The sequence below is a fragment of the Panthera tigris genome, chromosome X (assembly GCF_018350195.1).
Source record: "Panthera tigris isolate Pti1 chromosome X, P.tigris_Pti1_mat1.1, whole genome shotgun sequence".
NCBI classification, from domain to species: domain Eukaryota; kingdom Metazoa; phylum Chordata; class Mammalia; order Carnivora; family Felidae; genus Panthera; species Panthera tigris.
The window spans coordinates 49,742,443-49,814,531 of record NC_056677.1 but is presented as its reverse complement, the minus strand read 5'-3'; the positions used below and the strand labels follow the sequence as shown (position 1 = coordinate 49,814,531).

The window sequence follows — 72,089 nt, the reverse complement described above, 5'->3', positions numbered from 1 at the left end:
CCTACTGAATGGGAGAATCTATTTGAAAATTATTTATCCAATAAGGGGTTAATATCCAAACTGTATAAAAACTTATACAGCTGAACAGCAAACATCAACAGCAAACAGTCTGATTGAAAAGGGACAGCGGACCTGAATAGACATTTTTTTTTTCCTAAGGACATACGGATCGCCAACAGACACATGAAAAGATGCTCCATATCATGAATCATCAGAAAAATGCAAATCAAAACCACAATGGGATATCACCTAGTCACACTATTTAGGCAAGAAAACAGAAAAGAAAGGCATCCAAGTCACAAAGACAGAAGTAAAATTACCTGTTTTCAGATGACATGATCTTATATGTAGAAAAAACCCCAGGGAATCCAAAAACGCTGTTAGAAGTGATTAATGAGCTTGGTAAAGTACCAGGTAACAAAATCAAGATAGGAAAATCAGTTGGTCTCTATACACTAGCAGGAAACTGTCTGAAGATTAAATTAAGAAAACACCACCACTTCCAACAGAAAATTAAGGAATAAAATGTTTAGGAATAAACTTAACTAAGGTGGTGAAAGACATACACTGAAAACTACAAAATACTGATGAAACAAATTAAAGAAGACACAAGTAAGTGGAAAGATATGCCATGTTCATAAATTAGAAACGTAATATTGTTAAAACGTCTGTACTACACAAAATGATCTACAGATTCAATGCGGTCCCAGCAAAATACCAATGACATTGTTCACAGGAATAACCAAAACACAATCCTAACATTTGTATGGAACCACTAAATACCGAACCCCAAATAGCCAAAACAACTTGAGAAAGGATAACATGCATGGAGTCATTGCACTTCTTGAATTCAAAATACATTACAAAACAAGCTTAATTAAAACAGCATGGTATTGGCATAAAAACAGACATATAGACCAATGGAACAGAATAGAAATCCCAGAAATGGCCAACTGATTTTTGACAAGGGTTCCAATAATACACAATGGGGAAAGGATGGTCTCTCCAACAAATGGTGCTGGAGAAAAATGGATATCCACATCCAAAAGAATAAAAATAGACCCTTATATTTCACCATACCAAAAAATCTACTCAAAATGAATTAAAGATTTAAATGTAAGACCTGAATCTGTAAATCTCCTAGAAGAACACTTAGGGAAAAAGCTCCATGGCATTGGTCTAGGCAATGATTCCTTGGACATGACACCAAAGCACAATGACAAAAGTAATAATAGACACGTGGGAATACATCAAACCAAAAAATATCTGCATGGCAAAGAAAACAATCAACAATGTGAAAAGGCAACCTATGGAATGGGAGAAAATATTTGGAAACCATATAGCCAAAAGGGGGTGAATATCCAAAATATATTGGAAACTCCTACCAATCAAACAAACACCACAAATAACCCAATGAAAAAATGGGCTAAGGATCTGACTAGGCATTTCTCCAAGAATATGTACAAATGGTCAAACAGTTTATGAAAGGATGCTTGGAATCACTAATCACCGGAGAAATACAAATCAAAACCATAATAAGATATCACCTAATACCTGTTAGGATGGTTGTTATTAAAAAAAAAATGATAAGACTTGTTGGTGAGGTTATGAAGCAATTTTAACCCTTGTACACTATTGGTGGGAATACAAAATACTGCAGCTGCTATGGAAAATAATATGTAGAGTTTTCAAAAAATTAAATATATAGCTAACATATGATTCTGCAGTCCCACTTCTGAATCAGAATGTCAAAAAGATTTCTGCACTCCCATAAATCATTGCAGCATTATTCACAATACTCAAGATATGAAAACAAACTACATGTTTATCAACAGATACCTTCATAAAGAAAATTTGGTATATACACACAACGGAATACTATTCAGCCTTAAAAACAGGAGGAAATCCTGTCATATATGACAACATGGATGTGCCTGGAGGACATTATGCTGAGTGAAATAAGCCAGTCACAGAAGGACACATACTGCATGATTCCACTTGTATGAGCTACCTAAAATAGCTTTAGAGAAACAGAGATAAAAATGGTGGTTGGCAAGAGCTGGAAGGAAGACGAGAGGTGGATTGGTGTCCAATGGGTATAAGGTCAACAGTTGTACAAGATTAGTAGGCCCCATAAATCTGCTGCATGACTTCGTGCCTATGGTTAATAATACTTCATCATGCACTTAAAAATGTGTCATGAGGGTAGACAAAATGTTAAATGTTTGTACCACAATTTAAAAACTGTAGTATGTAACATACAATGGAGTGCTATTCTGCCTTACAAAGGAATAAAATTCTGATACATGCTGCAATGTGGATGAACCTTGAAGACATTATGCTAATTGACATATACCAGCTACAAAAGGACAAATACTGCATGATTCCACTTACATGAAGTACATACTATAGTCAAATATAGAGAGACAGAGTGTAGTACAGTGGTTACCAGGGATTAGGGGTAGGGGAGAATGGAGATTTGCTGTTTAATGGGTACCGAGTTTCAGTATGGGATCATAAAAAGTTCTGGAGATGGATAGTAGTGACGGTCGCACAACAATGTGAGTGTACTTAATTCCACTGAACTTTACATTTAAAAGTGGTTAATATGGTAAATTTTACGTTATATATACATATACATATATATATATATACATATACAAATATATATACACATACATATGTATATATATACATACATATGTATATATATATACATATACAAATATATATATATGTGTGTATATATATATACATATGTATATATATATTTGCCACAGTAAAAATAAAGCATAACTGCTCTTTAAACAAAATTATAACAATGTGCTGTGGAGTTTATAAAATACGTGGCAGTAATATATATGGCAACATAACATAAAGAGCACATGGGGAGGAATGGAAGCTTACTACTATGAATTTTTAGCAGTACTTGTGAAGTGGTATGATGCCCCTTGAAGGGAGACCATGATAAAGCAAGACTGTGTATTATAAACCCTGAAGCAACCACTAAAATAGTTTTAGCTAGTATGCCAAGAAGAGAGAAATTTGAAATCATTAAAAAAATGTTCAATTATTCCAAAATAAGTTTTAAAAAGAGGGAAATGGTAAAAAAGGAAAGATTGGAAGGATAGGGAATGATCAAACGATGTGCCAACTAAAATAAACATAGTGTAAATATGAAGACACCGTTTAAATTTAAACGTAAAATTATATTATATATATTACATATAATATACTAACGGTGATCAAAAAGAACCTGGGGGTGCCTGGGTGGCTCAGTCAGTTAAGCGTCTGAGTCTTGATTTCTGCTCAGGTCATGATCTCATGGTTCTTGAGATCAAGCCCCACATCGGGTTCTGTGCTGACAGTGCAGAGCCTGCTTGGGATTCTCTCTCTCCCTCTTTCTCTCTCTGCCCCTTCTCTCTCTCTCTCTCTCTCTCTCAAAATAAATTAAATAAACATCAAAATGAACCTGGAGCAGCTATATGAATCTCAGACTCAAGAAGACATAAAAATCCTGGACATTTCTGCATCTAACAGAGGTTCAGCATGCAAGAAACGAACAAACAAACAAAAAAACTAATGAGGTTACAAGGAGAACTAATAAAATCCACAGTTATCGTTGGAGATTTCAACAGTCCTCTCCCAGTAATAGAACAATGGAAAGAAAATCAGCAATGAGGTAGAACTGAGCAAGGCCATCAATCACATGAAACATATTGACATTTATAGAATATCTCATCCATAGAAAGGAGAATACAAATTATATTTAAGAGCATATGGAACATTCACCAAATTAAATCATATCTTGGTTCATGAAACAAGCCTTACTAGACTTAAAATAATGGGAATTCAAAAAAAAAGTATGTTCTCAGACTACGTTGAAATTAAAGTAGAAATTAATAAACAGAAAAATCTAGTAACACTTGGAATTAAACAGCACACCTCTAAGTAACCTGTGGGTCAAAAAGGCAGTCTCAATTGAAATTAGAAACTAGGTTGAACTGAACAATAATTAAAATACAAAATATCAAAGTTTGTGGGATGCAGCTAAGGCAGTGTTTACAGAGAAAATTGTAGATTTAAATGCTTAAGTTAGAAAAGAAGAAAGGACTCAAGTTAGTAACCTAAGATTCACTCCTAGGAAAGGATAAAAAGAGGAGCAAAGTGAAATCAAATCAAGCAGAAAGAAGAAAATAAGACAGAAGCCAAAATCAATGTGACTGAGACAGAAAAACAATAGAGAAAATCTATGAAACAACAAACAAAAACTTATACTTGACTTGGAAAATATTAGTAAATTGGTAACCTCTCACAAGAATGACCAACATAAAAGGTGTGAAGATATAAATATCAATATAAAGAATGAAAAAGGAGATGTTGCTACAGACTTGGAAACATTAAAACAGGATATTGCAAACAACTCGATGTTGAAAACTGGACAATCTAGGTAAAGATGCACTAATTCCTCAAAGAACAAAAACTACTAAAATGCCCCCAAGATCAAATAGATAACACGAATATCCCTGTAACTGTTAAATAAATTGAACTTGTAGTCAAATACATTTTGAAAAGGAAATCTCTTGGTACTCATGATTTCCTTGGGAGAAACTTCCAAACAGTTAAAGAAATAATACCTACCATATACAAATGTGCAAAAAATTGAAGGGGAAGGAATGCTTCAAAACTCCACAACTTATTTTGAGAGGCTGAAGTTACCCGGATACTAAAACCAGATAAAGACATTACCAAAAACGTGATCTATAGTCCAATACCCCAACACCTTTAGAACATAGATGCAAAAAATTGTCAAAAGAATGTTAGGAGATCATATCCAGCACAATATTATAAATAATGATACACTATGACCAAGAGAAATATAGGCTGTTTCAATGTTTGGAAATTAATCAGTGTAATCCATCATATTAACAAATTAAAGAAGCAAAAACACACGATTATCACAATAGATGTGGGAAAAGCATTTGACAAAGTGCAACATGCATTCATGATTAAAATTCTCATCAAAGTAGGAATTGAAGTATACTTCCTCGAACACATAAAACACATTTACAAAAAAAAACCATGCAGCTAACATTATACTTAATGTTAAATTACTGAATTACTGAATGCATTTTCCCTGAGATCAGAGGCAAGGTAAAGAAGTTCCTAACATTGCACTGAAAGTCTGAGTCAATGGAATAAGGCAAGAAAAGGAAATAAAAATGCATACAGTTTGGAAAGGAAGATGTAAAATGATTCTTACTCACAGTCAATATGATGGTCTACATAGAGAAGAAAAAATAATCTAAAAAAGAACTTCTAAAACCAATAAGGCAGTTTAACAAGGTGGCAGGATACAAAGTCAACACACCAAAATCAAACTTACTTCTATACCCTAGAAATGCACAATTTAATGCAAAAAATGAACCTCACATGAATCTGACACGCAGAAATGAACTCAAAGTGGATCAAAGTTATAAACATAAAACTATGAAACTTTTAGAATAAAACAGAATAAACCATAATAAATTAGGATTAGGCAAGGACTTCTTAGATGTGGTATCAAAATAATGATGTGTAAATGAAATCACTGAGAAATTGGGCAACTTTGAGGTTGAAAACTTTTGTTCTACTTAAGACACTATTAAAGCAGGAAAGAATAAGCTTCAGCCTAGAAGAAAACATTTGCAAACCAAATATCTGAAACAGGATTTGTATACAGAATATGTAAGGAAATCTCAAACCTCCTCAATAAGTAAACAAACAACCTAGTCTGCTGTAAAGCGAGCAACAGACACGGTAACTTCAACCAAGATGATATAAGGATGGCACATAAGCACATGAACAGTGTTCAACATCATTAACTATTAAGAACATGCAAACAAAATTAGCCAACCCACACCTAGTTGGATGACTAAAACCACACACACACACACACACACACACACACACACACGTGTAAATCATTCTCAAAGTGACAAAATTATACTAATGGAGAATACATCAGTGGTTGCTGGGGGTTGGGCCCAAGGTGGTGGTGATGGAATAGTTGTGTATCCTCGTTGTGGTGATGGTTACACTAATCTATACATTTGTTAAAATTCACATGCCAAAGGGAAAATAAAACAAATTTTACAGTGTGATAATTTGTGAAACTAAAAATTAAAAACCTATGCACACACATACACACACACGATATACCAGTACACACCAATTAGAATGGCTATAGTTAAATGTGCTGATTTTATCAAGTGCTGGTAGGGATGTAGAACTTGAATACACCACTGGCATAAAATGTAAAATGTTACAACTACATTGGAAAACGTGTTTGGCAGTGTTTTAATCAATTTAAGCTGCCGCAACAACATACCACAGACTGAGTGGCTTATAGGCAACAGGAATGCAGTTGTTACAGTTCTGAAGGCTAGGCTGTCCAACATCATGGTCACCTTTTGGCAAGAGCCTTCTTCCTGGTTTGTGCCGGGTGCCTTCTCACTGTATTCTCACTTGGTGAAAGGGGTGAGCTAGTTCTCTGGAGCCTCTTTTACAAGGACATTAGTGCCATTTTTGAGGGCTCTACCATCATGACCGAGTTACCACCTAAAAGTGCCCCCCCGCAAATACCACCACCTTGGGCATTAGGATTTCAATATGTGAATATCGGGGGGACACAAACATTCAGACAGGCAGTTTCTTAAAATATTACACATACACTTGTCATATGATCTGGTCATTCTACACCTAAGAAATTGCCCATGTGAAAGGAAAGCATATGTATATGAGTGTCCAGAGCAGCTTTATTTGGAAAAAAAAAAAAAAAACAATGAAACATTCCTAATGTCCATCAACACATGAATTGATGGAAATTAAAAAGAAAAAAAAGAAAAGAAAAGTAGTATTTCCATATAATGGAATGCTCCTAGCAATAAAAGGAAATTAACTATTGATACACACTACAACACCAATGGATTTCAACATGGTGAGTGTAAGAAGCCAGAAAAAAAAATGAGTATACACATTATTATTAAATTTATTTGAAATTCCAGAAAATGCAAACTAATGTATATTCACACAAAGCAGATCAGTAGCTGCCTGGGGACTGGAAAGAGTGAGGAGAGGCAGGAGCCAGGGAGTATAAAGGAGAAGGAGCAGGAAATTCATCACATGGAAATGTCACATCGAAATGTACCCCTTGGTGTGTGTGTGTGTGTGTGTGTGTGTGTGTGTGTGTGTGTAAGGAAAAGGCAATAAATAGGATTACATGGAGTGCCTCCAAGTTGCTGGCAAGATCCTAGTCCTTAAGGAGGGTAGCGATCACACATTCTGCCATATTAATGTACAAATGAGAAAATAAATTAGTTTTATATATGCTTCTATATTTGTGAGACATTTAAGAAAATGTATGTAAACACCAGAATAATAGATAGATAAATAGATAGATAGATAGATAGATAGATAGATATATCTACCTAGCTATTTCCTGCTACCACAGTAATAAAGGCCACTGTCCAAGTTCCTCTCTGTTTCTCCCTGTGAGTGACCTCATGTGGCCCTGTGTGGTGTGCCATGCCTTCCATCCTCTGAGGGACTAGGAGTAATAAACTCTTCTTTCAAAGGCAGTTCTCTCCCTTTCTGTCATTTTACCATACCTGATTAAAGCTAATCCTGGGTACATGTTAAAACAGAAGGCTGGCAAGTCCAAAACCTGTAGGGTGGGCTGTCAGGCTGGAGACCAAGGGAGAGCTGATGCTGCAGAATCCCTCCTGATCAGGAGGAGGTCTGTTCAGGCCTTCAGCTAATTACATGATACCCATATGTATTAAGGGGGACGATATGATTCACTCAAGGTCCACCTATTTAAATGTTAAATCTCATTCAGAATACCTTCATAGAAACATCCAGAACAAAGTTTGACCACATATGTGGACACAGTGGCCCAACCAAGTTGACACATAAAATTAACCATCACAAGTCCACCTCTGGTCATCTTGGTACCCATATGCATCCCCTTAAGATGTACTTAATCTTCAAATAAAGACAGTAACAAGGTCATACTTCTACCTATCATGATACAATTATCCTGCGTACAAACAAAAACACACTATCCCTTTCACCACAAGAGGATGCAAAGTCATTAAGAGATGTTTACTCTCTCTCTGATATCCTCTAACTTAACTACTATGATGCAAATGTGACAATGCTTAAATTATATATCAGTTCAATGTATCTTATGTCATAAGATAAGAGGATAACAGAAGGAAGAAAAAGTTATTAGACAGACAGGTATAAATGCAGGAACATATTTCTAACAAAACAAGGAAGAAATACTCATAACAATTAATGTTTCCCTTTCTGTAACTAGTCACGTGGCCATAGCTGGTATTCATAACTACCTTCTTTTACTAACTCATTCCACATTTCCTTTGTCCTCAGCAAGCACCTCAGCTGGCCATGGTTCTTTATCTGGTAGGGTATCCCAGGCCTTCATTCCTGAAGGACCTGGGCCATTAGTAGTCCTTCCTGAATTTGGTTGTTGTAGTTTTCCATTGAGCTTAATTACAGGGCATGTTATTACTAAGGGAGGCCTTAAGGGGCCTCCTGTATTCTAGACATACTCTTCCATGCCTCTCTTGTGGAGTGACAGTCCAATTTCCACTTGGTGGTCAGGATCAATAACTTCAGTCAGCACACTAATTCCCTTCTTTGCCTGCTGATTGAGGGGCGTGAAGAGCCTAAAGTGGCTGGGTGGCAGTCTTATTTTCCAATTCAATGCAATCATTATTGTGTCTCTTGGTGGAGGTGTTCCTCCCTTTGGAACAAAGACCTCTATCCAGGCCAGTGGAGCATAAGGTCATGGGGACAGGAAGCCAACTTTGTGCTAGTGGATCACTAGGGTGTGACAATGGGTGGTCCAACTCCCATTTACACCCTTTGATTCTTGGACCTGTGAACCCTGGCTATGGCAGAAATAGCACCATACGTTGGATGGTGAATCAGAGCATATACAGCCTCCTGGAGAGCCTTGCCCCAGCCTTGCAAGGTATCGCCACCTAGCTGGTGCTGTAACTGGGTCTTCAAAAGTCCTTTCTTAAGAGGACCTGACCTCCCCTATATTCAAGAGGTTCTGTGTCTATAAACTGGCTCAAGTCTGGGAATTAGTTGAGGGGATGTGACTATTTTTATTTCCAAGTTAGACTTTTTGTTCATTTGACCTAGAATTTTTGTGGCTATACAGATCAAGTAAGTATTTAGTAGGCTTCCTAAATGTTTCTCTTCTAGGAACATCATGATCAACTAGCCAATGCTATAGGCCTCTGGAAGCCAGACTATTCTAATTCCTGCTTTGACTATGCTGTCCATTATGGTAATCATGTCCACCTTACCTTTGGAGGTTGAGTGATGCCACTTGGCCCCTGCCACCCAGGAATACAATTACTCCCATTGCCTTTAGGTTCCTTTACTCAGTAGCAGCGATTCTCACTGTAAGTTCTGGTCTACAGATAAGAGTGATGTCCCAGCAGGCCCCTAAAGGTGAGGTAAAAAGTGTAACCCATGAGAAGGTGTGCTCTTCAAGGGTGGAGTTCTTCAAAGATGCTGGGGCTCCCTCAAAAATGCATTTTTCACAGTCGTGGTGAAGGGTGTGCCCTGCAGACCCTCCCAGGGTAGGTGAGTAGGTCTTAAATGACAAATCTACTCCAACATTCAAACATCCCTAAGACTTTAAATCCTTTCTTCTACAGTAAACCAAGGGCAGGGCTTGCATTTCTAGCTCACTTACTGCAGACTACACTTTGGATCACGTGTTAACCAACCAAAAAAAGTTTCAGAGCCCTTTCTAACTTTCTGTGCTGCAACATTAAATGAAGCATCTCTGCTTAGTGGGCCCATGTCAATAAATTCACCCTAATCCAAGGATATGTTCCTTACACCATTACCCCACATCCTTAATATCCATTCCCACACATGTCTCCCTATTTCTGTCTGTATGAATTAGAAAAAAACTAGTAGCTCTTTTGGAGTGCAGTACACCTTCTCATGGGCTACACGTTTTACCTCACCTTTAGGGGCCTGTTGGGACTTGAGTCTTGTTATAGATGTAGAAGCAGAGAGAGGTGGTCGGTGGGAGGGTCCTCGGGGGCATCATCAGTGTCTTTCAAGGAAACGTCCTCAGGCATTATGTTTTCCATTATACTTTCTTCAGGCAATGCAGGGCTAATCTCTCCTCACTGGGGATGGAGAGGCGGCTTCTACTAGTAACGATGACTCATGATGTTAAGGACTCAATGTTCCCAGTTTCATTACTGGTCTTCCCCCATGTTCCCAATCCCATCTTTAGGATCCCATTGCTTCCCAATTGATGCCTACACTTTAATGGTGGATGTGCAGTGAGGGTTGGAATTCAAGTTCCATTGTAATTCAGCCATTGGATGAGACTCTCATCTCAGCCCTGTGGCTCCAGGAGATAAGGGGTCTCTTTCAGGGTAGATATAGAAACTTTCAGGCCAGACATAGAAGCTTTCAGGTCATTTATGAAGTGTTTGAGTGAGGAATTTGAATCTCTGAGCTCATTCTTTTCTTTTTCCCACTTTGTCCAGTGACATTAGGAGCAACCAACAATTCCCATTGTACTCCTTAGTTTCACAAAAAATGTTTTAACGTATCATGTACATGCCCTCTCAGATCCCTGCCTTGTATGAGTATTTGATTAGGAATATGCAATAGTGATATTTTGTGTATCTCTATTGCCACATCAGGCCATAGACTATGAGTGTGCTCTTTACTATTGGAAATAGAGTTATTAGTGTCTTTAAATATAATCAAATTAGAGAACCAACTCCAGAACCCCACAACCAATTCAGAAAACTCATCCTTAACATTCTGTTCTTTAGAAAAAGAGAAAGAGAGAGAGAGAGAGAGAGAGAGAGAGAGAGAGAGAGAGACTCTGTTCTTTAGAGCCAGTTCTGGTATCAAAATCAGCATGAGTCAGGGTTCTGCAGAGAAAAAGACCAATAGGATGCAGTGTGTGTGTGTGTGTGTGTGTGTGTGTGTGTGTGTGTGTAGAGACAGACAGGCAGACAGACAGAGATACAGAGAGAAACAGAGACAGAGAGACAGAGAGAAATTTATTTCAAGGAACTGGCTCGTGATTATGGAGACTGGTAAATCCAAAGCCTGCAGGATTGGCTGACAAACTAGAGACCCACATAAGAACCAATGTTGCAGCTCAAGTCTAAAGGCCATCTGCTGCAGAACTGCCTCTTGCTCAGGAGAGGTCAGTCTTTTGCTCTGTTCAGGCCTTCACCAGATTGGATGAGGCCCACCCACATTATAGAGGGCAATTTGCTTTGCTCAAAATTCACGGATTTAAAAGTTATTCTCATCCAAAAAACACCCTCACAGAATCATCCATAATAATGTTTGATCACATATCTGGGCACCATGACCCAGCCAAACTGGGTCACATAAAATTAACCATTATGCTTTATCATTTCTGTCCTTCTTTCACTCTCTCTTCCTTTATTTTTAACACATGGCAAAATGTTCACAGCTGTTGGTTTACACATATTTTTTTTTTCACATTTTAGGCATTTATATTTCCTTCTTACATGCCAGAAGACTGCATTTCAGAGAAGCGAGGTGATTTTCTCAAGGCTAAACAGCCAATATTTGGCCATCCCAGGAATCAAACCCAGATCTTCTGACTTAAGATTCCTGGCTCTTTCTAATGATTTTAGTTCCCAAAACCTCAGCTGAGAGTGCACTGAAAGTTGCGACACTGCCCATATTTTAAACCACGTATTGACACCCATTGTATCTCTGGAGTCACCTTGGTTTCTGTGATGTACCATTTGCAGGATGTGGGGCAAGGGTGAGCATTCTCAGTGCCATACTCTAGATTACTTTTTATTATTTCTGGATGTATTATATTACCTTTATGTTGCCTTGGACAGATAGCAGCACTCAAGAGACAGTGGAGTTGATGGTGTGGTTCTGGAAGGAGTAAGATGGATAGGGTTCTCTTTTCCATTTAGCCCATTTACCTTTTGAACAGGAAGTGCCAGTGAGTCAGTCCAGTAATGGCTGGGGCATTATTATTAAGCCTCCGCTCCTTAGGCTGCCACCTTATTTATTCTTCACAGTAGATAATGTTATCACCTTTTACAATGGGCCTGGATGGACTCTGCTGTCTCAGGTTCAGCACCATTTTGTGGCTGAAACAGCAAACAAAGATTTTTATTTTTATTTTTTTTAAAGATTGTATTTTTAGATGATAAGCCTCTTAAATGTTAATGGATCAGATGGTATACCTTAAGCCTGAATTACCCTCTATTTCATTGACAGTTTTTTAATAATAGGAATTAAATTATATGCTTCACAGGATGGGTGGAGAGAGGTGCAGAATAAATAGACAGAACCTTGGGAATCCAAGCTGGTGCAGCCATTCTGGAGAACAGTATGGAGGTTCCTCAAAAAACTAAAAATAAAACTACCCTATGACCCAGCAATTGCACTACTAGGCATTTATCCACGGGATACAGGTGTGCTGTTTCGAAGGGACACATGCACCCCCATGTTTCTAGCAGCACTATCAACAATAGCCAAAGTATGAAAAGAGCCCAAATGTCCACCAATGGATGAATGGATAAAGAAGGCGTGATATATATATATATATATATATATATATATATATATATACACACACACACACACACACACACACACACACACACATATTGGAGTATTACTCAGCAATCAAAACAATGAAATCTTGTCATTTGCAACTACGTGGATGGAACTGGAGGGTATTATGCTAAGTGAAATTAGTCAGTCAGAGAAAGACAAAAATCACATGACTTCACTCATATGAGGACTTTAAGAGACAAAACGGGTGAACATAAGGGAAGGGAAACAAGAATAATATAAAAACAGGGAGGGGACAAAACAGAAGAGACTCATAAATATGGAGAACAAACTGAGGGCTGCTGGAGGGGTTGTGGGAGGGGGGATGGGCTAAATGGGCAAGGGGCATCAAGGGATCTACTCCTGAAATCATTGTTTCACTATATGCAAACTAATTTGGATGTAAATTTAAAAAAATAAAAAAATTATATTAAAAAAATAAAACCTGATGATTTCAATGAAAATAATACAATGGTCTCAGCAAATTAAACCTTAAAGTTGAATTAATTAATTAATACCATATTAATTTGTTTTTTTACAAAACCTTTATTCTTGCATAAAATACCTACAAACCAGGAAAGTTTAATAGAGTTCCATGATGGCTCCAAGGCACTATCCTGTATATCATGATAACAACAACAGGAGATTCAAGAGGGCATACTCAATTCGAGCCAGTGAATCTCATTGGCATCTTTGTGCCTGGCGCTGTGCTAGTGACTGTAAGGAATTCAAGGATGTAACCACTTTGAGGCGGGGGGGAGGGGGAAGGTATGAATTTAATCCACAAGCACACATTTCTGGTGGCCCTTTAGGCAGCCAGTGTTGTTCCAGGCACCATGGTACTCAGAGAAGAAACTTAAAGTGTTCACTCTTTAGTGAGATTTAGTGAGCTTAGAATCTAGTTGGGAATAATAGTGAGACATAAAGCCTTATGCATCAGGGAAGAAGTAGAGTAGCCATTAATCGTTGGGCTGTAAGTGCAATTAGGTTTCCAAGAATGATATTGAGGTGGACTGGTGCATTTGGAAAGGGGGTGGGAGAGGATTGCAAAATGGAGACTCAGAGGGCAGATAGGATTTATACAGACAGAGGAGAGGAGAGAAGGTATTCCTAGGAGAATGAGGAGAAAAGTGAACATGGGCACAGAGATGGGAATGAGCATGGCAAATGTGGGAAAGAGCAAGAAGAGCTCTCAGGACATGAAAGGAAGAAATGTTGGCAATATCATAGAACTGGCCTCATGGAGCCATGGAGTGCACAGTGGACTAAGAACCAGAGGGCCTGAATTCCCAAAGGTATTATCCTGGTTCTGTACTTACTACATGGGTGGCCTTGGTTAGGTCAGGTAGATGTTTTGTGCCCTGGTGCCCTGATTTACTCATGGTCACGTGAGGATACTGACAGTAGCCTGCTGCTCTCTCATGCTTGTTGCAAAAACCACAAGAGACGATGCCTGAAGAAGTGTTTTTTTTTTAAATAGAAAAATTAAAATGAGGACCCCTTCTTCCACTTTATATTACACCAGCATGGTGAAGAAATGGCTCCTGAGTCTGCAGTAGGATTTGTTTTCTAGTCAGCTTCAGGCAGAGGGTTACTGCATGTGGGGACAGGGGGTGCTTCTTAGTTGACATGAAGGCAATTTTTGCCCCTGTAGAGGGCCAGGCCTGGAAGCCTCAACCCAGGGGAGACAGATCATCCATGCAAGAGGTGTTTCTTGGGTTCTCCGCTGGGTTGTATGACCTCTCTGAAAGAGGTCCCTGTTCTGTGACATCAGATGAAAGAAGTCACGAAACTGTACACAAAGGCCAGTGAGGTGTGGTGGAAAGAGACCTGGACCTGGAATGAAATCTATCTGACATCTGATTTTAGGGTTTGCCCCATACTAAACATGTGAACTTAAGCAAGCAGCTTGCTATCTCTGGGCCCTGGTTCCCTCATCCGTCAAATTGAAGTAAAAACAACACTGCTCCACTTCCTTATAGAGTGGATTATTGCAGGGGTCAAATGCACAACACATGAGAGGTTTCTGTAAACTCTAAAGTGGTAGGCCAACTTGGCTTATTTTTATTTTTCTTATTAATGAATGTGAACAGTTTTCTGACCAGTTGCTAGCTACTATTTTGGCCTGCTCTATCATCACATCTGAAAGGTTATACTTCAGACAGCTAGTTGTACCTTACCACAGTATTAGCACTGCAGTTAGGCTGAATTCTTAGGGTTCCTGTATAATTAAACCAGAACTCCAACTTAGGATACAGATCACAGAGTCACAAACCATTTGAGGGTGGGGGAAAGTTTGGATCTGCAGTTAAAACACAAGGGCAAATTCACTCAGCTCTATTTTACTCCACATGATCATTGGCTTTATGTGGGCAAGAACACAGAGCTCAACAGGGTTTTCAGAATATTCCAGTTAACAAAAGTGTTCCCACTCACCTTCACTACTCTACAACCCTAACACTAGTCTGGATAAACCTGCACTAGTTTAGTGTCCTCTCAGTACTAGCATTCTAGCGCTGGCAGTCTTCCCCTATCTCTCCGCAGGAAAACAAAGAAAAGAAAAGAAAAGAAAAGAAAAGAAAAGAAAAGAAAAGAAAAGAGAAAAGAAAGGAAAAGAAAAGAAAAGAAAGGAAAGGAAAGGAAAGGAAAGGAAAGGAAAGGAAAGGAAAAGAAAAGAGAAAAGAAAAGAAAAGAAAAGAAAAAAGAAAAGAAAAGAAAAGAAAAGAAGAGAAAAGAAACAACCCACAGTGGGCTTCTTTGATTGGGTCTTAATTTCATGTGGTTGCCATTTTGTCCCACCTTTACACAAAATGCCTCACCCACATATAGAACACACAAGGAGTTGGAAGAGGACCAGGGTTTTGTGGGAGTATTTGGAGAGTGCCCTTAAGAAGGTTGGGAATATCTCCAACCAAGGGAGAGAGATGGAAAGTGGGTCGTCTCTTCACATCCACTCAAGCAAGCAAGAGGGTCTTCAAGAAGACCACTGCCTAGAGCTTCAAATGAGCCCCCTCTCCATGAGGGACCAAGAGGCACCTGGAGCACAAGGCAGAGCACATCTGCCCCGCCCCCCAGCCCAACTGCCTTCTCCTAGTGGGTGACCCCCATTGAGACGTCACCACCCGCGGCAGCCACTGTTTGGTCCGCGTCCTGTTGCCCCAGGAGACGATGTAGGCCTTTCCAAGAGTCTCAGAGTGAAGCCAGAGAGTCCTTGGCCCCGACCGACCCTTCCAAAGTGAGGCTCCTGCCTCCAGACCTAGCCCCTCCCCACCCCCACCCCACCCCCAATCGCCGAGGACCAGATTTCCCTCAAGTTCTCAGAGAAAGGAGAGCAAGGACGGCCTCATGAGTGAGGTGGGAGAGGTCACCCGCACAGAGGTGACCGCCTCAGTACCCCCTCAAGCCGCGCAGAAACTCCTAGTTTCCTTGGGAGGTGGAGATCTTCCCCGGGCCCCAGTGGCTGGCAACCTCGGCGGAGACGTGATCCCCAAGACCACCGCGGCAGCAGGCGCCAAGGGAAAGGTGCCCAAAAAGGTCATCGCCAAGAGGGTGCGAGGCTCCGTCAAGTGGTTTAACGTGAAGAACGGGTACGGTTTCATCAGCAGGCATGATACCCAGGAAGATGTGTTCGTTCACCAGACGGCCATCACCCGGAACAACCCTCACAAGTACCAACGCAGCGTGGGCGACGGCGAGACGGTTGAGTTTGATGTGGTGCAGGGCGAGCGGGGCACCCAGGCCGCTAACGTGACCGGGCCAGCGGGTACCCCAGTGCAAGGCAGTCGCTACGCTGCCAACCGCCCCCGCTTCCGCAGGGGCTTCTACATCCGCCGCCGCGGGCCACCCTTGCACGGTCCCAGGGGCACTGAGGACGACGTCGACGAAGGTGAGGCCAGTGGCGAAGGCTTCACGAAGGCCCAGGGCCAGAGGCGCCGCCTGCCCGGTGGACCCCAAGACCAAAGGCTGCAGCGCTTTCCGCCCTCCCGCAGGGCCTCAGCCCTGTCTCGCGGCCCTTCGATCCTCGCTCCCACCAGCGGCCCGCGGCCTGCCCACCTGCCCGCGTCCACCCCAGCCTCAAGGCCCGAGTGCGCCCCTCGGCGGGGGCCCGGCCCCAGCTACCTGCTGAGTCGCCCTAGGGCTCGAGGCATCACTCCTGGTCCAAGACCCTCAGCAGGCATTTCTGAGGAGCTGGAGGCGGAAGACAAGGAAAGCGGGCGCGACGCCAGAGGCCCGAAGCAGAAGCACCCACCACGCTACGGATCCCGCCGCCCCAACAACCCACGCCACCGCCCGCAGCAGGTGCCCGGTGCCCAGGGCCAGGTCAACGTGGGAGGAGAAGGCAAGACCGGGAAGGGCCCTGCGGAAACACCCGCTTCGGTTGCTGTGGCCAAGAAGAACAGCGCCGCTGAGGAGGAGGACACCTTGGTCGCTGATGTCCCCTCTGCCACCCAGGCCAAGTAACAACAGCCTGGCTCCTTCCCTGGGGACTCCCTGGCCTGGGCGGCAGGGGATGCCCCCTTGAGGAGATGATGCCCTTTAAAGCAACACAGCCCAAACATCCACCTTGACTGTTAGATTTGTGCCCTGAGAAAAATACATGCCTCTTCCCCAAGGTTTGAGGATAAACTACAAGATCTATATATTTCTGAATTCCCTCTTACCATCTGTGTTGGTAATTTCTGCACACACACACACACACACACACACACACACACACACACCATGTCATACTCATGCACACACCTCTGAATTTATTCTTTTAAAAGATCTGACCAGGACCACAGCTATTATTCTGTGTCACCAGGGGAATTAGTTGATGGACTAACAAAAATTACTTTTATTTTTAATAGAAAAACAAAGATGATCTGATATTGAATATTATCTTACCTCGCTGTGTGATATTGCCTGAATGGTCATTTTTTCAATAAATCATTTCATGTTGCTTTTATCTATTATTGCTGTTGTCTGATTTAAAACAAAACACTCGTCAGCACAGAATTGTATTGAACCACTCCTTTCAGTGCTTTTTCGGAACCAGTTTTAGCAAACATCATACTTGTTGTTCGTTCTTTTTACAAGTCATGAATTTAAGGCTAATTGTGGACTTGTGGGAGGCGAGGGTTGAACATCTCATGGATGTTCTAAAAGATTAGAATACACAGACAGGGAAGAAGTGTCCCCATCACATCCTCTTCCTCTGCCATTTGAGCAATAAATCTGGAGGGTGGGCCCAGCTACCCACATTTACTGCTTAGGTGTTTATTCTATGACGCAAAACTCAAAGAGCTGGACAAAACACCCACCCACCCACCCCAAAAAAAAGGCTCTCTGGAAGCACAATTTGCCTCTATTTTTTAATGGATTCGATCTAATACCATTTTCACGAGGGGCTAGGGGTGTGTGGTGGAAATGGAAAGATACTGGTCAAAGGGTAAAATCTTTCAGTTATAAGATGACTAAGTTCTGGGGACCTAATGCACAACATGATGACTATAGTTAACAGTACTGTGTTGTATACCTGAAAGTTGCTGAGAGTAGAGCTTTAATATTCTCACCATGACAGCAACAAAAGGATAATTATGTGAAGTGAATAACGTGTTAATTAACCTTATTGTGGTAAATGTTTCACGATATATGCATGCATCAAATTATCCCATTGTACAACGTAATGTATACAATATTATATGTCAACTACATGTCAATAAAGCTAGGAAAAAAAACTGAAGAAAATTAAAAAAGAAAACAGGGATGGAAGCAGGTTTAATTTTTGTCATGCATACTTCTGGAACTGAAGAGAAACATCTAGTCCATGTTTTCCATGTGTGCTTCCTGATTTGAGTCCATCCAGGGGGGCTGTGCAGGATTCCTGGGAGGCTGGGCAGGTAAAGCTCAGCCTGCCTCAGCCACTTTCCCATCAGATAGAGAGGCCCCAACCAGGACTGTCATCCCTATCCTGGTTTTCCTTTGAATATATAGTGGGATTGGTGGGTGGGTAGGAGGCAGGGTTGGGGGAGGGGGTGGGCAATTAATAAATTTGAAACTAATATGATAGGGAAAAGATAGGATAAAATAGGCAGAGAGGGAAAGGTTAGGACCTGAGGTCCCTGGGTGGGGAAAAACACAGATTTTGACACAACACTAGGAGCATTTGACTACAGCAAACCCCTCAGGCATAAGGCTCCTCTTAAGAATGTAACAGACACCACCTACTCCCCCTCAGGTTCCCCTTAGGAATTTGACAATCAAAATACCTAACTAAAATAAGTAAACCATAACACTTATGTCATACGAGGGACAGTATGACCATAGTCTAACTCCTCACACAGTGGAATCCAGACAATCAGGAATGGACAACCCAGCACCAAGAGTTATCAAGCCAATAAGGGTAGGACCTAAGAAGGAACAAGGGGGAGGGGATGGAGGAGGGGTGGGCAACAGAACCTTATGAAACAAAGACCCTTGCCTATAGTCAGGGCATTCACTTTCAAATCCCCCCTCTCTGCAAAGAAAGATTTCATACTCCTCTTACTTTCTAATCTTATACTCTAATAAGCGTTTGCCTGCTGCTCATTTTCTTTGGTGTTCACCTCTTCATTCTTCGAAGCGGAGAGATGACAAACGCCGGGTATTGAGGTAAAGAATCCTACAACATTTCTTGGGGGCTCACCCGGGATACCCAACGTCTTCTAACCTTAAGTAAAGAGCAGCCACGACTCCCTCTTTTTTTTTTTCTTTCTATCCTAAATAAAACTCTCAAACCAAACAATGGTCACTGGTCAGCCAGTTAAGAGCAAATAGTGTGGCTGCCATTCCCAAGTCTCGGGTGACAGGCTCCTTTGGTCTCCTCCCAGCTGATCTCCCAAAGTAGTTGGGAACATCGGTGTGGTGGAGCCCCAGTTTCCTTCCAAGATGAACCCCCAGATGCACGGGACTCAGGGGAGGCTGAATAGCAACTGATGGGTCCTGACCAAGGCTACTCTTTGGTGGACGCCTAAAGGCTATCTGCAAAATCTGATCCCTGACTTCCCGTTTGGGTATCTGGTAGAATTCTCCTCTTTCTGTCTAGGTCAGCCTCTCCCTTTGGGAAATGAGTGGAAAAACCCAGGACTGATCCCTCGTATATCCTCCTAGGAGTGATCTGGGTGACTTCCAAGGGGTCCTACTCACAGGTTTCCCAACTGAAGTAGAAGGTGGCTCTCTCCTTGCTTCTATATCTGACACTCTGGCGTGGCTCACCTCCCAGGTCCCCCCCACCCCCTTTTTCTTTTAACCTTTCAATTTCAAATGTCTTTTGTGGAGTGGAGAGCAGGACTTACTTCAACAACTTCTGGATTCACCACCCTCCTCCTGCCCCTGATGCCCAGGTGGGGGGGCGGGGGGGGAGGGGCGGATTGGAGAGAAGACACATGGCAAGCTCCCACAAGATGCAGATGATAATTAGAACCAACTGTCTCTGGTTGGTCTCCCTTGGGACAGGGACTTTAAGGAATATTCCCAAGCAGCTGCCAAAACTCCTTTTCTTTTGGGGAACTTCCCTATCTTCTCTGGCCAGATGTGGTCTTCCCACTTCCACTTGTTGGTGGGGAAAAAAATATCTGCATCTGCTTGTCTGTCAGAGATGACAGGATTTAGGACTTTAGGACCCAGAGACCTTTTTCTCTGCCCTCTGGTCTTTTATTGTCCTCCAGGTTTCTAGGTCACACCTCACCTCTTGTGCCTTCCCCTCTCTCCTCCTGTTTTTCTGCACCACCTTGGGTGTGGACTGCATACCTGGCTCCTATACCTTCTGGGTGCCTCCAGCACCATGGGCTCCTCTTCCTCTCCTTTCTGTAAAGGAGCAAAGAGTACCCCCTTAGACTTACACTGCTTACTTCAGATTTCCTCACCGGTGCCCCAGATAAAAATGGACAATGGTGAACAAATTGATCGACTTTTAAATGGACACAGATGGAACATATTCAGTATTTAAACTAATTTAAGTTTGTTGGTTTAATTACGATAGACATATCTTTGGAGTTATCAGCATTAAATATAAAACTTTTTTCTACCTAGGTTTACTGAAGGTCAAATAAGCTTGTGTTATCTCTGTGGCAATTTGTCAGCAAAAGGGTGACTTAAAATGATGGTTACTTTTGTCTGTCTCAAAGTTTTCATGAGTAATTGTTAGGATAGCTTTCAGGGTCTTTGATAGCCTGAAACTTTAAAGTTTTTCTTGGATGATAAACTGGATTAAATTCATTGGACACTCAGGCCTTTTCCAAATCAGATGGAATGCTGAAGCATTACTTACTAAACATAGGTGTGTGCTTTTGACTTATTGCAGAGAAACTAAGGATAGTTGGGTCTGTTGGAAAACAGGCTTTGTGCTTAATTTATAAGTTTGCCATCTAAGGAATTCTGATGTGACAGACAAATCACAATTGGTTACTACTTACTTTTCACTGGAGCCTAAGGTTTCTAAGAGTTAAAATTCTGCTAAATGTAGTTAAAACTGATGTAAATAAGAAAAGTGACTCTGTGTATAGAAAAGTAGATGTTGTAAGAAGGATGTAAGAAAAGAAGTGGAATTACTTTTTTGTTGAAGGTATATATATATATATATATATATATCCTAAATGAGACTGGTTTTTTTTTTGTTTGTTTTTGTTTTTGTTTTTTTTTTGGAGAGAAATGGCTGGGGACAAAATCTGAATGCAAAGAAAAGTTATAGAAAATTTGTTAAGGGAAGTCTTTGAAAAGCAATTTTATGTGTGGTCAGGATGGACTAAGGTTAAAATGAATGTATTTTATTTTTTTAATTTTTTTAAATTTTTTTTTAATTTTTTTAATTTTTTTTTCAATATATGAAATTTATTTTAAAAGTACACTGGTATAAGATTAAAATTCTGCTTTTACTCTCTCTTAAAAAGACAAAGTTATCTTGGATTGGTGGTCTGCTTTTGATTAAAGAAAAGGGGGCGGGAAACAAAGATTTTTTTTTCCCCTCTTTTGTCTGCCTCAAAATATGGAAAGAACTATAATTTTAACCAAAAAGATAGGACAGCACGCCCTTTTGCATTGTTTTGCTCAAGCCTTCGTTGAAATTGCCCCCCCCCCCTTGGGGTGCCTGGGTGGCTCAGTTGGTTAAGCTTACAACTTCAGCTTAGGTCATGATCTCACAGTTTGTGAGTTCGAGCCCCACGTCGGACTCTGTGCTGACAGCTCAGAGCCTGGAGCCTGCTTTGGATTCTGTGTCTCCCTTTTTCTCCGTTCTTCCCTGCTCATGCTCTGTCTCTCTCTCTCTCCTTCAAAAATAAATAAGCATTAAAAACATTTTTTTTAAAGAAAGAAATTGCCCCTCTTTTGATCCAAAGGCTGGGGAGATGGTGGCAACGTCCTTGATGCCAGCCTCCAAATGCTCCACATTTGTGTTGTTTCTGCAGGGAAGAGGAATGGATGCCTGTACCATATGAGGGATGGATGACTATGACATATGAAGGGCTTTTACCAGGATACACGGGAACAATTTTGCTACATTTAGCCTAATGTATGCCGATTTGTAACAACCTAGAGACTTTAAAATGGACACCCACATGGCTGGAACATATTTATATGGGCATTGCTGGAAAAGGCAGAGGAATAGACTGTGACTTTGGCCCTTTCAGCCCCCCTCAAGGGCCGATGATCAATATGTAAATTACTGTCCAGCCAAAGTAAAGCTAGTGCATCCCTCCACAACCAAGGGAGTCTGGCTTGGTCACAGTGCATACCCCCAAAGTCCCTCCGGTGGGAAACGGAGGGGTGGGAGAAATCAGGGAAGACAAGGTCAGCTCTCGGAGGTAGGGTCAAGCCTGGGTAAGAGCAGCTACTCCCAGCGATGAAAGGGAGCTTTGCAAAGTGAAAGTTGAAGTGGGGTTCCTGAGCAAACAGCTAGGAAGGAGTTCTTCAGATGTCTTTGGTGCAAAAAGGTGATTTTATTAAAGCACGCAGACAGGACCCGTGGGCAGAAAGAGCTGCACTGGGGTTGTGAGGAGCAACTGATTATATACTTTTAGGTTGGAGGGAAGTTAGAGATATAGTTAGTTTTTAAGGAATTTCTGTATGCTGAAAGCAAGGTCTCACAGGACCCTGAAGAGTTAGCTATTGTCAAGATAAGGTTGCTTTTAGTTTTTAAGGAAGTGTAAACATTAAGACATCAAGGCAGCCATAAAGGTCTTGGGGAGTGTTACACAATGCAGGTGTCTGACATCTATCAATGGGCTGCGGGCTGTAAGAGAATTTAATTTAAACTACCTTTTTCTTGCCTTTGTTTCCCTCATCATTTTCCCCCCTGAACAACTTTGACCCTTAAATCTTTAAGGTTGCTGAAGGCAGAAGGTCTCATCCTCTGTAGTTTCTTCCTGCTAAATAGGGTCATAGAGATGTCCCTACCTATGGGTCAGGGATGCTCAGTTTGAGAATTTAATAGGAGTTAGGAAAGGCTAAGGCCGCTGTATCTAAAGTTGATAACATATGGGAGATTTCTTGAGTAGAAAGGATCATCTGTTGGCTCGAGGTTATCGCAGTGAAGGAGTCTTGGCACCAGGTGGAGAGACATGGAAGAAAACAGCCAAACATGTTAAAATAAGAAAAAGAAAAAAGAAGCCCAAGCAAGTCCTTTGATAGTTGACAAAAATCTTCCTTTAGTCCAGGAATTTAACCAATTATTGAAGGAAAGGGAGGGATCATTTAAAGCACCAATCTGAGTATTTGTCAGGTAGAAACTCAGAAATATTTTTGTGGTAATCTGGAATGTATATACAGCATTTTGTTTTTACAAGAGCACAAGTTCCACTTGGTGCAGCAGTTATAACAACTAATGCCATTTTGTTTTGTAGAACTGTTTAGTGCATTTGAGTTATTTTAGTGTTTAATAATATAATGTTATTTTGAGAGTCATTTAAGGCCTTGATTGTGTATTAGGTGGTGTTAACCATCATATAGACTCTATTTTGTTTAGTAAGCAGTCAGGTAATTAAAAAGAGGCACTTTTATAGAAACAAGAAAAATACACGTTGATGATTAGAGCAAATTACAAACCCAGTGTCTGCCAGTGCTGGAAGTGAGAAGACTTTTGGATGTCAAGCTTGAAGCATCCTCAGATAGACTGGGAACAGGCAGTAAGAATCAGATGGGTTTTTCTGGTTTGTAATTCAAATATCTGTGGTGATCCTTTTGAATGGCCCATAGAGCAACAGGCACAAAGATTGTCTATACATGAGTTGTGACAATTTCTCTGAGGTTTACCTCAAGTTGTCTAGTGTAGGCAAACAACAAACATTTAAAGACAATTAGAACTACAACTTAACATCCATAAGGGTGCGTTATTGAAGCATATTTTTTCCCTAATAACCCTCACAGCCAAGTGAAAACCAATTCATTTGTAGAACAATGTAGGAGATGCAGGTGAGAAGCATCAAAGGAAAAGACTTCAAAAGGGAAGGGCTGGAGAAGGTGCAAGGCCTTAGGACATGTTTACACAGCTGAACTCGGCTGCCGCTCATAAGGAACACCTAGAGCCATTAACATTGTCCAGGGCCGGATCCTCCTTCACACCTGACCCTTCCTAGTGTTATAGATACCAATTAACTCGAAATTCAACCTTGGAAAGCCAAACCATTAGATTGATTAACACATTTGCTTGGCTGACTTTATGAACGTAGTCTTTAGCAATTATCCTAATAAAAAGAAGCTTCATTCTGGAGTCAGTCGGGGCCTCATTCGGACTCCAGTATGAGGACCTTCACTTAACTGCACTTTGTTTGTGGACTCATCTTTTGCGACTCTGGCCATACTCCCTGCAACAGAACAAGTCCAGTTTTAACAAACTCGGCCTAATTATTTACATAAGCTCAGCAAGAACAGTGATTGGTGATAATAAAGTTTTTAAATTTTGCATTGCTGGAACTTTTGATAAGGAATCTCTAGACTGAACTTTTAGTAGCCTCCCCAGGTCAGAAGACAAGCAAAGTACTTGCCATCCGACATGCCTGCAATACCTGTAGATTTGGGTGAATTCCTTTCCAGGAGGCCCCAAAGATATCCTGAGGTTCCTGCACCTGCCACGAAGTAACATTCTTTACTCACCTGTAAGGAAGGTATCAGGCCAACATTTCCAAGGGGGCTTTATTGGCCTCATGCTTTATAAAGTCAACCTTAGTTCCTTAAAACTGGTCATATCTGAGTCTATGCATGTTGCTCTCAAATATGATGTTGCAGTCAAAGCCTTGGTAAAATAACCAGTATTTCCAATGGTGTCCTATTACAAAGAGAACAGATTCTTATGGAACTTATGCAAATAATTATGATTGCCATGGAAGAATGAATACTTACTGAGAGTTTTTGAATTTCAGAGGGTTCAGGTAGAGAGAAAAGGTAATCATTTCAGTTGGTTCACAAAGGAATATTTTATCACATTTCTGTAAGTCATAGGCATCTTAAGAGAAAGTTTCCTTAATTTGGAAGAGCAAACATTAGAAAACCAGCAATGTTTCAAACAAGAGTCACAAAATTATACTCATCTTTTCCAGTTTATTTAGTCCCACGTTACTGATTCCTGTTCAGTTGGAATGCAGCCCTTTTGTTAGTTTTAGAATTTTTTTTACCCATTTCAGTTTTATGATTTTAAAGACATCAAAAACCTGTATTTGTTTAAAAAATCATTTTTATGGATCTTCTTGAAGATGAAACTTATTTTGTAAATGAGAAAAGACTATAATGCAATTGACAAGGAAATTCAGTTATTTCTGTGACACAGAACACTTCAATAATCAGAATATCAAGTGATGACCTTATATCAAAACATCACATATACATAGTATTTACCCAAGCAATACAACCTAAGGTTCACCATTATTTGTTTGACAGGGATTTCCAAGTAAGGTACCAAATAAAAAGTCCCAATTGGTCAAAAAAGATGTCATTTACAATTTAAATCCTGGGAAGTTTGTTAAAACCTTAGAAAGTTAAAAATCACATGCCTAGATAGGATTACTGATCATTATAAAACTCAAAACTTATTTATTTAACGAAGGTAGCAAAAGAGATTCTAAGGGCAAATATGTAGGGTTATATAGTTGTTAGCAAAACCTAGCTCCTTTAACATTGAGAAGTGTTAACCAAGTGATCAAAGACCTGATAAAGACAAAACACAAATCTTTGGTTTTCTGGGCAGACATAAGAAAAAACAAAGCAAACAAGAACAAACAAACAAAAGAAAACACTGTTTACATTTTCTTATCAAGAGCAAACCAACAATCCTAGAAAATTTTGTCTTTTAACAGAGAGAAAAGAAGAATGTTAATTCCATACCCAGGAAATGAATGAAGGAGAGCCCTCCTACCCCATATAGCTAGAGTAACCTGAGTCTATTAGGAAGGAGGAAAGTGAGAGAGAGTGTCAGAGTCCCCTTCATTAGGGAGGGACTTTGTTTCCTCCAGTTACCTGGGTTTATTTGGAGGAGGCTGTTTAGACAATCATCCAATATATCAGGAGGGAGTCTATTAACCTGGCTGGTGGTTAGACACATTCTGCAAGAGGCCCTCAGGTCTGGATCCTGGTTTAGAGCCATGAACTCCTGGACATAGGGTACCACAGTCCATTTTCCCTGTTTCTTGTAGAAGAGATCTGATAGAATGTATTAAAATTTAATGTCCCATTAATGGGCCATTTTTCCTCATCTCCTAAGGTGTATTGAGGCCAGGCAATATTACAAAAGAAGATCAGGTTGTTGTTGTGTTTTTTTTTTCTTAGTTCTTGCAATATGAATTGATTCTAGTGGGTAAAAAGGCATCCCAAGGGAGAGTCAATGGGGACTGAATAAGATCCCATAGTGCCAGAAAAGTAGAGAAGGTACATTACCAAAAACTCCCCTCCGCCCTCAACCCCTGGGTGGCATCCCACTCAGATATGTCAGAGGTTCCTGGTGTCAAAGCAACCAGAGGCGTCCCTCAAACAAAAATCACTATGATCACTGACCAGCTGCTAAGGGTCCCTGGAGAAGGGAAGTGTCCCTTCACTTCCCTATTGCATCCTAGGCCACAAATGGGTGCCTGGACTATGGACCAAAACACTGTGCCATGCCGTGCCTTGAAAGCCGTGCTGTAAAAGGCCATGCCTTAGTTTACCTTGTCTCGAAGAGCATGCTGTGGAGGTGATGGTAGTTCCCTTGAAGGCTGTGCCATTTTTAACCCATTAAAACATTAGAAAAGTTGTACAAGGAGGAATTACCCAACTCTGTAATTTAAGTAATTAGTAGAGGATATTGACAGAAAACAATAAAGATGGAAATCCAACATGATTTAAGTGACATTACAACACATATAGTCCTTACAGCCAAATTCCTTAGGATAAGGTCCCCGGTTAGAGTTTAATTCAGTCAGATACTGGTTTCGGCCTGCTCTCAGTGGAGGTCTCTCAGCCAGAAGTGGCTAGACCAGGAATGTGGGAGGGGATCACATTAGACCAATAAGGAGGAAAAATCACAGTGGAGTCTTTAAGATCCACAGCTGTGCTAGTCACTTAGGTGGCTGTCCCTTGCTCAAGACAGACAAATTTGTATAAGGACAGGAATAAAGAGAGGGCATCAAGTTTCTGGGTCTTATTATCATTCTAGCCAGGGTACTAGATTCCAGCCAAAAGGCAGGCTTTCTCCTCCCTGTAGAATAGCCCTGGGCTAGAGGATTACAGCCTGAGCAATCAGCATGAAAGTATTCCAATAAGACCATACTCCTTGGAAAGCCCCTGAAATGAGAATAAAGGAAGAAAAGAGAAGGTACTTACCAAGTTTGCACCAAGGCTCAGAGTCCAGAGAAGACTCAATGCCCCGCATTCAGGTGACAGATGATGAAATTTGAAATGGGGTTCATGAGCAAATGGCTAAGAAAGAATTCTTCAGACGTCTTTAGTGCAAAAAGGTGATTTTATTAAAGCACGCAGACAGGACCCGTGGGCAGAAAGAGCTGCACTGGGGTTGTGAGGAGCAACTGATTATATACTTTTAGGTTGGGGGGTAGAGATAATAGTCAGTTTTTAAGGAATTTCTGTATGCTGAAATCAGGGTCTCACAGGACCCTGAAGAGTTAGCTATTGTCAAAATAAGGTTGCTTTTAGTTTTTAAGGAAGTGTAAACATTAAGGCATCAAGGCAGCCACAAATGTCTTGGGGAGTGTCACACACTGCAGGTGTCTGACATCTATCAGTGGGCTGCAGACTATAAGGGAATTTAATTTAAACTACATTTTTCCTGCCTTTGTTTCCCTCATCACCAGCACCCCTCCAGACTGACAGGGCTCTTTGCTTCCAGGCCCATAGCCAGCCAAAGCTCAGGACCAGGAGATGAGGCTTCTCCTGTCCAGCTATAGGAAACTGAGATAAGGGATGCTTCTTCCTCCTTTCCTATAGATAGGCAATTCCCCAACCAAGGCCAATACTCCTTTGGGATGCATTTTGAAAAACTGAGATGATTTTGATCCACAAACCCTGAAGGAAAAGCAACTCATTTTCTTTTGCACTGAGGCTTGGCCCCAATACAAACTGGATGGGGAAAACCTGGTTGCCAGAGGCAAATAGCAATTATAATACAAGCCTACAATTAAACTTATTTTGCAAACATCAGGGAAAATGGGGAGAAGTCCCCTATGTTCAGCGTTTTTGGGCCTTAGGAAGAAAAGTGAGATACATGTAAGCAATGTAAAGTCGATCCTGACTTACTGGCAACCCTTTCCAAAGTCCAGCAATCAGGAGGAGAAATAATTAAGGGCTCCCTGCGCATACCCAAAGCAGACCCAGAGGGGGAGGAAGGGAACTCTTCCACCTCCACCTCCACCTCCTCCTTCTTGGGCCCTGGATCTATATATCCAGAATTAAAAACGTGCACTTCTGCTCCCTGCTGCCCACCTTACCCAGGCCCTCCCGTAATGTTAACAGTCATGTTTCCCCTACCAGAAGCTAGAGTACAGGGAGGAGGGACACAGAGAGGCATCACTATGATAAGATTACAAGTATCTTTTTCATTATAAGATTTAAGACAGATAAAAGGAGATCTAGGTAAATTTCCTGATGTTCTGGATAAGTATATAGAGGTTTTTCAGAATATTACGTATGTTTTTGAATTGACCTAAAAAGATACAATGCTTTTGTTAAATCAGACTCTTAATGAGACAGAGAAGCATGGGGTTCTGGCAGCAGCTAAAAGATATGGGAATGAGAAACTCCTTAATTATCATGGGACTGGAGGTCCTGTAGGGAAATTCTAATTCCCTACTGGAGCTCAGGCAGTTCTATCCCAAGATGCTAATTGGGATTATAATAATCCCATTGGGGAATGGTATCACCACTACTTCCAAGATTGTGCTTTGACAAAATTAAGGAGGTCCAAAGTTAAGCCTTTAAATTATGCTAAATTAGCCACTAATTTACAGATATAGGATGAGAGCCTGGTGGCCTTCCTGGAAAGGTTAAGGGAAGTTCTCATTAAATACAAGGCTATCTCCCCTGGTACCCACTGAGGCTGAGATGATTCTAAAGGACAAATTTGTTATTCAATCAGCCCCGGATATTCAGAGAAACCTGAAAAAATTGGCAGTTGGTACAGAAGGGACCCTGGAAGAGCTCTTAGGAGCTGCCAATTAGGTATATTACAACTGAGATCAAGAGGAGAATAAAGAACAGGAAAGGAAGCTTGAGAAAAAAAATCTGAGACCATAGTTGTGGCCTAATGTACTATGTCAGACCAGAGTTCCTGAGGTCCTGGCACCAAGTGCCATTTATGTGGCCATTTAGGACATTGGAAACGAGAATGTCCTCAGAGGGGACAACCAAAGTCGAAACCCTGTAAGTGCCCCTTGTGTGGAGACCATCACTGGAAATATGAATGTCCTCTGGGACTACTATCTGTGAGGGCTCAGAGAGCCAATGTCCCTGAAAGGGACTGATGGGGCCTGGGTTCTTCACGGTGGCTCCCCTGAACCAACTGTCTATGGGAAACCCAGAGCATTGGGTAACTCTGGAAATAGAGAAGGAAAACCAGTTGATTTCCTTCTTGACACTGGAGCCACCTATTCTGTCTTCCTTTCCACTCCTGGCCAACTATCCAAATGTAGCATAATGATTAGAGGTGTCTCTGCAAAACCTAAAACTAAATTTTTCTCTCAGCCACTGTGATGCATACGAGGAGACTTGATTTTTTTTCACATTATTTTTTGATAATGCCAGAAAGCCCCACTCCCTTGCTAGGAAGAGACATTATGACTGAATTAGGGGCTATAGTGCTACTAGCTCCTGGACAGATAAGCAATTTCCTAAACTTATTGTAATCTAAATATCCCTAATATCTAATATCCCTGTCCCAAGGGAGACCAACCAGAGACAGTTGGTTCTAATTATCATCTGCATCTTGTGGGAGCTTGCCATGTGTCTTCTCTCCAATCCGCCCCTCCCCCCCGCCCCCCCACCTGGGCATCAGGGGCAGGAGGAGGGTGGTGAATCCAGAAGTTGTTGAAGTAAGTCCTGCTCTCCACTCCACAAAAGACATTTGAAATTGAAAGGTTAAAAGAAAAAGGGGGTGGGGGGGACCTGGGAGGTGAGCCACGCCAGAGTGTCAGATATAGAAGCAAGGAGAGAGCCACCTTCTACTTCAGTTGGGAAACCTGTGAGTAGGACCCCTTGGAAGTCACCCAGATCACTCCTAGGAGGATACACGAGGGATCAGTCCTGGGTTTTTCCACTCATTTCCCAAAGGGAGAGGCTGACCTAGACAGAAAGAGGAGAATTCTACCAGATACCCAAACGGGAAGTCAGGGATCAGATTTTGCAGATAGCCTTTAGGCGTCCACCAAAGAGTAGCCTTGGTCAGGACCCATCAGTTGCTATTCAGCCTCCCCTGAGTCCCGTGCATCTGGGGGTTCATCTTGGAAGGAAACTGGGGCTCCACCACACCGATGTTCCCAACTACTTTGGGAGATCAGCTGGGAGGAGACCAAAGGAGCCTGTCACCCGAGACTTGGGAATGGCAGCCACACTATTTGCTCTTAACTGGCTGACCAGTGACCATTGTTTGGTTTGAGAGTTTTATTTAGGATAGAAAGAAAAAAAAAAAAGAGGGAGTCGTGGCTGCTCTTTACTTAAGGTTAGAAGACGTTGGGTATCCCGGGTGAGCCCCCAAGAAATGTTGTAGGATTCTTTACCTCAATACCCGGCGTTTGTCATCTCTCCGCTTCGAAGAATGAAGAGGTGAACACCAAAGAAAATGAGCAGCAGGCAAACGCTTATTAGAGTATAAGATTAGAAAGTAAGAGGAGTATGAAATCTTTCTTTGCAGAGAGGGGGGATTTGAAAGTGAATGCCCTGACTATAGGCAAGGGTCTTTGTTTCATAAGGTTCTGTTGCCCACCCCTCCTCCATCCCCTCCCCCTTGTTCCTTCTTAGGTCCTACCCTTATTGGCTTGATAACTCTTGGTGCTGGGTTGTCCATTCCTGATTGTCTGGATTCCACTGTGTGAGGAGTTAGACTATGGTCATACTGTCCCTCGTATGACATAAGTGTTATGGTTTACTTATTTTAGTTAGGTATTTTGATTGTCAAATTCCTAAGGGGAACCTGAGGGGGAGTAGGTGGTGTCTGTTACATTCTTAAGAGGAGCCTTATGCCTGAGGGGTTTGCTGTAGTCAAATGCTCCTAGTGTTGTGTCAAAATCTGTGTTTTTCCCCACCCAGGGACCTCAGGTCCTAACCTTTCCCTCTCTGCCTATTTTATCCTATCTTTTCCCTATCATATTAGTTTCAAATTTATTAATTGCCCACCCCCTCCCCCAACCCTGCCTCCTACCCACCCACCAATCCCACTATATATTCAAAGGAAAACCAGGATAGGGATGACAGTCCTGGTTGGGGCCTCTCTATCTGATGGGAAAGTGGCTGAGGCAGGCTGAGCTTTACCTGCCCAGCCTCCCAGGAATCCTGCACAGCCCCCCTGGATGGACTCAAATCAGGAAGCACACATGGAAAACATGGACTAGATGTTTCTCTTCAGTTCCAGAAGTATGCATGACAAAAATTAAACCTGCTTCCATCCCTGTTTTCTTTTTTAATTTTCTTCAGTTTTTTTTCCTAGCTTTATTGACATGTAGTTGACATATAATATTGTATACATTACGTTGTACAATGGGATAATTTGATGCATGCATATATCGTGAAACATTTACCACAATAAGGTTAATTAACACGTTATTCACTTCACATAATTATCCTTTTGTTGCTGTCATGGTGAGAATATTAAAGCTCTACTCTCAGCAACTTTCAGGTATACAACACAGTACTGTTAACTATAGTCATCATGTTGTGCATTAGGTCCCCAGAACTTAGTCATCTTATAACTGAAAGATTTTACCCTTTGACCAGTATCTTTCCATTTCCACCACACACCCCTAGCCCCTCGTGAAAATGGTATTAGATCGAATCCATTAAAAAATAGAGGCAAATTGTGCTTCCAGAGAGCCTTTTTTTTGGGGTGGGTGGGTGGGTGTTTTGTCCAGCTCTTTGAGTTTTGCGTCATAGAATAAACACCTAAGCAGTAAATGTGGGTAGCTGGGCCCACCCTCCAGATTTATTGCTCAAATGGCAGAGGAAGAGGATGTGATGGGGACACTTCTTCCCTGTCTGTGTATTCTAATCTTTTAGAACATCCATGAGATGTTCAACCCTCGCCTCCCACAAGTCCACAATTAGCCTTAAATTCATGACTTGTAAAAAGAACGAACAACAAGTATGATGTTTGCTAAAACTGGTTCCGAAAAAGCACTGAAAGGAGTGGTTCAATACAATTCTGTGCTGACGAGTGTTTTGTTTTAAATCAGACAACAGCAATAATAGATAAAAGCAACATGAAATGATTTATTGAAAAAATGACCATTCAGGCAATATCACACAGCGAGGTAAGATAATATTCAATATCAGATCATCTTTGTTTTTCTATTAAAAATAAAAGTAATTTTTGTTAGTCCATCAACTAATTCCCCTGGTGACACAGAATAATAGCTGTGGTCCTGGTCAGATCTTTTAAAAGAATAAATTCAGAGGTGTGTGCATGAGTATGACATGGTGTGTGTGTGTGTGTGTGTGTGTGTGTGTGTGCAGAAATTACCAACACAGATGGTAAGAGGGAATTCAGAAATATATAGATCTTGTAGTTTATCCTCAAACCTTGGGGAAGAGGCATGTATTTTTCTCAGGGCACAAATCTAACAGTCAAGGTGGATGTTTGGGCTGTGTTGCTTTAAAGGGCATCATCTCCTCAAGGGGGCATCCCCTGCCGCCCAGGCCAGGGAGTCCCCAGGGAAGGAGCCAGGCTGTTGTTACTTGGCCTGGGTGGCAGAGGGGACATCAGCGACCAAGGTGTCCTCCTCCTCAGCGGCGCTGTTCTTCTTGGCCACAGCAACCGAAGCGGGTGTTTCCGCAGGGCCCTTCCCGGTCTTGCCTTCTCCTCCCACGTTGACCTGGCCCTGGGCACCGGGCACCTGCTGCGGGCGGTGGCGTGGGTTGTTGGGGCGGCGGGATCCGTAGCGTGGTGGGTGCTTCTGCTTCGGGCCTCTGGCGTCGCGCCCGCTTTCCTTGTCTTCCGCCTCCAGCTCCTCAGAAATGCCTGCTGAGGGTCTTGGACCAGGAGTGATGCCTCGAGCCCTAGGGCGACTCAGCAGGTAGCTGGGGCCGGGCCCCCGCCGAGGGGCGCACTCGGGCCTTGAGGCTGGGGTGGACGCGGGCAGGTGGGCAGGCCGCGGGCCGCTGGTGGGAGCGAGGATCGAAGGGCCGCGAGACAGGGCTGAGGCCCTGCGGGAGGGCGGAAAGCGCTGCAGCCTTTGGTCTTGGGGTCCACCGGGCAGGCGGCGCCTCTGGCCCTGGGCCTTCGTGAAGCCTTCGCCACTGGCCTCACCTTCGTCGACGTCGTCCTCAGTGCCCCTGGGACCGTGCAAGGGTGGCCCGCGGCGGCGGATGTAGAAGCCCCTGCGGAAGCGGGGGCGGTTGGCAGCGTAGCGACTGCCTTGCACTGGGGTACCCGCTGGCCCGGTCACGTTAGCGGCCTGGGTGCCCCGCTCGCCCTGCACCACATCAAACTCAACCGTCTCGCCGTCGCCCACGCTGCGTTGGTACTTGTGAGGGTTGTTCCGGGTGATGGCCGTCTGGTGAACGAACACATCTTCCTGGGTATCATGCCTGCTGATGAAACCGTACCCGTTCTTCACGTTAAACCACTTGACGGAGCCTCGCACCCTCTTGGCGATGACCTTTTTGGGCACCTTTCCCTTGGCGCCTGCTGCCGCGGTGGTCTTGGGGATCACGTCTCCGCCGAGGTTGCCAGCCACTGGGGCCCGGGGAAGATCTCCACCTCCCAAGGAAACTAGGAGTTTCTGCGCGGCTTGAGGGGGTACTGAGGCGGTCACCTCTGTGCGGGTGACCTCTCCCACCTCACTCATGAGGCCGTCCTTGCTCTCCTTTCTCTGAGAACTTGAGGGAAATCTGGTCCTCGGCGATTGGGGGTGGGGTGGGGGTGGGGAGGGGCTAGGTCTGGAGGCAGGAGCCTCACTTTGGAAGGGTCGGTCGGGGCCAAGGACTCTCTGGCTTCACTCTGAGACTCTTGGAAAGGCCTACATCGTCTCCTGGGGCAACAGGACGCGGACCAAACAGTGGCTGCCGCGGGTGGTGACGTCTCAATGGGGGTCACCCACTAGGAGAAGGCAGTTGGGCTGGGGGGCGGGGCAGATGTGCTCTGCCTTGTGCTCCAGGTGCCTCTTGGTCCCTCATGGAGAGGGGGCTCATTTGAAGCTCTAGGCAGTGGTCTTCTTGAAGACCCTCTTGCTTGCTTGAGTGGATGTGAAGAGACGACCCACTTTCCATCTCTCTCCCTTGGTTGGAGATATTCCCAACCTTCTTAAGGGCACTCTCCAAATACTCCCACAAAACCCTGGTCCTCTTCCAACTCCTTGTGTGTTCTATATGTGGGTGAGGCATTTTGTGTAAAGGTGGGACAAAATGGCAACCACATGAAATTAAGACCCAATCAAAGAAGCCCACTGTGGGTTGTTTCTTTTCTCTTCTTTTCTTTTCTTTTCTTTTCTTTTTTCTTTTCTTTTCTTTTCTTTTCTCTTTTCTTTTCCTTTCCTTTCCTTTCCTTTCCTTTCCTTTCCTTTCTTTTCTTTTCTTTTCCTTTCTTTTCTCTTTTCTTTTCTTTTCTTTTCTTTTCTTTTCTTTTCTTTTCTTTTCTTTTCTTTTCTTTTCTTTGTTTTCCTGCGGAGAGATAGGGGAAGACTGCCAGCGCTAGAATGCTAGTACTGAGAGGACACTAAACTAGTGCAGGTTTATCCAGACTAGTGTTAGGGTTGTAGAGTAGTGAAGGTGAGTGGGAACACTTTTGTTAACTGGAATATTCTGAAAACCCTGTTGAGCTCTGTGTTCTTGCCCACATAAAGCCAATGATCATGTGGAGTAAAATAGAGCTGAGTGAATTTGCCCTTGTGTTTTAACTGCAGATCCAAACTTTCCCCCACCCTCAAATGGTTTGTGACTCTGTGATCTGTATCCTAAGTTGGAGTTCTGGTTTAATTATACAGGAACCCTAAGAATTCAGCCTAACTGCAGTGCTAATACTGTGGTAAGGTACAACTAGCTGTCTGAAGTATAACCTTTCAGATGTGATGATAGAGCAGGCCAAAATAGTAGCTAGCAACTGGTCAGAAAACTGTTCACATTCATTAATAAGAAAAATAAAAATAAGCCAAGTTGGCCTACCACTTTAGAGTTTACAGAAACCTCTCATGTGTTGTGCATTTGACCCCTGCAATAATCCACTCTATAAGGAAGTGGAGCAGTGTTGTTTTTACTTCAATTTGACGGATGAGGGAACCAGGGCCCAGAGATAGCAAGCTGCTTGCTTAAGTTCACATGTTTAGTATGGGGCAAACCCTAAAATCAGATGTCAGATAGATTTCATTCCAGGTCCAGGTCTCTTTCCACCACACCTCACTGGCCTTTGTGTACAGTTTCGTGACTTCTTTCATCTGATGTCACAGAACAGGGACCTCTTTCAGAGAGGTCATACAACCCAGCGGAGAACCCAAGAAACACCTCTTGCATGGATGATCTGTCTCCCCTGGGTTGAGGCTTCCAGGCCTGGCCCTCTACAGGGGCAAAAATTGCCTTCATGTCAACTAAGAAGCACCCCCTGTCCCCACATGCAGTAACCCTCTGCCTGAAGCTGACTAGAAAACAAATCCTACTGCAGACTCAGGAGCCATTTCTTCACCATGCTGGTGTAATATAAAGTGGAAGAAGGGGTCCTCATTTTAATTTTTCTATTTAAAAAAAAAACACTTCTTCAGGCATCGTCTCTTGTGGTTTTTGCAACAAGCATGAGAGAGCAGCAGGCTACTGTCAGTATCCTCACGTGACCATGAGTAAATCAGGGCACCAGGGCACAAAACATCTACCTGACCTAACCAAGGCCACCCATGTAGTAAGTACAGAACCAGGATAATACCTTTGGGAATTCAGGCCCTCTGGTTCTTAGTCCACTGTGCACTCCATGGCTCCATGAGGCCAGTTCTATGATATTGCCAACATTTCTTCCTTTCATGTCCTGAGAGCTCTTCTTGCTCTTTCCCACATTTGCCATGCTCATTCCCATCTCTGTGCCCATGTTCACTTTTCTCCTCATTCTCCTAGGAATACCTTCTCTCCTCTCCTCTGTCTGTATAAATCCTATCTGCCCTCTGAGTCTCCATTTTGCAATCCTCTCCCACCCCCTTTCCAAATGCACCAGTCCACCTCAATATCATTCTTGGAAACCTAATTGCACTTACAGCCCAACGATTAATGGCTACTCTACTTCTTCCCTGATGCATAAGGCTTTATGTCTCACTATTATTCCCAACTAGATTCTAAGCTCACTAAATCTCACTAAAGAGTGAACACTTTAAGTTTCTTCTCTGAGTACCATGGTGCCTGGAACAACACTGGCTGCCTAAAGGGCCACCAGAAATGTGTGCTTGTGGATTAAATTCATACCTTCCCCCTCCCCCCCGCCTCAAAGTGGTTACATCCTTGAATTCCTTACAGTCACTAGCACAGCGCCAGGCACAAAGATGCCAATGAGATTCACTGGCTCGAATTGAGTATGCCCTCTTGAATCTCCTGTTGTTGTTATCATGATATACAGGATAGTGCCTTGGAGCCATCATGGAACTCTATTAAACTTTCCTGGTTTGTAGGTATTTTATGCAAGAATAAAGGTTTTGTAAAAAAACAAATTAATATGGTATTAATTAATTAATTCAACTTTAAGGTTTAATTTGCTGAGACCATTGTATTATTTTCATTGAAATCATCAGGTTTTATTTTTTTAATATAATTTTTTTATTTTTTTAAATTTACATCCAAATTAGTTTGCATATAGTGAAACAATGATTTCAGGAGTAGATCCCTTGATGCCCCTTGCCCATTTAGCCCATCCCCCCTCCCACAACCCCTCCAGCAGCCCTCAGTTTGTTCTCCATATTTATGAGTCTCTTCTGTTTTGTCCCCTCCCTGTTTTTATATTATTCTTGTTTCCCTTCCCTTATGTTCACCCGTTTTGTCTCTTAAAGTCCTCATATGAGTGAAGTCATGTGATTTTTGTCTTTCTCTGACTGACTAATTTCACTTAGCATAATACCCTCCAGTTCCATCCACGTAGTTGCAAATGACAAGATTTCATTGTTTTGATTGCTGAGTAATACTCCAATATGTGTGTGTGTGTGTGTGTGTGTGTGTGTGTGTGTGTATATATATATATATATATATATATATATATATATATCACGCCTTCTTTATCCATTCATCCATTGGTGGACATTTGGGCTCTTTTCATACTTTGGCTATTGTTGATAGTGCTGCTAGAAACATGGGGGTGCATGTGTCCCTTCGAAACAGCACACCTGTATCCCGTGGATAAATGCCTAGTAGTGCAATTGCTGGGTCATAGGGTAGTTTTATTTTTAGTTTTTTGAGGAACCTCCATACTGTTCTCCAGAATGGCTGCACCAGCTTGGATTCCCAAGGTTCTGTCTATTTATTCTGCACCTCTCTCCACCCATCCTGTGAAGCATATAATTTAATTCCTATTATTAAAAAACTGTCAATGAAATAGAGGGTAATTCAGGCTTAAGGTATACCATCTGATCCATTAACATTTAAGAGGCTTATCATCTAAAAATACAATCTTTAAAAAAAATAAAAATAAAAATCTTTGTTTGCTGTTTCAGCCACAAAATGGTGCTGAACCTGAGACAGCAGAGTCCATCCAGGCCCATTGTAAAAGGTGATAACATTATCTACTGTGAAGAATAAATAAGGTGGCAGCCTAAGGAGCGGAGGCTTAATAATAATGCCCCAGCCATTACTGGACTGACTCACTGGCACTTCCTGTTCAAAAGGTAAATGGGCTAAATGGAAAAGAGAACCCTATCCATCTTACTCCTTCCAGAACCACACCATCAACTCCACTGTCTCTTGAGTGCTGCTATCTGTCCAAGGCAACATAAAGGTAATATAATACATCCAGAAATAATAAAAAGTAATCTAGAGTATGGCACTGAGAATGCTCACCCTTGCCCCACATCCTGCAAATGGTACATCACAGAAACCAAGGTGACTCCAGAGATACAATGGGTGTCAATACGTGGTTTAAAATATGGGCAGTGTCGCAACTTTCAGTGCACTCTCAGCTGAGGTTTTGGGAACTAAAATCATTAGAAAGAGCCAGGAATCTTAAGTCAGAAGATCTGGGTTTGATTCCTGGGATGGCCAAATATTGGCTGTTTAGCCTTGAGAAAATCACCTCGCTTCTCTGAAATGCAGTCTTCTGGCATGTAAGAAGGAAATATAAATGCCTAAAATGTGAAAAAAAAAATATGTGTAAACCAACAGCTGTGAACATTTTGCCATGTGTTAAAAATAAAGGAAGAGAGAGTGAAAGAAGGACAGAAATGATAAAGCATAATGGTTAATTTTATGTGACCCAGTTTGGCTGGGTCATGGTGCCCAGATATGTGATCAAACATTATTATGGATGATTCTGTGAGGGTGTTTTTTGGATGAGAATAACTTTTAAATCCGTGAATTTTGAGCAAAGCAAATTGCCCTCTATAATGTGGGTGGGCCTCATCCAATCTGGTGAAGGCCTGAACAGAGCAAAAGACTGACCTCTCCTGAGCAAGAGGCAGTTCTGCAGCAGATGGCCTTTAGACTTGAGCTGCAACATTGGTTCTTATGTGGGTCTCTAGTTTGTCAGCCAATCCTGCAGGCTTTGGATTTACCAGTCTCCATAATCACGAGCCAGTTCCTTGAAATAAATTTCTCTCTGTCTCTCTGTCTCTGTTTCTCTCTGTATCTCTGTCTGTCTGCCTGTCTGTCTCTACACACACACACACACACACACACACACACACACACACACTGCATCCTATTGGTCTTTTTCTCTGCAGAACCCTGACTCATGCTGATTTTGATACCAGAACTGGCTCTAAAGAACAGAGTCTCTCTCTCTCTCTCTCTCTCTCTCTCTCTCTCTCTCTCTTTCTCTTTTTCTAAAGAACAGAATGTTAAGGATGAGTTTTCTGAATTGGTTGTGGGGTTCTGGAGTTGGTTCTCTAATTTGATTATATTTAAAGACACTAATAACTCTATTTCCAATAGTAAAGAGCACACTCATAGTCTATGGCCTGATGTGGCAATAGAGATACACAAAATATCACTATTGCATATTCCTAATCAAATACTCATACAAGGCAGGGATCTGAGAGGGCATGTACATGATACGTTAAAACATTTTTTGTGAAACTAAGGAGTACAATGGGAATTGTTGGTTGCTCCTAATGTCACTGGACAAAGTGGGAAAAAGAAAAGAATGAGCTCAGAGATTCAAATTCCTCACTCAAACACTTCATAAATGACCTGAAAGCTTCTATGTCTGGCCTGAAAGTTTCTATATCTACCCTGAAAGAGACCCCTTATCTCCTGGAGCCACAGGGCTGAGATGAGAGTCTCATCCAATGGCTGAATTACAATGGAACTTGAATTCCAACCCTCACTGCACATCCACCATTAAAGTGTAGGCATCAATTGGGAAGCAATGGGATCCTAAAGATGGGATTGGGAACATGGGGGAAGACCAGTAATGAAACTGGGAACATTGAGTCCTTAACATCATGAGTCATCGTTACTAGTAGAAGCCGCCTCTCCATCCCCAGTGAGGAGAGATTAGCCCTGCATTGCCTGAAGAAAGTATAATGGAAAACATAATGCCTGAGGACGTTTCCTTGAAAGACACTGATGATGCCCCCGAGGACCCTCCCACCGACCACCTCTCTCTGCTTCTACATCTATAACAAGACTCAAGTCCCAACAGGCCCCTAAAGGTGAGGTAAAACGTGTAGCCCATGAGAAGGTGTACTGCACTCCAAAAGAGCTACTAGTTTTTTTCTAATTCATACAGACAGAAATAGGGAGACATGTGTGGGAATGGATATTAAGGATGTGGGGTAATGGTGTAAGGAACATATCCTTGGATTAGGGTGAATTTATTGACATGGGCCCACTAAGCAGAGATGCTTCATTTAATGTTGCAGCACAGAAAGTTAGAAAGGGCTCTGAAACTTTTTTTGGTTGGTTAACACGTGATCCAAAGTGTAGTCTGCAGTAAGTGAGCTAGAAATGCAAGCCCTGCCCTTGGTTTACTGTAGAAGAAAGGATTTAAAGTCTTAGGGATGTTTGAATGTTGGAGTAGATTTGTCATTTAAGACCTACTCACCTACCCTGGGAGGGTCTGCAGGGCACACCCTTCACCACGACTGTGAAAAATGCATTTTTGAGGGAGCCCCAGCATCTTTGAAGAACTCCACCCTTGAAGAGCACACCTTCTCATGGGTTACACTTTTTACCTCACCTTTAGGGGCCTGCTGGGACATCACTCTTATCTGTAGACCAGAACTTACAGTGAGAATCGCTGCTACTGAGTAAAGGAACCTAAAGGCAATGGGAGTAATTGTATTCCTGGGTGGCAGGGGCCAAGTGGCATCACTCAACCTCCAAAGGTAAGGTGGACATGATTACCATAATGGACAGCATAGTCAAAGCAGGAATTAGAATAGTCTGGCTTCCAGAGGCCTATAGCATTGGCTAGTTGATCATGATGTTCCTAGAAGAGAAACATTTAGGAAGCCTACTAAATACTTACTTGATCTGTATAGCCACAAAAATTCTAGGTCAAATGAACAAAAAGTCTAACTTGGAAATAAAAATAGTCACATCCCCTCAACTAATTCCCAGACTTGAGCCAGTTTATAGACACAGAACCTCTTGAATATAGGGGAGGTCAGGTCCTCTTAAGAAAGGACTTTTGAAGACCCAGTTACAGCACCAGCTAGGTGGCGATACCTTGCAAGGCTGGGGCAAGGCTCTCCAGGAGGCTGTATATGCTCTGATTCACCATCCAACGTATGGTGCTATTTCTGCCATAGCCAGGGTTCACAGGTCCAAGAATCAAAGGGTGTAAATGGGAGTTGGACCACCCATTGTCACACCCTAGTGATCCACTAGCACAAAGTTGGCTTCCTGTCCCCATGACCTTATGCTCCACTGGCCTGGATAGAGGTCTTTGTTCCAAAGGGAGGAACACCTCCACCAAGAGACACAATAATGATTGCATTGAATTGGAAAATAAGACTGCCACCCAGCCACTTTAGGCTCTTCACGCCCCTCAATCAGCAGGCAAAGAAGGGAATTAGTGTGCTGACTGAAGTTATTGATCCTGACCACCAAGTGGAAATTGGACTGTCACTCCACAAGAGAGGCATGGAAGAGTATGTCTAGAATACAGGAGGCCCCTTAAGGCCTCCCTTAGTAATAACATGCCCTGTAATTAAGCTCAATGGAAAACTACAACAACCAAATTCAGGAAGGACTACTAATGGCCCAGGTCCTTCAGGAATGAAGGCCTGGGATACCCTACCAGATAAAGAACCATGGCCAGCTGAGGTGCTTGCTGAGGACAAAGGAAATGTGGAATGAGTTAGTAAAAGAAGGTAGTTATGAATACCAGCTATGGCCACGTGACTAGTTACAGAAAGGGAAACATTAATTGTTATGAGTATTTCTTCCTTGTTTTGTTAGAAATATGTTCCTGCATTTATACCTGTCTGTCTAATAACTTTTTCTTCCTTCTGTTATCCTCTTATCTTATGACATAAGATACATTGAACTGATATATAATTTAAGCATTGTCACATTTGCATCATAGTAGTTAAGTTAGAGGATATCAGAGAGAGAGTAAACATCTCTTAATGACTTTGCATCCTCTTGTGGTGAAAGGGATAGTGTGTTTTTGTTTGTACGCAGGATAATTGTATCATGATAGGTAGAAGTATGACCTTGTTACTGTCTTTATTTGAAGATTAAGTACATCTTAAGGGGATGCATATGGGTACCAAGATGACCAGAGGTGGACTTGTGATGGTTAATTTTATGTGTCAACTTGGTTGGGCCACTGTGTCCACATATGTGGTCAAACTTTGTTCTGGATGTTTCTATGAAGGTATTCTGAATGAGATTTAACATTTAAATAGGTGGACCTTGAGTGAATCATATCGTCCCCCTTAATACATATGGGTATCATGTAATTAGCTGAAGGCCTGAACAGACCTCCTCCTGATCAGGAGGGATTCTGCAGCATCAGCTCTCCCTTGGTCTCCAGCCTGACAGCCCACCCTACAGGTTTTGGACTTGCCAGCCTTCTGTTTTAACATGTACCCAGGATTAGCTTTAATCAGGTATGGTAAAATGACAGAAAGGGAGAGAACTGCCTTTGAAAGAAGAGTTTATTACTCCTAGTCCCTCAGAGGATGGAAGGCATGGCACACCACACAGGGCCACATGAGGTCACTCACAGGGAGAAACAGAGAGGAACTTGGACAGTGGCCTTTATTACTGTGGTAGCAGGAAATAGCTAGGTAGATATATCTATCTATCTATCTATCTATCTATCTATTTATCTATCTATTATTCTGGTGTTTACATACATTTTCTTAAATGTCTCACAAATATAGAAGCATATATAAAACTAATTTATTTTCTCATTTGTACATTAATATGGCAGAATGTGTGATCGCTACCCTCCTTAAGGACTAGGATCTTGCCAGCAACTTGGAGGCACTCCATGTAATCCTATTTATTGCCTTTTCCTTACACACACACACACACACACACACACACACACACACACACCAAGGGGTACATTTCGATGTGACATTTCCATGTGATGAATTTCCTGCTCCTTCTCCTTTATACTCCCTGGCTCCTGCCTCTCCTCACTCTTTCCAGTCCCCAGGCAGCTACTGATCTGCTTTGTGTGAATATACATTAGTTTGCATTTTCTGGAATTTCAAATAAATTTAATAATAATGTGTATACTCATTTTTTTTTCTGGCTTCTTACACTCACCATGTTGAAATCCATTGGTGTTGTAGTGTGTATCAATAGTTAATTTCCTTTTATTGCTAGGAGCATTCCATTATATGGAAATACTACTTTTCTTTTCTTTTTTTTCTTTTTAATTTCCATCAATTCATGTGTTGATGGACATTAGGAATGTTTCATTGTTTTTTTTTTTTTTTTCCAAATAAAGCTGCTCTGGACACTCATATACATATGCTTTCCTTTCACATGGGCAATTTCTTAGGTGTAGAATGACCAGATCATATGACAAGTGTATGTGTAATATTTTAAGAAACTGCCTGTCTGAATGTTTGTGTCCCCCCGATATTCACATATTGAAATCCTAATGCCCAAGGTGGTGGTATTTGCGGGGGGGCACTTTTAGGTGGTAACTCGGTCATGATGGTAGAGCCCTCAAAAATGGCACTAATGTCCTTGTAAAAGAGGCTCCAGAGAACTAGCTCACCCCTTTCACCAAGTGAGAATACAGTGAGAAGGCACCCGGCACAAACCAGGAAGAAGGCTCTTGCCAAAAGGTGACCATGATGTTGGACAGCCTAGCCTTCAGAACTGTAACAACTGCATTCCTGTTGCCTATAAGCCACTCAGTCTGTGGTATGTTGTTGCGGCAGCTTAAATTGATTAAAACACTGCCAAACACGTTTTCCAATGTAGTTGTAACATTTTACATTTTATGCCAGTGGTGTATTCAAGTTCTACATCCCTACCAGCACTTGATAAAATCAGCACATTTAACTATAGCCATTCTAATTGGTGTGTACTGGTATATCGTGTGTGTGTATGTGTGTGCATAGGTTTTTAATTTTTAGTTTCACAAATTATCACACTGTAAAATTTGTTTTATTTTCCCTTTGGCATGTGAATTTTAACAAATGTATAGATTAGTGTAACCATCACCACAACGAGGATACACAACTATTCCATCACCACCACCTTGGGCCCAACCCCCAGCAACCACTGATGTATTCTCCATTAGTATAATTTTGTCACTTTGAGAATGATTTACACGTGTGTGTGTGTGTGTGTGTGTGTGTGTGTGTGTGGTTTTAGTCATCCAACTAGGTGTGGGTTGGCTAATTTTGTTTGCATGTTCTTAATAGTTAATGATGTTGAACACTGTTCATGTGCTTATGTGCCATCCTTATATCATCTTGGTTGAAGTTACCGTGTCTGTTGCTCGCTTTACAGCAGACTAGGTTGTTTGTTTACTTATTGAGGAGGTTTGAGATTTCCTTACATATTCTGTATACAAATCCTGTTTCAGATATTTGGTTTGCAAATGTTTTCTTCTAGGCTGAAGCTTATTCTTTCCTGCTTTAATAGTGTCTTAAGTAGAACAAAAGTTTTCAACCTCAAAGTTGCCCAATTTCTCAGTGATTTCATTTACACATCATTATTTTGATACCACATCTAAGAAGTCCTTGCCTAATCCTAATTTATTATGGTTTATTCTGTTTTATTCTAAAAGTTTCATAGTTTTATGTTTATAACTTTGATCCACTTTGAGTTCATTTCTGCGTGTCAGATTCATGTGAGGTTCATTTTTTGCATTAAATTGTGCATTTCTAGGGTATAGAAGTAAGTTTGATTTTGGTGTGTTGACTTTGTATCCTGCCACCTTGTTAAACTGCCTTATTGGTTTTAGAAGTTCTTTTTTAGATTATTTTTTCTTCTCTATGTAGACCATCATATTGACTGTGAGTAAGAATCATTTTACATCTTCCTTTCCAAACTGTATGCATTTTTATTTCCTTTTCTTGCCTTATTCCATTGACTCAGACTTTCAGTGCAATGTTAGGAACTTCTTTACCTTGCCTCTGATCTCAGGGAAAATGCATTCAGTAATTCAGTAATTTAACATTAAGTATAATGTTAGCTGCATGGTTTTTTTTTGTAAATGTGTTTTATGTGTTCGAGGAAGTATACTTCAATTCCTACTTTGATGAGAATTTTAATCATGAATGCATGTTGCACTTTGTCAAATGCTTTTCCCACATCTATTGTGATAATCGTGTGTTTTTGCTTCTTTAATTTGTTAATATGATGGATTACACTGATTAATTTCCAAACATTGAAACAGCCTATATTTCTCTTGGTCATAGTGTATCATTATTTATAATATTGTGCTGGATATGATCTCCTAACATTCTTTTGACAATTTTTTGCATCTATGTTCTAAAGGTGTTGGGGTATTGGACTATAGATCACGTTTTTGGTAATGTCTTTATCTGGTTTTAGTATCCGGGTAACTTCAGCCTCTCAAAATAAGTTGTGGAGTTTTGAAGCATTCCTTCCCCTTCAATTTTTTGCACATTTGTATATGGTAGGTATTATTTCTTTAACTGTTTGGAAGTTTCTCCCAAGGAAATCATGAGTACCAAGAGATTTCCTTTTCAAAATGTATTTGACTACAAGTTCAATTTATTTAACAGTTACAGGGATATTCGTGTTATCTATTTGATCTTGGGGGCATTTTAGTAGTTTTTGTTCTTTGAGGAATTAGTGCATCTTTACCTAGATTGTCCAGTTTTCAACATCGAGTTGTTTGCAATATCCTGTTTTAATGTTTCCAAGTCTGTAGCAACATCTCCTTTTTCATTCTTTATATTGATATTTATATCTTCACACCTTTTATGTTGGTCATTCTTGTGAGAGGTTACCAATTTACTAATATTTTCCAAGTCAAGTATAAGTTTTTGTTTGTTGTTTCATAGATTTTCTCTATTGTTTTTCTGTCTCAGTCACATTGATTTTGGCTTCTGTCTTATTTTCTTCTTTCTGCTTGATTTGATTTCACTTTGCTCCTCTTTTTATCCTTTCCTAGGAGTGAATCTTAGGTTACTAACTTGAGTCCTTTCTTCTTTTCTAACTTAAGCATTTAAATCTACAATTTTCTCTGTAAACACTGCCTTAGCTGCATCCCACAAACTTTGATATTTTGTATTTTAATTATTGTTCAGTTCAACCTAGTTTCTAATTTCAATTGAGACTGCCTTTTTGACCCACAGGTTACTTAGAGGTGTGCTGTTTAATTCCAAGTGTTACTAGATTTTTCTGTTTATTAATTTCTACTTTAATTTCAACGTAGTCTGAGAACATACTTTTTTTTTGAATTCCCATTATTTTAAGTCTAGTAAGGCTTGTTTCATGAACCAAGATATGATTTAATTTGGTGAATGTTCCATATGCTCTTAAATATAATTTGTATTCTCCTTTCTATGGATGAGATATTCTATAAATGTCAATATGTTTCATGTGATTGATGGCCTTGCTCAGTTCTACCTCATTGCTGATTTTCTTTCCATTGTTCTATTACTGGGAGAGGACTGTTGAAATCTCCAACGATAACTGTGGATTTTATTAGTTCTCCTTGTAACCTCATTAGTTTTTTTGTTTGTTTGTTCGTTTCTTGCATGCTGAACCTCTGTTAGATGCAGAAATGTCCAGGATTTTTATGTCTTCTTGAGTCTGAGATTCATATAGCTGCTCCAGGTTCATTTTGATGTTTATTTAATTTATTTTGAGAGAGAGAGAGAGAGAGAGAGAAGGGGCAGAGAGAGAAAGAGGGAGAGAGAGAATCCCAAGCAGGCTCTGCACTGTCAGCACAGAACCCGATGTGGGGCTTGATCTCAAGAACCATGAGATCATGACCTGAGCAGAAATCAAGACTCAGACGCTTAACTGACTGAGCCACCCAGGCACCCCCAGGTTCTTTTTGATCACCGTTAGTATATTATATGTAATATATATAATATAATTTTACGTTTAAATTTAAACGGTGTCTTCATATTTACACTATGTTTATTTTAGTTGGCACATCGTTTGATCATTCCCTATCCTTCCAATCTTTCCTTTTTTACCATTTCCCTCTTTTTAAAACTTATTTTGGAATAATTGAACATTTTTTTAATGATTTCAAATTTCTCTCTTCTTGGCATACTAGCTAAAACTATTTTAGTGGTTGCTTCAGGGTTTATAATACACAGTCTTGCTTTATCATGGTCTCCCTTCAAGGGGCATCATACCACTTCACAAGTACTGCTAAAAATTCATAGTAGTAAGCTTCCATTCCTCCCCATGTGCTCTTTATGTTATGTTGCCATATATATTACTGCCACGTATTTTATAAACTCCACAGCACATTGTTATAATTTTGTTTAAAGAGCAGTTATGCTTTATTTTTACTGTGGCAAATATATATATACATATGTATATATATATACACACATATATATATATTTGTATATGTATATATATATACATATGTATGTATATATATACATATGTATGTGTATATATATTTGTATATGTATATATATATATATGTATATGTATATATAACGTAAAATTTACCATATTAACCACTTTTAAATGTAAAGTTCAGTGGAATTAAGTACACTCACATTGTTGTGCGACCGTCACTACTATCCATCTCCAGAACTTTTTATGATCCCATACTGAAACTCGGTACCCATTAAACAGCAAATCTCCATTCTCCCCTACCCCTAATCCCTGGTAACCACTGTACTACACTCTGTCTCTCTATATTTGACTATAGTATGTACTTCATGTAAGTGGAATCATGCAGTATTTGTCCTTTTGTAGCTGGTATATGTCAATTAGCATAATGTCTTCAAGGTTCATCCACATTGCAGCATGTATCAGAATTTTATTCCTTTGTAAGGCAGAATAGCACTCCATTGTATGTTACATACTACAGTTTTTAAATTGTGGTACAAACATTTAACATTTTGTCTACCCTCATGACACATTTTTAAGTGCATGATGAAGTATTATTAACCATAGGCACGAAGTCATGCAGCAGATTTATGGGGCCTACTAATCTTGTACAACTGTTGACCTTATACCCATTGGACACCAATCCACCTCTCGTCTTCCTTCCAGCTCTTGCCAACCACCATTTTTATCTCTGTTTCTCTAAAGCTATTTTAGGTAGCTCATACAAGTGGAATCATGCAGTATGTGTCCTTCTGTGACTGGCTTATTTCACTCAGCATAATGTCCTCCAGGCACATCCATGTTGTCATATATGACAGGATTTCCTCCTGTTTTTAAGGCTGAATAGTATTCCGTTGTGTGTATATACCAAATTTTCTTTATGAAGGTATCTGTTGATAAACATGTAGTTTGTTTTCATATCTTGAGTATTGTGAATAATGCTGCAATGATTTATGGGAGTGCAGAAATCTTTTTGACATTCTGATTCAGAAGTGGGACTGCAGAATCATATGTTAGCTATATATTTAATTTTTTGAAAACTCTACATATTATTTTCCATAGCAGCTGCAGTATTTTGTATTCCCACCAATAGTGTACAAGGGTTAAAATTGCTTCATAACCTCACCAACAAGTCTTATCATTTTTTTTTTAATAACAACCATCCTAACAGGTATTAGGTGATATCTTATTATGGTTTTGATTTGTATTTCTCCGGTGATTAGTGATTCCAAGCATCCTTTCATAAACTGTTTGACCATTTGTACATATTCTTGGAGAAATGCCTAGTCAGATCCTTAGCCCATTTTTTCATTGGGTTATTTGTGGTGTTTGTTTGATTGGTAGGAGTTTCCAATATATTTTGGATATTCACCCCCTTTTGGCTATATGGTTTCCAAATATTTTCTCCCATTCCATAGGTTGCCTTTTCACATTGTTGATTGTTTTCTTTGCCATGCAGATATTTTTTGGTTTGATGTATTCCCACGTGTCTATTATTACTTTTGTCATTGTGCTTTGGTGTCATGTCCAAGGAATCATTGCCTAGACCAATGCCATGGAGCTTTTTCCCTAAGTGTTCTTCTAGGAGATTTACAGATTCAGGTCTTACATTTAAATCTTTAATTCATTTTGAGTAGATTTTTTGGTATGGTGAAATATAAGGGTCTATTTTTATTCTTTTGGATGTGGATATCCATTTTTCTCCAGCACCATTTGTTGGAGAGACCATCCTTTCCCCATTGTGTATTATTGGAACCCTTGTCAAAAATCAGTTGGCCATTTCTGGGATTTCTATTCTGTTCCATTGGTCTATATGTCTGTTTTTATGCCAATACCATGCTGTTTTAATTAAGCTTGTTTTGTAATGTATTTTGAATTCAAGAAGTGCAATGACTCCATGCATGTTATCCTTTCTCAAGTTGTTTTGGCTATTTGGGGTTCGGTATTTAGTGGTTCCATACAAATGTTAGGATTGTGTTTTGGTTATTCCTGTGAACAATGTCATTGGTATTTTGCTGGGACCGCATTGAATCTGTAGATCATTTTGTGTAGTACAGACGTTTTAACAATATTACGTTTCTAATTTATGAACATGGCATATCTTTCCACTTACTTGTGTCTTCTTTAATTTGTTTCATCAGTATTTTGTAGTTTTCAGTGTATGTCTTTCACCACCTTAGTTAAGTTTATTCCTAAACATTTTATTCCTTAATTTTCTGTTGGAAGTGGTGGTGTTTTCTTAATTTAATCTTCAGACAGTTTCCTGCTAGTGTATAGAGACCAACTGATTTTCCTATCTTGATTTTGTTACCTGGTACTTTACCAAGCTCATTAATCACTTCTAACAGCGTTTTTGGATTCCCTGGGGTTTTTTCTACATATAAGATCATGTCATCTGAAAACAGGTAATTTTACTTCTGTCTTTGTGACTTGGATGCCTTTCTTTTCTGTTTTCTTGCCTAAATAGTGTGACTAGGTGATATCCCATTGTGGTTTTGATTTGCATTTTTCTGATGATTCATGATATGGAGCATCTTTTCATGTGTCTGTTGGCGATCCGTATGTCCTTAGGAAAAAAAAAATGTCTATTCAGGTCCGCTGTCCCTTTTCAATCAGACTGTTTGCTGTTGATGTTTGCTGTTCAGCTGTATAAGTTTTTATACAGTTTGGATATTAACCCCTTATTGGATAAATAATTTTCAAATAGATTCTCCCATTCAGTAGGTTTCTTTTCGTTTTGTTGATGGCTCCCTTTGCTGTGCAAAAGCTTTTAATTTTGCTGTAGTCCCAATAGTTTTTTTTTTAATTATTAATTTTATTTATTTATTTGTTTGTTTATTTATTTATTTTTAAATTTACAACCAAATTAGTTGGCATATAGTGCAACAATGATTTCAGGAGTAGATTCCTTAGTGCCCTTACCCATTTAGCCCATCCCCCCTCCCACAACCCCTTCTGTAACCCTCAGTTTGTTCTCCATATTTATGAGTCTCTTCTGTTTTGTCCCCCTCCCTGTTTTTATATTATTCTTGTTTCCCTTCCCTTATGTTCATCTCTTGTGTCTCTTAAACTCCTCATATGAGTGAATTCATATGATATTTCTCTTTCTCTGACTGACTAATTTCACTTAGCATAATACCTTCCAGTTCCATCCACAAAGTTGCAAATGGCAAGATTTCGTTGTTTTTGCTTGCCGGGTAATACTCCGTTATATATATATGTATACATATATATATGTACATATACATACACACACACACACATATATATATATATGTACCACATATCTTATATATATATATGTAAGACCACATATCTTGGGATTTATATATATATATATATATATATATATATATATATAAATTATATATATATAATATATATAATATGTAATATATATTTTATATATAATTCTATTATATATAATATATAATATATATTATAATATATATATAATATATATATTATATTATATTTATATATATAAGACCACATATCTTGGCATATATATATATATATATATAAGTACCACATTTTCTTCATCCATTCATCCATCGGTGGACATTTGGGCTCTTTCCATACTTTGGCTATTGTTGATAGTGCTGGTATAAACATGGGGGTGCATGTGTCCCTTTGAAACAGCACACCTGTATCCCTTGGATAAATGCCTAGTAGGGCAATTGCTGGGTCATAGGGTAGTTCTAGTTTTAGTTTTTCGAAGAACCCCCACACTGTTTTCCAGAGTGGCTGCACCAGCTTACATTCCCACCAACAATGCAAAAGAGATCCTCTTTCTCCGCATCCTCGCCAACATCTGTTGTTGCCTGAGTTGTTAATGTTAGCCATTCTGACAGGTGTAGGTGATATCTCATGGTGGTTTTGATTTGTATTTCCCTGATGATGAGTGAAGTTGAGCATTTTTTCATGTGTCGGTTGGCCATCTGGATGTCTTCTTTGGAAAAGTGTCTGTTCATGTCTTTTGCCCATTTCTTCACTGGATTCTTTGTTTTTTTGGGTGTTGGGTTTGATAAGTTCTTTATAGATTTTGGATACTAACCCTTTATCTGATATGTCGTGTACAAATATCTTCTTCCATTCTGTCAGTTGCCTTTTAGTTTTACTGATTGTTTCCTTTGCTGTGCAGAAGCTTTTTATTTTGATGAAGTCCCAGTAGTTCATTTTTGCTTTTGTTTCCCTTGCCTCCAGAGACGTGTTGAGTAAGAAGTTGCTCTGGCTAAGATCAAAGAGGTTTTTGCCTGCTTTCTCCTCGAGGATTTTGATGGCTTCCTGCCTTCCATTGAGGTCTTTCATCCATTTCGAGTTTATTTTTGTGTATGGTGTAAGAAAGTGGTCCAGCCTCATTCTTCTGCATGTCCCTGTCTAGTTTTCCCAGCACCACTTGCTGAAGTGACTGTCTTTATTCCATTGGATATTTTTTTCCTGCTTTGTCAAAGATTAGTTGGCCATACGTTTGTGGGTCCATTGCTGGGTTCTCTATTCTGTTCCATTGATCTGAGTGTCTGTTCCTGTGCCAGTACCATACTGTCCTGATGATTACAGCTTTGTAGTATAGCTTGAAGTCCGGGATTGTGATGCCTCCTGCTTTGGTTTTCTTTTTCAAGATTGCTTTGGCTATTCGGGGTCTTTTCTGGTTCCATACAAATTTTAGGATTATTTGTTCTAGCTCTGTGAAGAATGCTGGTGTTACTTTGATAGGGATTGCATTGAATATGCAGATTGCTTTGGGTAGTATCAACATTTTAACAATATTTGCTCTTCCTATCCAGGAGCATGGAATCTTTTTCCATTTTTTGGTGTCTTCTTGAATTTCGTTCATAAGCTGTCTATAGTTTCCAGCATATAGATTTTTCACCTCTGTGGTTACATTTATTCCCAGGTATGTTATAATTTTTGTTGCAATTGTAAATGGGATCGATTCCTTGATTTCTCTTTCTGTTGCTTCATTGTTGGTGTGCAGGAATGCAACCAATTTCTGTGCATTGATATTGTATCCTGCAACTTTGCTGAAGTCATGAATCAGTTCTAGCAGTTTTTCGGTGGAATCTTTTGGGTTTTCCATATAGAGTATCATGTCATCTGCGAAGAGTGAAAGTTTGACCTCCTCCTGGCCGATTTGGATGCCTTTTATTTCTTTGTGTTGTCTGATTGCAGAGGCTAAGACTTCCAATACTATGTTGAATAACAGTGGTGAGAGTGGACATCCCTGTCTTGTTCCTGACCTTAGTGGGAAAGCTGTCAGTTTTTCCCCATTGAAGATGATATTAGCGTTGGGTTGTTCATATATGGCTTTTATGATCTCGAGGTATGCTCCTTCTATCCCTACTTTCTTGAGGGTTTTTATCAAGAACGGATGCTGTATTTTGTCAAATGCTTTATCTGCATCTATTGAGAGGATCATATAGTTCTTGTACTTTCTTTGATTGATGTGTTAATTGTTTTGCGTATATTGAACCAGCCCTGCATCCCAGGTATAAATCCCACTTGGTCGTGGTGAATATATTTTTTAATGTATTGTTGGAGCCGGTTGGCTAATATCTTGTTGAGGATTTTTGCATCCATGTTCATCAGGGAAACCGGTCTATAGTTCTCCTTTTTATTGGGGTCTCTCTGGTTTTGAAATCAAGGTAATGCTGGCTTCATAGAAAGAGTTTGGAAGTTCTCCTTCAGTTTCTATTTTTTTTGGAACAGCTTCAAGAGAATAGGTGTTAACTCTTGCTTAAATGTTTGGTAGATTTCCCCTGGAAAGCCACCTGGCCCTGGACTCTTGTTTTTTGGGAGATTTTTAATTACTAATTCGATTTCCTTACTGGTTATGGGTCTGTTCAAATTTTCTATTTCTTCCTGTTTCAGTTTTGGTAGTGTACGTGTAGTTACCATTTAAAAGACTAACAATATGACATTTATGGACCCTGGGTTATTTTCCCTTCATGAGCCCCTTCTTTATTTTTTTCTTTATTAACAGCCTTAATGAAATATTCCCATGTCCTATAATTCACCCATTTAAAGTAAAAATTTCAATAATTTTTGGTGTATACACATTGTTGTGAAACCATCCTTACAATTCAAAACTATTTTGTTTAACTCAAAAAGTAACTCCATACCTGTTAGTAGTCACGCTCATTCCCAATTCATACCCCATACCCCCAGCCCTAGTTTTCCATTATTGACTTACTTTCTCTATATATTTGCCTACTCTTGAAATTCCATACAAAAGAAATCCCAAGATATGTGGTCTTTTGTGACTGGCACATTTCACTTAGCATAATTTTTTTTAGGTTTTACCCATTTTGAAGAAATTCAATGTTTTACAACACACTTGCAATATTTTATATTTCCACCAGCATGATATGTATATTCCTCACTATCACCAATACTTGCTACTTTTTCTTAGATTATATTTATTCTAGTAGATACAAAGTTCCATTGTAATTTACATTTACAATTTTCTAATGACTCATGTTGATCACATATTCATGCATTTATTGCATTTTTGAGACGTTTCTATACAGATAATTGGCCTGTGTTGTAACTGAATTATTTGTATTTTTACTCTTCATTTATAATTTTTTCTTATTTATATATTATGGATATTAGCATCATTTCAGATATATCATTTGAAACATTTTTTCTTGTCTTCTGGTTTGCCCTTTTTCTTTATAGATGTTGTTTTTCTTTTTGTAGCACAAAAGTTTTCCATTTTGATTTATTAGATTTTAACTTATTCTTCCTTTGATGTCATCTACTTTGAGTTAATATTAGTATATGGTATGAGGTAGAGCTTCAACTTCATACTTTTGCATGTGGATATCCTACTTTTCATCTGTATTTGTTGAAAGGGCTATTTGCTCCTATTGAATTGTCTTCAACACTGTCAAATATCAATTGATAAGCATAAATGTATAGGTTTATTCTGGACTTCTCAACTTTGTTTTTCTTTTCAAGGATTGTTTTGGCTACTCTGAGTCCACATAAATTTTAAGATTATGTTGTTAATCTTGCAAAAATGGAGTGTAGGATTTTCATAGAGATTGTGCTGAACCTGCAGTTATTTTCTGCAACATTACCAGCCTGTATTAGTTTCCTACTTTAATAAAGTACTACAAACTGAATGGCTCTGAAAAATAGAACTATATTGCCTTAAGTTCCAAGACAAGAATTTGCAAGTCAAGGTATTGGCAAGACTACACTCTGTTTAAAAACTGTAGAGGAATTCTTCGTTGTCACTTCCTGGCCTTCTCTGGTCATTTGCCATATATCTTTAGCATTCCATGGTTTGTAGATGCATCACTCCAGTCCTTGATTTTCACCTGCCATTTTCCCTGTGTATGTTCATATTGTCTTCCTTCTGTGCATGTCTATGTACAGATTTCTACATTTTAAGGATATCAGTTATATTGGATTACAGTCAACTCTAATAACCTTACCATAACTTGCTTAGATCTGCAATGGCCCTATTTCTAAATAAGGGTCATATTCTGAGGTACTGGTAGTTAAGTCTTCAACCTATCTTTTTTGAGGGACACATTACAATCCGTAATACTATCCTAAGAATATTGATTTAATATATAGATTAATTTGGAGTATATTGCTATCTTAACAATATTAAGTATTCTCACTCATAAATATAGGATGTATTTCCATTTATTTAAATCTTCTCAATGTCTTTCAATATAATATAGCTTTCAAAGTATAAGGTTTACACTTATTTTGTAAAACTTGTTTCTAGGCGTTTTATAATTTTCAAATGTATTGTAAATGCAATTACAATTAATTTTATTTTTTTTTTTGTTTTTCACCAAGTGAATAGAAATACAATGGTTTTTTAAAAATTAACCTTGTATTCTGCAATATTACTGAACTTGTTTTTAGCTTAATAGTTTTTTATGGATTCCTTAGGATTTTCTATATACAGATTTATGTAATTCATGAATATATTAGGTTTCTTTCTTTCTTTCAAATTTGAGTGCATTTTACTTTATTCTCTTGCCTATTTAACTTTTCTAGAACCTCCAATGCAATACTAAATACATGTGGTGAGTGCAGATATGGTTATCCTATTACTCAAAACTTGTATTTTAAGATATCCTGGTAAAAAAAATATATAATTCAGCCTGGGAATCTTGTGTATATATTTTTAATATAATATAATATAATATAATATAATATAATATAATATAATATGTAATAATAAATAAAATATAGAATATATAACATATTTTATGTATTATATATTATGTATATAATATTTATACATACATGTGTATATATTTACTTAAAGATGTTGCTCTGTGGTCTGCTTCTATTGCTTCCAATGGACATCTCTGTCATTTTTGTTTTTGTTTGCTTATTCAAAACTTTTTCTTCTGTGTCTGCTTTTTAAGTTTTCTCTTTATCTTTTTTGTCTTTCTCTTTTGATTTTAATGTGCCTTGTAGTTTTCTTCATGTTTCTTTAATTGCGAGTTGTTGAGCTTCTTACAATTCTTTGGTTTATAGATATTATCAAATTTGAATGTTTTGAGAATTTTTTTCCCCTAAAATTTTCTTGTCTTCACCTTTCTGTCCTTTCTTTCAGGGATTCAAGTTAAATACATACTAAGAGGCTTGAAGTTGTACCATAGTTCATTAACGTTTTTTTCCCCTTATTTATTGTCTCCTCCTCTCTCTCTCCCTCCTCCTCTTTCTTCTTTTCCTTCTTCTTTTGTATTCTTATTTTTTCTGTGTGTCTTTCTGGACAGTTCCTATTGTTATGTTCTCAAGACCAATTATCCTTTCTTCTCCAAAGTGTAATCTTCCATTAATCACTTTCATTTGATTCTTCATCTCACACATTGTAGTTTTCATCTTTAAATATTTGATTAATTTTTTGGTATATTCTATGTCTTTACACATAAGGAACATATGTATGCAGTTGAACATATGAAATACACTCACAGTTGTTCTTGTAATGTGATTGTCTATTAATTCTAATATGCCAGTTCTGGATTGTTTTCCATTATTTGATTATTCTTTCCATTACGGATAACTTTTTATGCTATTTTGCAATGTTCATAATCTTTGGAAACTGGACGTTGTAAAAAATTTAAATTTTAAAGTTATGTGTATTTTTATATTGTTATTGATATATATATATATATGCCACATCTTTATCCTTTCATCTGTTGATGGACACATGGGCTACTTCTATTATTTGGCTATTGTAAATAATGCTTCAGTAAACATAGGAGTGAATGTGTACCTTTGAATTAGTCATTTTGTGTTCTTTTGGTAAATGCCCAGTCATGTGTTTACTGGATCACAGAGTAGTTCTGTGTCACTTTTTGAAGAAATTCCAAACTGTTTTCCAGAGGGGTGCACCAGTTTGCATTCCCAACCGTGCAAGAGGGTTCCTTTTACTCCACATCCTCACCAGCACTTGTTTCTTGTGTTTTGATTTTAGCCATTTTGACAGATGTGAGGTAATATCTCATTGTAGTTTGATTTGCATTTCCATAATAATGAACGATGTTGAGTTCCTTTCATATGTCTTTTGGCCATCTGTATGTCTTCTTTGGAGAAATGTCTGTTCATGTATACTGCCAATTTTTACTTTTTAATTGTTTTGTTTTATTTTTTTTCCTCTGTCACCACTTTTATTTATTTATTCATTTATTTTTATTATTTTTTTAATCTTTATTTATTTTTGAGAGAGAGACAGAGTGTGAGCAGGGGAGGAGCAGAGAGAGGGAGACACAGAATCTGAAGCAGGCTCCAGGCCCCGAGATGTCAGCACGACATGGGGCTTGAACTCATGAACTGTGAGATCATGACCTGAGCCGAAGTCAGACGCTCAACCGACTGAGCCACCCAGGTGCCCCTATTCATTTATTTTCATATAACTTATTGTCAAGTTGGCTAACATACAGTGGGTAAAGTGTGCTCTCGGTTTTTGGGGTAGAGTCCCATGGCTTATCATTTACATGCAATGCCCAGTACTCATCCCAACAAGTACCCTCCTCAATGCCCATCACGCATTTTTCCCTTCTCCCCCACCCCCCATCCACCCTCAGTTTGTTCTCTGTATTTAAGAGTCCCTTATGGTTTGCCTACCTCACTCTCTGTTTGTAACAATTTTTTCCCCTTCCCTTCCCCCATGGTCTTCTGTTAAGTTTCTCAAGATCCACATATGAATGAAAAAATGTTGGGTTTTTGGTTTTTGGGTGTTGAGTTATATAACCTATTTATATATTGTGTATATTAACTCATCATCAGATATGTAATTTATAAATATATTTCCCATTCAGTCTTTTAGCTTTATTGATTGTTTCCTTCACTGTGTAGAAGCTTTTTTATTTTGATATGGTCCCAATTGTTTATCTTTGCTTTCATTTCCCTTGCCTCAGGAGACATAGCTAGAAAAATGTTCCCCTGGTCGATGTCAAAGAAGTTACTGCCTGTGCTCTCTTCTAAGATTTTTATGCCTTAAAGCACCACATTTAGGTCTTTAGTCCATTTTGATTTATTTTTATGTATGGTGTAAGAAAGTGGTCCTGTTTCATCCTTTTGTATGTAGCTGTCCAGTTTTCTCAACGCCATTTGTTGAATAGACTGTCCTTTTCCTTTGCATATACTTTCCTGCTTTGATGAAGACTAATTTACCATAAAATTGTGGGTTTATGTCTGGATTTTCTATTCTTTTCCATTGATATATGTGTCTATTTTTGTACTAGTGTATACTGTTTTGATTACCACACCTTTGTAGTATAACTTGAAGTCTGAAATTCAATACCAAAACTGGTATAACTCCAGTTTTGTTTTTCTTTTTTCAAGATTGCTTTGGCTATTCAGGGTATGTTGTGGTTACATATAAATTTGAGGATTGTTAAGAGGTTAGAGAGGGAGGGCGCCAAAACATAAGAGACTCTTCAAAACTGAGAACAAACTGAGGGTTGATGGAGGGTGGGAGGGAGGGGAGGGTGGTTGATGGGTATTGAGAAGGGCACCTGTTGGGATGAGCACTGGGTGTTGTATGGAAACCAATTTGACAATACATTTCATATTAAAAAAATAATAATAATAAAAGGATTGGTTGTTTCAGTTGTGTGAAAAATGCTGTCGATATATTGATAAGGATTGCATTAAATCTGTCAATTGCTTTGGGTGGTATTGACATTTTAACAATATTTTTCTTCCATTATATGAGCATGGAATGTCTTCTCATTTCTTTGTGTCATCCTCAGTTTCTTTCATCAGGGTATGTGTCTTTCCTCCCTTTGATTAAGTTTATTCCTGGGTATCTTATTATTTTTGGTGGAATTTTAAATGGGATTGTTTTCTTAATTTCTCTTTCTGCTGCTTCATTATTAGTGTATAGAAATGTAACAGATTTCTGTACATGTATTCTGTACATGTACATATATCCTGAGACTTTACTTAATTAATTATCACTTCTAGTACTGTTTTGGTGGAGTCCTCCCTGTTTTTTTAATATATAGTATCATGTCATCTGCAAATAATGAAAGATGTACTTCCTTCTTACCAACTTGGATGCCTTTTATTTCTCTTGTCTGGTTGCTGTGGCTAGAACTTCCAGTACTAAGTTCAATAGAAATGGTGAGAGTGGACATCCTTGTCTTGTTCCTGACCTTGGGGGAAAAGCTCTGTTTTCCCCATTTAGTATTATTTTCACTGTGAGTTTTTCATGTAAGTATTTTATTATGTTGAGGTCTATATTCCTTATAAGCCTACTTTGTTTAATGCTTTTGTCAGAATGGTGATTGTACTTTGTCAAATGCTTTTTTTTGTATCTATTGAAATGATCATATGCTTTTTATCCTTTCTTTTATTGATGTGATGTATCACATTGATTGATTTGCAAATATCGAACAATCCTTGCATACTAGGCATAAATCCCACTTGATCATAGTGATTTTTTTAATATATTGTTGGGCTTGGTTTGCTAGTATTTTGTTGAGGACTTTTGCATCAATGTTCTTCAGAAATATTGCCTGTAGTTCTCTTGTTTGGTGGTGTTTTTATCTGGTTTTGGTATCCGAATAATGCTGGTCTCATAGAATGAGTTTGGAAGTTTTCCTTCTTCGTTTATTTTTTGGAATGGTTTGAGATGAATAAGTATTAACTGTCCTTTATGTGTTTGATAAAATTCCCCTTTGAAGCCCTCTGGTCCTAGGATTTTGTTTTTTGGGAATTTTTTGATTACTAATTCAATTTCCTTGCTAGTAATCAGTATGTTCAAATTTCCTATTTCTTCCTGATTCAGTTTTAAGATGTTATATGCTTCTAGGACTTTATCAACTTCTTCTAGGTTGTCTAATTTTTGGCATATAATTTCTCATAATATCCTCTTAATTGTTTGTGTTTCTGTGGTGTTGGTTATTAATTCTCCTCTCTCATTTGTGATGAGGTTGATTTGAGTTGTTTTTTTTTTTTCTTGATAAGTCTGACTAGAAGTTTATCAATTTTATTGATGTTTTCGAAGACTCATCTTCTGGTTTCAATGATCTCTACTATTAATTTTTTAATTTATATATCATTTATTTCTACTCTAATCTTCATTATTTTTTTTTCTTTCTGATGGCTTTCAGCTTTGTTTGTTCACCTATTTCTAGCTCTTTACATGTAGGGTTAGGTTGTTTATTTGAGAGTTTTCCTGCTTCTTAAGTTAGGCCTGTACTGCCATGAACCAACTTTCCTTTGACTTCCATTTGCATGACAAATGTTTTCTCCATTGTGTCACTTTCAATCTGCAGGTATCTTTAAGTTTGAAATGAGTCTCTTACAGACAGGATATAGATGGGTCTTGCTTTTTCTACATTCTGTAACCATATGTCTTTTGATTGGAGCATTTAGTCCATTTGCATTCAAAGTAATTATTAATAAAAATCTATTTATTCCTATTTTGTTACTTGTTTGGTTGTTACTGTAGGTTTTCTCTGATCTTTGTTCTCTTGCTCTCTTTCATGGTTTGCTTGTTTTCTTTAGCAATATACTTGGATTTCTCGATCTTTATTTTTTGCTTATCTATGACCTGTTTTTGATTTGTGGTTACCATTAATGTTGTATATAACATCTTCAGCATATAGTAGTCTACATTAAGTTGATGGTCACTTAACTTTTAACTGATTCTTTACTCCTCTCCCTGCCACATTTTACGTATATATTGTCATATTTTACATCCTTTCATTTTGTGAATCTCATGACTAATTTTTACAGCTATACTTATTTTTCATACTCTTATTTATGGTATTTCCTTTCCAATCAAGGAGTCTCTTTTAGTATTTCCTGTAGGGCTGATTTAGCGGTCATAAACTACTTTAGTTTTTGTTGTCTGAGAAACTCTATCACTCCTTCTATTCTGAATGATAGCATTGCTGGTTAGATGATTCTTGCCTACAGATTTCTCCTTTTCAGCACTTTGGATATATCATTCCACTACATTGCAGCTTATGAAGTTTCTGTTGAAAAATATGCCGATAGCCTTGTGGAATTTCCCTTGTATATAATGTTATTTTCTCTTGCTGCTTTAACTTTTTTTTTTCTTTATCACTACTTTTTGCCATTTTATTATGTATCTTGCTGTGGATTTCTTTGGGTTGATTTTTGGGGGATATCTCTGTGCCTCCTAGATCTAGATGTCTGTTTCCTTCCCCAGATTATGGAAGTTTTTGGCTAGTATTTCCTCAAATAAATTTTCTACTCCTTTTTTTCTCTATTCTTCTGGTATCCTTATAATGCAAATGTTATTACAATTGATGGAGTCACTGAGCTCCTTAAGACTATTCTCAGTTTGCATAATTCTTCCTCTCATCTGGTCAACTTGGTTACTTTCCATTACTCCATTTTCCAGGTCGTTAATTTGTTTTTCTGCTTTATCTATCTACCTTGCTCTTCTAGTCTATTTTTAATTTCCTTTAGTTTTTTCTTCATATCTGATTGGTTCTTTTTATGTTTTCTCTCCCTTTGTTAAGGGTCTCACTGATGTCCTCCATTCTTTTCTCAAGCCCAGTGAATTCTCTATCAGGCATATTACTAAGGCTCACTAAGGTCTTCTGCTGTGATTTTGTCATGTTCTTTTGTTGGGGACATCTTTCTCTGTCTTCTCATTTTATCTAACTCTGTGTTATCTGTGTTAGGAGAATCAGCTATGTTTTCTGTTCTTGAAGGTAATGGCCTTCTGAAGAAGTCCTGAAATGACCTGCAGTGCAATGTGCCCTGTTCCTAGGACCTGGATCTTCAGGAAGTTACTCCTGTGTGCATTGTGTATGTTTTGTTGAGTTCTTGCAACCTTTCCCTTCAGTCTAGTGGCACTCTTTGCCTTTTGTGGGCAGTGTTTGATTCCCGGCAGGGGGTGGGGTGCATTTTAACAGGCACATGCTGGTCTGCTTGTTAAATGAGAACAGGAGCCATGGCTGCTGAAACTGGGTGGCCTAAACATATCTGCAAAGTGCACGTGGCTGGGTCATGCACTTTTAACAAGATGCACCTCAGGTTTCTGCAGTCCCTGCCTTTACTATTGCTGCCACTACTACTGCCACAGCTACTGCCACTGCCACCAGGATCAAAGCCCTGCAAAAAGCTCAGGTCAGAAGAGGAGGTGCTGGGGAGGTTTGTGCTGTTCTTCTGGGAGAGGGTTCCCATAGCATCGGGACTGAGGCAATTGTGACTGCAAAGGGTAGATCCACAGAAGTACGAGTGTGGGAGGCACCAAGTTAGTGAGCGTTGGTGCTTTGCTGTCTCCTACAGGTGGCAGCGTGTTTATACTGGGGAGCGGAGGAGGTAAATGCTGCCTGCCCACTCCTTTGTTCCTGGAGGAGTCTCAGTGAGACTATCTCCTATCTCCAGGACATCCTGTGTGTGATGAGTAAATCACCCTCCTTCTTGTGTGCCCCAGGCATTTTTCAAACTGTTGGTTCTATGCTGTATGTTCTCAAGCTGTTTGGCATGCTGCCACTTTAAGGGCAGGGTCTCAGCTTCCTAATGCTCTTAGAGATTTTCCTGAGCCTGAGCTGGGCCCATTGATTTTTAGAGTTCCAAGCTTTAAGTCACAAAGGTTGTTAAGAATTCACAAAATTTGGCCCCTCTTACTTTCAAAGTCAAATGTTATGGGGATTTGTCATTCCCATGTGGGGTCTCCAGTGTAATCGACTCTTTCTTACCCTTCCCCATGCTCCTGGAAACCTCTCATCTATGAAGAACCACAGTCTTTTTAGGTCTCAAATTGCATATCTGCCTTTCCTATATCTTTAATGTGGCTTCATCTCTACCTTTGGTTGTGGAGTTTGTTCTGTTTGTCTTCAGGTTGTTTTCTGAACTATTTAGGCTGATGTGAGTGTTACCTAGTTGTATCCATGGGACAAAGTGTGCCTAATATCCTCCTACTTGACAATAATCCCTCTCCACAAGGTATTGCAGTTTTTCTGTTGATAAGCATCATGCCTGCTTTGTTAAATACATCAGTGGCTGATTCTGTTTTATGCTATTTAAAATGCAATCATATTCCTAACACTTTTTCTGATTCTTCATTTTTAATTTTCAGATATATAAGTATTTTTTATTAATCTTTAATCCTACAACTTTTATGAATTATTTTATTATCTCCAATGTTTTTTTAGGGCACTGTTGAATATTCTCTGTATAAAATCATGATATTTGTGAATATATAAGGTTTTACTTCTTTCTTTTAAATTTGATGGAATTTTTTGTTTTGTTTTGCATTTTTTGCTTGCCTAACTGCTTTGAATAGATATCCCTGTATAATACTGAATAGCAGTGGCAAAATTGGGCATCTATGTCTCACTTTTGATATTAAGGAGAAAGGTATCAGCCTTTCAGCATTTAGTATAAAGGTATGTGTGGATGTTTTTCTTTAAACTTTTTTTTATCATATTGAGGAAATTTCCATCTATTCCTAGTGTGTTGAAAATTTCTATTATAAAATGTATTTTCTTGGGGCGCCTGGGTGGCTCAGTCAGTTAAGTGTCTGACTTCAGCTCAGGTCATGATCTCACGGTTTTTGAGTTTGAGCCCCGCGTCAGGCTCTGCGCTGACAGCTCAGAGCCTGGAGCCTGGTTCTGATTCTGTGTCTCCCTTTCTCTCTATCCCTCCGTGACTAGTGTTCTGTCTCTCTCTTCCCTCAAAAGTAATGAATGTAAAAAAAATTAAAATGTATTTTCTCAAACGCTTTTTCTGCATAAGTTGAGATGGATGATTGTGTGTGTGTGTGTGTGTGTGTGTGCGCGTGTGTGCGCACATGAGCCTATATTTTCTTAATTTCCTTAATGTGCTGCATTGCATTTTATTAATTTTTTATTTTTTTAATTAAATATAATTCATATCAAGTTGCTTTCCATATAATACCCAGTGCTCTTCCCAACAGGTGCCCTTCTCAAGGCCCATCACCCTTTTCCCCTCTCCTCCACCCCCATCAACCTTCAGTTTGTTCAAAGTATTTAAGAGTCTCCTATGGTTTGCCTCCCTCCCTCTCTGTAACATTTTTTCCCCTTCACCTCCCCCATGGTCTTCTGCTAAGTTTCACAGGATCCACATATGAGTGAAAACATATGGTATCTGTCTTTCTCTGACTGACGTATTTCACTTAGCATAATACCTTCCAGTTCTATCCACCTTGGTGCAAATGGCCAGATTTCATGCTTTCTCATTGCCAGGTAATATTCCATTTTATACATAATACACACTTTCTTTATCCATTTGTCAGTTGATGGACATTTAGGCTCTTTCCGTAATGTGGCTATTGTTGAAAGTGCTGCTATAAACATTGGGGCACAAGTGCCCCTATGCTTCAGCACTCCTGTATCCTTTGGGTAAATTCCTAGCAGTGCTATTGCTGGGTCATAGGGTAGATATATTTTTAATTTTTTGAGGAACCTCCACACTGTTTTCCAGAATGGCTGCACCAGTTTCCATTCCCGCCAACAGTGCAAGAGGGTTCCCATTTCTCCACATCCTCGCCAGCATCTATAGTCTCCTGATTTGTTCATTTTAGCCACTCTGACCTGTGTGAGGTGGTATCTGAGTGTGGTTTTGATTTGTATTTCCTTGATGAGGAGCGACATTGAGCATCGTTTCATGTGCCTGTTGGCCATCTGGATGTGTTCTTTAGAAAACTGTCTATTCATGTCTTCTGCCCATTTATTCACTGGATTAATTGCTTTTTGGGTGTGGAGTTTGGTGAGTTCTTTATAAATTTTGGATACTAGCCCTTTGTCTGATATGTCATTTGCAAATTTCTTTCTCATTCTGTCGGTTGCCTTTTAGTTTTGTTGATTGTTTCCTTTGCAGTGCAGAAGCTTTTTATCTTCATGAGGTCCCAATAGTTCATTTTTGCTTTTGATTCCCTTGCCTTTGGAGATGGGTCAAGTAAGAAATTGCTGTGGCTGAGGTCAAAGAGGTTTTTTCCTGCTTTCTCCTCTAGGGTTTTGACGGTTTCCTGTCTCACATTCAGGTCCTTCATCCATTTTGAGTTTATCTTTGTGAATGGTGTAAGAAAGCGGTCTAGTTTCGTTTTTCTTCATGTTGCTGTCCAGTTCTCCCAGCACCATTTGTTAAAGAGACTGTCTTTTTTCCATTGGATATTCTTTCCTACTTTGTCAAAGATTAGTTGGCCATACATTTGTGGGTCCAATTCTGGGCTGTCTCTTCTATTCCATTGGTCTATGTGTCTGTTTTTGTGCCAATACCATACTCTGTTGATGATTACAGCTTCGTAGTAGAGGCTAAAGTCTGGGACTGTGATGCCTCCTGTTTTGGCCTACTTTTTTTCAATATTACTTTGGCCATTCGGGGCCTTTTCTGGTTCCATACAAATTTTAGGATTATTTGTTCTAGCTTTGAAAAGAATGCCTGTGCAATTTTGCTTGGGATTCCATCGAATGTGTAGATTGCTTCGGGTATTATCGACATTTTAACAATATTTATCCTTCCAATCCATGAGCATGGAAGGTTTTTTCCATTTCTTTGTACCTTCTTCAATTTCCTTCATGAGCTTTCTATAGTTTTCAGCATACAGATTTTTTACATCTTTGGTTAGGTTGGTTCCTAGGTATTTTATGATTCTTGGTGCAATTGTGAATAGGATAAGTTTATTTCACTTTCTCTTGTTTAATTATTGGTGTATAAAAATGAAACTGATTTCTGTACATTAATTTTGTACCCTGTGATACTGCTGAATTCATGTATCAGTTCCAGCAGAATTATGCTGGAGTCTGCCAGGTTTTCCATGTAGAGTATCATGTCTTCTGCAAAAAGTGAAAGTTTGACTTCATCTTTGCCAATTTTGATGCCTTTGATTTCATTTTGTTGCCTGATTGCTGATGCTAGGAATTACAGCACTATGTTAAACAGCAGTGGTGAGAGTGGACATCTCTGTCGTGTTCCTGATCTCAGGGGGAAAACCCTCAGTTTTTCCCCATTGAGCATGATATTAGCTGTGGGCTTTTCATAAATGGCTTTTATGATGTTTAAGTATGTTCCTTCTATCCCAACTTTCTTGAGGGTTTTTATTAATAAAGGATGCTGTATTTTCTCAAAAGATTTTTCTGCATCTATTGACAGGATCTTATCTTCTTTTCTTTTATTTATGTGGTGTATCACATTGATTGATTTCTGAATATTGAATGAGCCCTGTAGCCCAGAAATGAATCCCACTTGATCATGGTGAATAATTCTTTTTTATGTGCTGTTGAATTCGATTTGCTAGTATCTTACTGAGAATTTTTGCATACATATTCATCAGGGATATTGGCCTGTAGTTCTCTTTCTTTACTGGGTCTCTGGTTTGGAAATCAAAGTAATGCTGGCTTCATAGAATGAGTCTGGTAGTTTTCCTTCCCTTTCTATTTATTGGAACAGCTTGAGAAGGATAGGTATTATCTCTGCTTTAAATGGGTCTAGTAGAATTCCCCAGGGAAGCTATCTGGTCCTGGACTCTTATTTCTTGGGAGATTTTTGATACCTGGTTCAATTTCTTCACTGGTAATGGGTCTGTTCAAATTTTCTATTTCTTCCTGTTTGAGTTTTGACAGTGTGTGGGTGCTTAGGACTTTGTCCATTTCTTCCAGGTTGTCCAGTTTGTTGGCATATAATTTTTCATAGTATTCCCTGATAATTGCTTGTATTTCTGAGGGATTGGTTGTAACAATTCCATTTTCATTCATGATTTTATCTATTTGCGTCCTCTCCCTTTTCTTAATTTTTTTTAACGTTTATTTATTTTTGAGACAGAGAGAGACAGAGCATGAACGGGGGAGGGTCAGAGAGAGGGAGACACAGAATCTGAAATGGGCTCCAGGCTCTGAGCTGTTAGCACAGAGCCCGACGCGGGGCTCGAACTCACGGACCGCGAGATTGTGACCTGAGCCGAAGTCGGCCGCTTAACTGACTGAGCCACCCAGGCGCCCCATCCCTTTTCTTTTTGAGAAGCCTGGCTAGAGGTTTATCAATTTTGTTTATTTTTTCAAAAAAAAAAAAAAAACAACTCTTGGTTTCATTAATCTGCTCTACAGTTTTTTTTTTTGTTTTTTTGTTTTTTTTAGATTCTATATTGTTTATTTCTGCTCTGATCTTTATTATTTCTCTTCTGCTGGGTTTGGGGTGTCTTTGCTGTTCTGCTTCTATTTCCTTTAGGCGTGCTGTTAGATTTTGTATTTGGGATTTTTCTTGTTTCTTGAGATAAGCCTGGATTGCAATATATTTTCCTCTTAGGACTGCCTTTGCTGCACCCCAAAGCATTTGGATTGTTGTCTTTTCATTTTCATTTGTTTCCATATATTTGTTTAATTTCTTCTCTAATTGTCTGGTTGACCCATTCCTTCTTTAGTAGGATGTTCTTTAACTTCCATGCTTTTGGAGGTTTTCCAGACTTTTTCATGTGGTTGATTTTATGTTTCATAGCATCGTGGTCTGAAAGAGTGCATGTTATGATATCAATTCTTGTATACTTATGAAGGGTTGTTTTGTGACCCAGTATGTTATCTATCTTGGAGAATGTTCCATGTGCTCTCACGAAGAAAGTATATTCTGTTGCTTTGGGATGCAGAGCTCTAAATATATCTGTTAAGTTAATTTGGTCCAATGCATCATTCAGAGTCATTGTTTCTTTACTAATTCTGTGTCTAGATGATCTATCCATTGTTGTAAGTGGAGTATTAAAGTCCCCTGCAATTACCACATTCTCATCAATAGGGTTGCTTATGTTTGTGATTAATTGGTTTATATATTTGGGTGCTCCCGAATTCAGTGCATAGACATTTATAACTATTAGCTCTTCCTGATGGATACACCATGTAATTATTATATAATGCCCTTCTTCATCTCTTGTTACAGCCTTTAATTTAAAGTCTAGTTTGTCTGATAGAAGTATGGCTACTCCAGCTTTCTTTTGACTTCCAGTTGCATGATAGATAGTTCTCCATGCCCTCACTTTCAACCTGAAAGTGTCCTCAGGTCTGAAATGAGTCTGTTGTAGAAAGAAAGTAGATAGGTCTTGGTTTTTTGTTTTTGTTTTTTTTTTTTTTTATCCATTCTGACACCCTATGTCTTTTGATTAGAACATTTAGTCAATTTACATTCAGTGTTATTATTTAAAGATATGGGTTTAGAGTCATTGTGTTATCTGTAGATTTCATACTTGTAGTGGTGTCTCTGGTACTTTGTGGTCCTTGCAACATTTCGCTCACAGAGTCCCACTTAGGGTCTCTTGTAAGGCTGTTGTAGTGATGATGAATTCCTTGTTTTTGTTTATTTGGGAAAATGTTTATCTCTCCTTCTGTTCTGGATGACGGGTTTGCTGGATAAAGGATTCTTGGCTGCATATTTTTCCTGTTAATCACAATGAAGATTTCCTGCCATTCTTCTCTGGACTGCCAAGTTTCAGTAGATAGGTCTGCTACTACCCTTATGTGTCTACCTTTGTATGTTAAGGCCCGTTTATCCCTAGTTGCTTTCAGAATTCTCTCTTTATCCTTGTATTTTTTCAGTTTCACTATGATATGTGATGCAGAAGATTGATTCAAGTTATGTCTGAAGGAAGTTATTTGTGCCTCTTGGATTTCAATGCCTGTTTCCTTCCCCAAATTGGGGAAGTTCTCAGATATGGTTTGTTCAAGTATACCTTCAGCCCCTTTCTGTCTCTATTCTTCTAGAATTCCTATGATGCAGATATTGCTCTGTTTGAATTCATCACTTAGTTCTCTGATTCTCCCCCTCATCTTGGATTTTTTTTCTCTCCTTTTCTCAGCTTCCTCTTTTTCCATAATTTTATCTTCCAATTCACCTATTCTCCCCTCCTCCTCTTCAGTCCACATGGTAGCCACCTCCATTTTATTTTGCACCTAGTTTATAGAATTTTTTCATTCATCATAACTATTTTTTAGTTCCTTGATATATTTAGCAATAGATTCTCTGCTGTCCTCTATGATTTTTTCAAGCCAAGCAATTAATTTTATGACTATTATTCTAAATTCTTGTTCAGTTATATTGCTTAAATCGGTTTTGATCTATTCATTATCTGTCACTACTTCTTGGAATTTCTTTTGAGGAGAATTCTTCTGTTTCATCATTTTTGGCTTGTTTTCTGTCCCTTATGAGTTTTAAAACTTTGTTATGTGCTCTGCACCTGAAAGCACTGCTATGTTAAAGGGGAGGTCGTACACTTTCTTGGGCCTGGCCCTTCAGGACTTTTTTTGTTGTTGAGTGTCATTTGCTCTCTGTTGTTATGACTTTGGTTATTTTGTTTCCCTACTCGTAGTGATGTTTTGTACCCTCCACCAGGTGTGCTTTGATTTGTTCACTGGAGTAGCCCTGTAAAGGAAAACAAACAGAGAGACAAACAGGAGACAAAAACATGCAAACACACTAACAGATACAACAAACAAACAGATAAAAACAAAAAACTAAAAACTAAAAACAAAAAAAGAAAAAACCCAAAAACACCCACTACAAGTAAAGAACATGTGGAGACAGTGCTGATGGAAGAGTACATACAGAGAGAAATGACAGGACCGGGGGGAAAAATAAATAAACAGTGACTAGGCAGAGAGACTAAAAGTCTTAATCCATAGGTAGAGAAAGGAAAATAAAGAAGGAGGCTGGGAAAAAGAAACAAGATAAAGTTACCCAGACAGAGAAACTGTATGGCTTGATTATTCAAGAGAGAGAAAGGAATGAAAAGAAGCAGGTGTAAAACATGTATCAAGAGAATGGATTAAATATGTCTGTTTAGGCAAACCAATAACCAGAGTAACCAGTCTAGAGGAGGAAGAGATAAGGAGGAGAAATGGAGGGGAGAATATGTCTATATACCTAGAATTGACCTAGAATTAATCCATGCTGCAGTGCTGGTCTAGAGGAGCTTTCCATCTGGTTAAACAGGGTCTGTTTGGTTCCAGTCAATATGCAGTTACCAGGCATGGAGGGGCATGGTTTTGTGTAGGCTGGTCCCACCTCCACTATGGGCCCCAGGACTGATCCCTGAGGCCCCGCCTTGGTGGTAGTGGGGTGGGAAATGGCAATCTCCCATTCTCTTCTCCACAGACCTGGACCCGGTGGACTCCGTTTGAGTCATCCTCACTGTGCCATAGACACAGATGGGGCGATCCTTCTCACTCAACCACCCCCTCGACCGTGTGCTTGGCTAGGATTCAAAGACCCGCTTGTGTTTTATGGCACTGGGGAAGCACCTCTCAGTGCAGCCCCATATGTGGTCCTGTCTGGATTTGTCTGTGCCACCACACTTCACGGAGGACCACCGTCTCCTATGGACTGTGCTGTCAGCCTCACTTCCGCTGCCAAGCCCTGGGGGGTGATGGATGCAGGCAAGCTTTGCTCTGTCCTACAGTATTTCAGGGAGGGGGCCACTTTCTCCTACTTTGGTCTGCGTCTCTGACCTACCACTAAACCCAAGGCTGGCTCCCCTCCTCCCCAGGTGCATGAACAGGGAGCCAGCCCCAGTCTGAAAAAAGCCCTGCAGTTAGAGATAAGATCCCTCTCAGTCCCAGTCTGAGGTCTTTCTCCTGCCCAGATAAAGTCCTGCACTTCCCTAGCCGCTCTTTCTTTCCCTTTGCCTCTCTGTAGAAGGGGATCCCTCCCCACCGTGCCTACCAGGCCTGTTTTATCTCCCCCAGTTCGCTATCATCCAGCTATGCTTTCTCAAGTTGTCTTGTGTTCTTTCCGGCACATTCAGTGTCTTTTCCTCCCAGACTCTTGGGGTTAAAAGTCTTTTGGCTTCAACACTTCTTTGTTTGAGAGACATGGGAAATATGGATCCCTACCTTGCCATGTTGGCCCCAGCCTCCCCCTATATTTAATTTTAATGTGTTGAATAAACCTTGTATTCCTGGCCTATATCTCGCCTTTGCATAATGTATAATCATTTTAATATGCTTGTGTATTTAGTTTACTAGTATTTATTTCATTAAAAACTTTGCATCTATATTAGTAGCAAGGTTTTACAAGCTTTTAATTACTAATTCATCTTTACTTGTTATAAGTTAGTTCAGATTTCTTATTTCTTTTTGAATCACTTTTAATATATTTGTTCTTAGATATTTTCCCATTTTATCTACTGAGGAATAATCCATTTACTGGTGTATAATTTTTATAGTATTTTTATCATACTTTTTATTACACACTATCTTGTTTACTACAGGTTTGTAGTATATATTGAAATTGAAAAGTGTATGTTCCCTAACTTTGTTTTTCTTTATAAAGATTGCTTTGAGAGAGTTCTCAAAATGGCAATATAGGTTGTTCTAACTTTAGTCCCCTTCACAAGAAAAGAAACTAGCAACTATACATATACAAGATATCATTGTGAAAATTCTAGAACATAGAGGTGAGGGTGAAGTGCACCTATGCATCACAGAGATCAAGAGGAACCAAATTAGAAGGGTAAGAGAAGCAACTATGTTTTGAGTACAAAACATCTTTTGCAAGGTAGTGTAGCATTGAACTGTGAAGGCCCCTCTGAGCTTATGGTTTCTCCAGTGGGAAAAAGAGATTGCAAAGTCAACATCCAGCTCACTCAGTGTTGTGGGTCACTTTCTGGGTGATTTTCTCAGGTCTTCTCACAAGGGTATCATGGGGGAGTTTATGGGAATTGACCACTGGTGATTAGATTGTGACAGATAAGGTTGGAAGGGCTTGCAGCAATCAGTACTGAGAACCCCCAAGAAGTGATATATAGCAGCATCCAAGTATATTTTTCAACCAGTTGCATTGCCAATCTGCAGAGCCAATACATTTGCCCCATCTGCCCATGAAACTCAAGGCACAGTTTTGCCTGTTTTCAGACACTAAAAATGTGATTTGCTAGTCATGGAGACTGATTTGCTGATCTATCCAAGCAGGGGAAACAATTTATAGTCTGACCTACTTCTAAGAATCGTCTTTGTCCCCACCTGACCAGGAAGCCTGTCCACAGCACCTAGAAAGTTGCATATCTCAGCAGCACTTGAGCACTCAGCACAGAGTCTGACCAGCAGCTCTGTAATTTAAAGAGGCCTCACCTGGAAAGGTAGATTGGTGATTTTTGCTTTAAAACTAGACTTATGAATTTAAATTTTAGTGTGATGTGTATTATT

The 72,089-nt window shown here is 39.7% G+C and overlaps 2 protein-coding genes across 2 annotated transcripts; one reads left to right on the top strand and one right to left on the bottom strand.

Moving 5' to 3' along the window:
* The first annotated feature begins 15,847 nt into the window (after positions 1–15,847).
* Positions 15,848–17,629, top strand: LOC122235365 (Y-box-binding protein 3-like). The gene has a single exon (XM_042974462.1). The coding sequence runs from the start codon at positions 16,027–16,029 to the stop codon at positions 17,140–17,142; it is 1,116 nt and encodes a 371-aa protein (XP_042830396.1). The 5' UTR covers positions 15,848–16,026; the 3' UTR covers positions 17,143–17,629.
* A 14,940-nt stretch (positions 17,630–32,569) lies between these two features.
* On the bottom strand, positions 32,570–34,345 carry LOC122235363 (Y-box-binding protein 3-like). Its single transcript, XM_042974447.1, has one exon. It carries the CDS (start codon positions 34,164–34,166, stop codon positions 33,051–33,053), a length of 1,116 nt encoding a protein of 371 aa, XP_042830381.1. The 5' UTR covers positions 34,167–34,345; the 3' UTR covers positions 32,570–33,050.
* Between the last annotated feature and the right edge of the window lie 37,744 nt (positions 34,346–72,089).

Coding starts and splice junctions, on each gene's coding strand:
- LOC122235365 (XM_042974462.1), top strand. CDS start 16,027: ATGAGTGAGGTGGGAGAGGTCACCCGCACAGAGGTGACCGCCTCAGTA.
- LOC122235363 (XM_042974447.1), bottom strand. CDS start 34,166: ATGAGTGAGGTGGGAGAGGTCACCCGCACAGAGGTGACCGCCTCAGTA.